Consider the following 69,472-nt stretch of genomic DNA (forward strand, 5'->3'; position numbering starts at 1 on the left):
TGTTATACGGGCGAGCAGGAAAAAAAAGGGGCGCAGGTCGTCAGTAACACGCCAACGGCCACACGGAAGGTCAGTAACAGAGAAGCAAATCTATATACCTATACTCATCTGTATGATAACAGACTGTCAGAAGCCGCCCTAAGACCGCCTAAAACCCCCAAATTCACAAAATCATTAACGTTATTTCATCATTCTAAAACGTAATCGATTTATTAGCCACCATGCCAACACCTAGCTACATAGCTTAACAGGTAGAACATGTGCAAAAAATGTGTAATTATAGTTCTATCCAGCTAATTAGTGTTAAAGTTAAGAACTGAAGTTAAGCAAATTCTGCAACTTGTCTAAACTTTTCACTTAAAACCATTTTGACACTTGGAAAGGATTGTCTGGCATTGCTTTGTATAATGACAGAGTTTTTAAGTAAAATTATTGAATGAAAAAGGGTTGGTATTGATTTTTTTTTACCATGCCACACTCTTCTTTCAACACATTTGGATGTTTGTCATAAGTAAAATAATCTCAATCAGCCACATAACCATCATATGCAAGTGAAAGCTACTGTTGAAACAAACTTTCCGAGTTTGACTGTTTGTATTTCTGTCAGTCTCCGGAATACCTCCAAACGGCGAATCGCTGACATCACAGACAACAAAACCACCCGACTGACAAAGACTCACTTACGATGAAGATTCACCTCATGGCACCATTAGCCTTCTGACTGGGCAGGCGCCAGATCTAGGATACCTGTAAAAATAATTGCATCAACTACATTTTTATGTTACTTCAGTGTGTCCATTCGTAGTTTTTTAACCATGCAATGTTCTACAGGATCATGGGGGGGAGATCGGCCTTCTGCTGCATTCAGGGGAATTTGTGTTGGGTCTACAGGTCAGGGCTGTAGATGCAGATATCGCTGAGAGATACTACTAATGACATAAATAGTTAAACGAGCAGAAGATTTATCATACTAAGCATTCCCATGCTGAAAAGGCAGCTGTTTTGTGGCTGCTTTTATTAAAAAAAAAAAAAAGGCAACATCACCAAGAGCGCAGAATGGTGTAAAGAGACCGTGTGGTATGGACGGGGGGGGGGGTGTCATTTGTATAGGTAAACTCTAGCATCACACATAATGGACACAGTGTATATGGACTGTCACCTTTTAGTGAAAGACACAATGAGAGAGGTCACTGACGTATGAAAAGGTAAAGTCTAGGTCTTCTGACATGTCAGGGGCACTGGGCATATAAAAGCTACTGTGAGACTGCAGAACGAGACGGTGCAGATATATCCAACCCTGCCACCATGGGAAAGGTAGGAGTTTGTCCATCCTGTTTACAGGAAAACTATTGTTGTTGGCGTTAACTGTAGTTTTATTCATGCCACATGAATAGAAAGATTTTTTTTTGGGACGAAAAGGAACACTCCTTCCACTCTCGCTCATTAGCTTTAACAGGCCCGTTGAGGTATGGAAGCAGTGACGTTTATCGTCTGCAATGTCCCATGTGATGGCTGATTCAGTGGTTCAGGGAGGCACTCCCTGGAGACCTTGCCAGTGTGGCTGCCATGTTGAGCAACTCCGTAAGCAGCGCTCCACTCTGCGAGCCTTTAGATGTGAAGTCTCCTCGGGACTGTTCAACTCACTCAGATGGCACTGAGCCATGTAATAAACATGGAAGGAGTGTGACAGGGAGTCATGAGTCTTTCATGTGTTGTTTTTAATGCAACGTCGCTTGCAAGTCGTTGCTCAGAATGGACAGATCCTGTGTTTTTTTTTCTTTTTTTCAATACACTGTGTGTAGACACTGATCCAAGGTTGTTTGTTGGATAATGCGGATAGAGGGCAAACCGCCCCTTACGGTTTGTTCAGCTGTTAATGCAGCACACTTCAACACCACCGGTGCCTTGCTTTCAAGCGTCGTTGTCTATGCTCCCTGACAGATCGTTTTTTACGAAGGCCACAACTTCCAGGGGCGCCACTACGAGTGCAGCGGTGACTGCTATGACACCTTCAGGCACTTCAACTGCTGCAATTCCATCCGGGTGACCGGAGGTCACTGGGTGGCCTATGAGAAGCCCAATTTTATGGGCTACCAGTACATCCTTGGCCGTGGAGACTACCCTGACTTCCACAGCTGGATGGGCTTCAACAACTGCATCAGATCCTGTCAGATGTTCTCTCCAGTAAGTCAATCAAACTGATGGGCTGTGATGCCTCCTTAAACACTTCTTAAGAGTACATTGTCAATCTGGTGCACCTCTGATGCAATTTATAGATGACGCATAAAATTCAAAGCAAAGAAACTAGATAAGAATTCATCAGGAGATCTAGTCATTCCACTCCAAAGACTATTCTCTTCATTAGAATACTATTCATCTTTGATTTTTTGGCAGGAGTAAAAAAAGGCAGTCAGTCTGTCACAGAGGTTTGCCAAACGAAATGTCCTGAATTAAAAGAAATTACTCAATTATAGTTTTAGATAGACACAGTGGTGGAACCATGTTTTCTCTACTTTGTAGTACCGTGGCGCTTATAAAATGAAGATCTACAACCGGCCAGATATGGCCGGAAACATGATGGAGTGCACAGACGACTGCCCCAACGTTTACGACAGATTCCACTACCGTGACATCTACTCCTGCAATGTCATGGAGGGCTACTGGATCTTCTATGAACACCCCAACTACATGGGCCGACAGTACTTCCTACGCCCTGGCCAGTACAGGGCCTGTGGAGAGTGGGGATGCCACAACCCCATGATGGGCTCCTTTAGAAGAATGAGGTCTAACGTCTAAACTCTCTTCAATGTCTGTCTCCCTTAATAAAGAGAGGTTTTAAACACAACTTTCTTGTTTCTTTCCTGTATGAAACGCGCAGAGATTCTTACACTCATCTATATGGCTCTACAAATGCAGACTTCGCATCTCCCATTGTGTTCGGCCAAAGTGCCACTCTACAGTATTTTTTTCTACCATAGAAAAAAAGGCCAGACTGGGAGAAAAAGCACACACAAAGACCTATAGAGCTGGCCAGTCTATAGAGCGCTGCTTGCTGATGCAGCAGGGCTTTGTATGCCATCCACAATGCCCTGATCCCTCTCTGGCCTATAAAGAGGTCCCCTTCATCATAGAGCTTTGTCCAGTCCCAACTGTACACAGTCACGATGGGCAAGGTAAGCCAATCCGATTCAATGCACAAAGCGTTTAGTATGAAATATGCTGGGTTTTAAACATCGTAGCTGAGAAAATTGTCAAAAGTTTTATTCCACTCAATTATTATTCATGAGAACATAAAAAAGCATGAGAGCAGAAGAGCAGTCCATGATGCATAATTAATTGTTGATTAATTAATGACTTTAACAAATAATTAAAGCAAATAATGAAATAATTTATACACTGGGGTATTGTAATACTTGACTGCTTAGGAAATGGTGATGTTGATTGTGTTCAGTACACCAGTAAGTTCACTATTTTAAATAGACTAAGTTCATATTTGATTTAATTTGATTGTGTGAAGCATTATTGTCAAAATGCATCAGCATCTATTAAAAAGGTCTATTCTAAATGAGACGTATAGAAAAAATGAGAGTATAAAAATGATACTGTAATTTAAAATGCTTGGTCTGCTTTGTCTGCAGCAAATCTTAGAGAGTGGAATGCACCATGAAATATTATTTTAACATTTGCCAATACAGCAGTTTCAGACTACGTTAACACATGGGCTCCAGTGTTAAGTCGACTTTTCTTTTTTTACAGATAATCTTCTATGAAGACAGGAACTTCCAGGGTCGCCACTATGAGTGCAGCAGTGACTGTGCTGAGATGGTTTCCTTCTTCTCGCGCTGCAACTCCATTCGTGTGGATAGTGGCTGCTGGGTAGCCTATGAGAAGGCCAACTACTCTGGCTACCAGTACATGCTGCACAAGGGCGAGTACTCTGACTACCAGCACTGGGCCGGCTTTAACGACTGCATAAGATCCTGCCGCCTGGTTCCACCCGTGAGTCTGCTTCCCAGTCAGGGTCTCATTCCATTACAAAGTTTAATAACCTCAAACTACATAATTTGGTCTTATCAGGGCATTCTACATAAAAAAAGTTTTTGTATACAGAAACCATGATTTAACTTATTAACCAAACAGATATACATAATATACAGGTATGTACAAGTATACATATGAAGGTCTTCTTATTTCTGGACACTGCAGACCAGAGGGTCAGATCACTCTTGGTTTAAAAAAAAAAACCTATTAAATTACTCATATGTTTTTTATTTAAATAGTTCTGTTTTAGTTTTTCTATTTTATAGTGGATAGCAACACATTCTTTTGCCCCAAAGGCTGAAGCTCTGACTGTTGCCTATGCTTGGTGGCCTAGTAGCCTAGTGGGTAAAACACTCGCCTATGAACCAGAAGACTCAGGTTCAAATCCCACCTAATATCATTGTGTCCCTGAGCAGGACACTTAACCCTAAATTGCTCTAGGGGACTGTAAATACTAATGGTAAATCCTGTAAATACTGATGGTAAGTCACTCTGGATAAGGGCGACTGATAAATGCTGTAAATGTAAATGGTAAGGAAAAGGACCGTAATCAGAAGGTTGCTGGTTCGAATCCCATGTAAATGCCCACTGCTCACTGAGGGTGATGGGTTAAAAGCTGATTTTATTGTGTGTACAGCTTTCTGTGTTTCACAATGACAATCACTTCACTTTCACTTAAGTACACTGGGGAAACAGTGTTTGAAATGGCCTTTAAATCCACAGCCCCAAACTTTTGATATCTGCAATTGGAACACTTATTCAGAATCACATTCAAAAAACGTTGCAGACTGTTACGTTGTTAGAAGATATTGGTTTCTGTGTCCCAATTCGTTTCTAACATCCTTTCCCCCGGAATCAGTATCATGGAAACTACCGGATGAAGATCTTTGAGCGCTCGGACTTCACAGGCCAGGAGATGGAGTTCATGGAGGACTGCCCAGACCTGCGCGAGCGCTTCTCCAACATCTCCTCCGTCAACGTCATGGAGGGCTACTGGATCCTCCACGAGCACCCCAACTACCGGGGGCGGCAGTTCTTCTTACGTCCGGGCGAGTACCGGCGGTACAACGAATGGGGCAGTGGAGGCACCTCCTTCGGCTCTCTGAAGCGCATCACCGAGTTAAATTAACCCACCCAGGGCGTGAGGTGTTGCTCCAGACCCCTGAAAAGATTCTCCCCGACATCTGCGTCCGCGTGAATTTTATTGTGATATCCTTTGTGCTGGAGACATCTCACTGATGACCAGGTTTATGGGGCTGTTTCTTTAATCTTATTTATTATTTTAAACTGTTTGCTCTGGATCTGGCACCTTCTAGCTTCTATTCAACAAAAGAGCTCCATTCCCCTTTTGTGCTGATCGAGTAAACAGCTTGTTTTGTTTGTCGCCCCCTACCCTCTCCTTATCACAATGGAACAGAAAAGAAAAATAAAGTCAACTTTAAAACTTTATTCTGTCTTCATCTCAGTCGTAATTGAGACAAAATGAGTGGTGAAGCATGGCAGTTGTTGGTGACATAGGTGTGGTCTACTTGTCCCCTTTGAAAGAGGGGTCAGCAATGGGAGATGGTTTCTTCAGGGTCACAAGTGAATAAAAAATTACTGATATGACCTTTGGTCACCAGAACCCAAACTAAACACCAATGTCAGATTTTGGGGCAAGTAATGCAAGAAGATCTTTCTAAAAACTCATATTTCATATTGATTTCATTTTAAACCATCTTATATATTAATACAATAATAATTAAAACTTTGGATTGTTGTCACCCGTTAATGCTCAGAAAGTCTCATCGGTGACATGGTTCCCAGTGTTGTTGTCGGAAACGATACTTTATCTGCTTGCTCCATCAGATCCCAGAGTCCACAAAAAAAAAACGACTTACAGCCTGTAAATGTTCTCGACTGCAGCAGAACACCACCGGGTTCCGAAACCAGTCCTCCCTCGGCCTTCACATCACCCACTGACAAAAGACGAAGTCCGACTAGAAAAGAAACACGCTTGCTCTTTGAACCAAGTAGTTACGGAGCAACAAAAAAGGAGACTATCTGAGGACGGCCGTCCAGGAGTCTTTACAAGATCACATGGAGCATAGTGGGTGCTGGGGGCCCATGAAAGCAGCCCATATTAGACTCACATCAGAAGGCCGCGTTCTCAAAGAGGAAGAGTCAAAGTGGTCTACTGCCGACCTTGGGCGCGAACCTCTCTCAGAACAAAAATCCCACGCCGGGCCCGTGTCCCCGCTGCATTTTTCATGGGGCTGGGAATATCGAGAGCCCTTCCAGAAAAAAAAGATATCAATTATTGAAATTCTTAATTAGACACCCGTAATTGGCAAAGATACAAATGAATAAGTAACTTTAGAAGATGAATTATTGATCGGAGAGGAGGGTAAATAAAGAATTCTCCTGCCCGGCCCAGCATTTTGAGAGTCTCCGAAGATCAAGAAACACAAGAAATTTGAGCTTTGGCCTTGAGTAATGTTCAATTAAAGCCGAGTGGAGAACACAGGGCTTTGCCGGGGATGCTGGTCTTCTCCTTGAACGGTAGCCGGAGGCCGTCCGTGGTCAGGGGAACTTGATCGGGCCGAGATACGCGGAGGCTGTTTGCTTTTGACGAGTCAAAGTCCTGATGAGAGATTGCAGAGGTCTCCTTTGGTTTAGCCAAACTCCAGCAACTGCAGAACCGCACATCCATTACATCAAGGAGACGCGTGGGGATGGGTTCAATCGCGTCGGCCTAAAACGTGTGCAGCGTTACTCGCGGCGCCATTTTCACGTTTGCAGACGAAGCTCGGAACAAAGAGATAAGAGGAGTCTGTCTCACTGTACGGGCGGGACAACTTCGTGTCTTTTTGCAATTCCGTCAGAAATTAGCGCTTTCTTTCATTCGCTCGGCCTTGTTAAGGCAATTCCCCACTTCATCAATAACACAATTTTGCCTTTTTTTTTGCCCCCCTCCCCATATTGCCGCCTTTTATCTAAAATCATAGGCTGATTTAAGATCTTCCTCGCTGCTGCATGCAGAACAACAGGACTTAAGATCAGGGCTTTTTTCCCCCTCTCCCTCTCGGTCCCTTCATCTACAAATCCCCGTTTTTTTTTTTTGACGGCAGCTCATTGAGGGGGTAAACAGCGCATTTTGGAAAATGAAATGCAGTGCAGAAGTCAAAAGGCAGAGGTTCCTTTATACCGAGCCTCAGTTCTCGCTCGGCACGCTTCTCCAACCCTAATAGCTACATAATTAATCCTCTGTAGTATTGTGTTTGCTCTTCCATGGCCCACTTACTGTACTCCAAGGCATTTTGCCCACTGAAGATCAGTGAGTTTTCCTCCAGATACTGTCAAGAAATACAGACAAATTAATGTTATCTTACAAAAAAATGGCCCTCGCAAAAAGAGCTGCAGCTCTTTGAAAGCCAACGTGGAGTCTATCACTATTATGTTTCCTTCGTCTGTTCGAGACAAAAGAGAATTTTTTCTCTTTCTTTTTCCTGTCTATCCCCCTTCTCAAATCCATGACACGTTCCCAGACAGTGTAGGAGTGTTACTTCAGTCCTACTCACAAATTACTCTTGGACTGAACTAGAACAATTTGCAACTTTAGAACAAACTTATGATTAAAAAACAAATTAAAGAACAAAAAAAAAAAAAAAAAAAAAAAAAACATTTTATTGTGAGAATACAGCCCCCCCAAATCAATTTAATTTAGAAAAAGTGTACTGTACACTCAAGAGGAATACAAAAAAATCAGATAAATACTGAAAATGTCTGGAGAGTAACTGTTTTGTAAGCAAGAACATAGGGCCGATATTTTTATGATTGTGGACATTTAAAAAATCAGTTTGGATATTGTATGAATCATGATGCAGCCTTACAAAAAATTCTTGCGTAATTAACAATTCACACAATTGTACCAGTTATATGACCTATATTAATCAGCTCTGATAAAAGTTTTTTTTTAATGTGATACATTTAAGTTTTTGATGTATTGAAATGATCTAAAAACACTGTAATATTTAATATTGGTATGTGACAATATTGCCCAGCCCCAGAGGCAAGCATATATAATGAAAATAGCAGAATTGTTTTTTAGACCAAGGTAAAATCAAAATGACAATGTTTAATTTAATTCATATAATTACTGAGCATGAATGCTAAGATAAGAGTGCTGAAGATATTAAAAAAACAAAAAACATTGGTAGTAAAGATTTTATCTGGGTGCTTACAGAGCACATTTAGAATGTCCACAGGCCAAAATAAATACACTGCATACCAATAACAGAAAATGTTGGTACTGCCAGGACTGTTACCAAAGGTCGAAAGGTCCATTTTCGTCAGAGACCATTGAAATGAAATGCACCGCAGAGAAATGACGTTTCTCTGGACAACTAGCAAGGCTTTTGAGAGGATAAAGTCAATTAATGCAAATCATGATGGGAAATTTCTGAGTCTGCTGAGGAAATGTGTGTTGGAGAGTCCAGGTCCTCTTTACAAAACAAACTCGGAAGTGTTTGTTTCAGGTTGAAACTCGCTTGGTCTTCTTTGGGAATGTTGGTTTTATCTCATCGCTGTGGCTCTAGTTCGACGTTCTCTGGCTAGGGATCGTGTGGGAGACGGGCAGATTCTCGTGCAGGTACTTCATGCTGCCCTGCTCCGAAAAGTCAGCCACCGCGTGGCCGTCTCCACGCAAGACCCACTTCGTGGTTAGAAGGCCCTCCAGTCCGACGGGCCCACGGGCGTGGATGCGTGCCGTGCTGATGCCCACCTCAGCCCCTGTGACAGGATACAGAAAAGTGGGAAGGAAGTGAAGGACGGCACAATATTCTCTCTCAAATAGTCCAATTATAATTTTCACAGAGGTCATTACAGTATGCTAATGTTGGTAATCACTAACACTGCTAATTGCCATAGAATTCAAAGCTATAAGTGAATCACAAGGAATCATGCATACCAAGTCCAAAACGGTAGCCATCAGCAAAACGAGAGCTGGCGTTCCAAAAGACGCAAGCACTGTCCAGCTGCTGGAGGAAGTGCTCAGCAGTCTCCTCTGCATACACACACACACACACACACACACACACACACACACACACACAGAAAATATAAATCGTTGTGACACAACATGACCACAAGGTGGCAGGATTGGCCCATAACTTAATAGTACAAGGGGCTCTTAAAAACTGCAGAGTAAATTATCTACAGCAAATTAAAATGATAGGAAATTATATTATATTATAGTTCTGGATCTACAAGACCTTTCAGAATAATTCTAGGCGTGAGAACCATAACTGACATTTCGCCAACTTTACAGGAAAGCAAAAACCCCAAAAAATATTGAATCCAACTTTTTTTTTATATATAACCACATTTCTTTAAAACATGGATGACCGTGTTTACTACATTTTAAAAAGTGTTCAATGTTAAGTCATTGTGATTTTCTTAAAAACTCCAATAATTAAAAATGTATCAATCACCAGTAAAAAAAAAAAAAAAGATGATCATCTGAATTGTAGTTTATATCAAAATTTCCCTCAAATTCCAGACTTTAACTGGAATTAAATGCATTAGTGCTTCCTCACCGTTCTCTGTGACTATGACGTCGGTGTGAGAGCTGCCGTATTTGTGGATGTGGTCGATGGCGTCCTGCAGGCTGTCCACCACCTCGATGCAGCACTCCAGGTCTCCGTACTCTGTTCGCAGAGACTTGACCTCCGACGGGCTGAAGGTCAGGTAAGAGGCAAACCGAGGGCCAGCATGGATCTTCACCTGAACACCAAATCCAAATTTTGGGTTACCCAAATTAAATATTTTCACTAAAAACAGGGGAGGCTTACATTAAGGCATGATTAAGTAAGAAATTCTCAGTATCAGAAGGCATATCAGAATAAAAAGGTAAGCCCCAATTTATATTTAAATTGCACAAATCTGTTCCAATTCCTATTAAAGAATAAACAGACAATTCTATACAGTTCTCTATTAAACCTCTTACTCTCTCTGTCCTCAGCATGTCAATGATCTGGTCAAAGAGGGGGGTCCTCAGGATGTCCCTGTGGATCAGCAACGTTTCCATGGCGTTGCACGCAGCAGGATAGTCACACTTCGAGTCTCTAACTGGAGGAGGAGATTCCAGTTGCATTAGCTTCAGGCTGATTCAGAAATTGACCAAATAACACTCAAAATGATGCTAAATTAAGAATCCACAAAACAAACTACTGCCAATACACAAATTCAAACAAAAATACTAAAACAATAACTTCATCTTTTAAAATCATGCATGCTCACCTATCTTAATAACTTTGTCAATGCTGCCGTCAATATCAATGTAGACATGGCAGATGCCCTCGCTGTGTCCCAGCACTGGGATGCCCCGTGCGGCACGCTGGATGTCCCGCACCAGCTGAGACGATCCCCGCGGGATGATCAGGTCGATCATCTTCTCCAGACGGCACAGGTCCTCCACGTCCTCACGTGTGCTGACCTGTAACCCACGATTACAAAAAAAAAAAAAAAAAAAAAACCCTGAATTAGACTAATAAGAATTTATTAAGTCAGTAAATGTGAAAAAAACAAATAAATTCACCAGCTGAATGGCATCTTTCACACCGTGCAGGGACAGGGCCTCCTGGGCGAGCTCGTGCAGGATGTGGTTGGTGTTTGCTGCTTCTTTACCCCCTTTCAGCAGCAGCGCATTGCCACTGGCTATGGCCAGAGCAGAGACCTGTGTGGATGAACCAACGTTCTGCTGTTAGACAGGTCAGCTTTTCACATGGTCAGTTTTCATCATGTGTATTCGTGACCTGAGGCAGGCAGTCGGGTCGTGATTCAAAGATGACAAGCAGGACCCCAATTGGAACGGTAATCTGCTCGAGTTCCAGGTTGTTGGCGACGCGGGTCCTGCGCAGGACACGGCCCACGCTGTCTAGAGATGACACCGCGATCTGCCGCAGTCCAATGGCCAGGCTGTTCAGCTTGGCGGATGACAGGCTCAGGCGCTTCAGCATGGATGGAGATAAACGCCCTGTAACAGCGAACACAAAGATGCTGTGTGGAAATTGGAAAGTTTACAGAAGGTCTAGATTGCAGGTGCACTATATAACAGAATAAAATGGTTCTAGAAATATGGTATTTTGAAATGACCAAAGAAACAACTGCACAATTTTTTTGTCCTTCAGCCAGAATAATCACTGTTTGTCTGATTGCTTCACATATAGACTAGTATTACTGCGTGTTATGTTTACTAATACATCTGTATGCACAGTGATTTTTTTTTGGTATTTATCGAACAAATAAACTAATAAATAGCTGCAGCAGTTCCATGAATACAAACAAACGTTCCTTAAAAACTGATATTAATTCACCTTAGATCTTCATGCACAATTATGGCAGAAGCAGTTTCGATAATATAATGATGAGAATGCAAGACCTGCAGTGACCGCTAACTCCATGTCCTTCTTGTTGGCAGCCAAGATGTCCTCTTTCCTCTCAGTCAGGAGGTCTGCTAGGCTGCAAATGATTTCACTCCTCTGTAAAAAAAAAAAAAAAAGTTGGATTCAAATTGAAAAGCTAAAAATTAAGTATTTCCAGATCCTCGTATGAAAGTGAAGTGATTGTCATTGTGAAACACTGCAGCACAGCACACGGTGACACAACGAAATATGTCCTCTGTATTTAACCATGACAGGCGCCCGGGGATTCGAATCCGGATTCAAACCGGCAACCTTCTGATTATGGGGCCGCTTCCTTAACCGCTAATCCACCACTGCCCCATATCCTCCTGTGTCATTAAACTCATGAGGGGCTTCACACTAAGTTCATAGGACATACTTTTCAGCTGCTGAGTGGTGAATAATTAAAAGATTCTAAAATCTACCAGACATGCAGCTGGAATACTTCTACTAAAAATGTATTTGGCCTGTATCACTATATTCAGTGATATGAATGTTCATACTATGATAACAGTACTTTTATCAATGTACAGTGGAGTCCTAATCTAACCCAGATAAGATTACGTCTGGAACTGGACAGGTAGCTGCTTACCTGGTCAGGATGTAAGGACGCCAGGGTCCTTCCCGCAGCTCGTGCCATCTCCGTCTGTTGCTCCACCGTAGGTCCTACAGATTCAGCAACCGAAGGAAACCGTGCTTAAAGCCAGGTTAGATCAAGCAGGTGTGAGGTAGTACGAAGAAAGACAGAAACCCACCGGCTGGTTTCACCTCCGAGAAGAAGGTGCCCACTTTCTTCCCCTCCACGATGTCAGTGATGACATGGCCGGTGACTTTGGGGTGTGTGCCGTTGGCAATGACCACAGAGGTACCTCCCTGCAGCGCCCATAGAGCTGATTTCACCTGGTGGCGTAAGAGACGTAGCATTACACCATATTGTATAAAGTGTTTGAAACAGGGTTCCTACACATTTTAACAAAAGAATTTCAATGATTTTTCAATTACTCTAAGGCAAATTTTCATGACAATTTGTTCTCTGAAATTTCTGTGCAAATGTAGAAAAAAAATATTGTTAAACTAAACCCTGAAAAGCTTGAGAATAATCAACAGTTCAGTGATTCAGTGGTCCTCATCAGGCTCCGGCATAGATCATCCGATGCAATTTATATGATGTTTAAAAGGACACAAGCTGCTGTGGAGGTGCTGGAATATGGAAGCAGCGCACGTGGTACCATGTGATGTAGTTCACTACTAAAAAAGCTAAGATCCTACAGACCTGCGCAAGTTTTAAACGTTGTAGTTGTTAACATAGAAAAAAAAAAGTTTTGCATGCAGTCTAATGGGAACCATGTACACTGATATGAAAGTGAAAGTGAAGTGATTGTCATTGTGAAACACTGCAGCACAGCACGCGGTGACACAACGAAATGTGTCCTCCGCTTTTAACCATCACCCTTGGTGAGCAGTGGGCATCCGGGGAGCAGTGTGTGAGGACGGTGCTTTGCTCAGTGGCACATTGGCGGATTGGGATTTGGCTCAGGCAACCTTCTGACTATGGGGCCACTTCCTTAACTGTATTTAGTGTTTCCAAACTTTTCAAGACCTGGAAAAAATATATACGTTACCTTAGCTTCCATACCCCCAATGCCCACTCTCGACTTGGTCCCATAAGTGATGGAATGCTGGTCACCAGGATAGAACGTGTCTAGGAGTTTAGCATCATCTGAACCAGGTGGTCTGTCATATAATCCTTGAAACGGGGCATAAACCATAAATCAGTGGAGTAGAAATGTGAAAGTCTTTTGTGTGTCAAAAACCATTACAAAAAATACATAATAATGTGTTATGAACCAGAAAGTTCACAACCAAGGCAGCCCAGTCAGGCTGCCCACCACAACCTGCTAAACCTCCTGACGGACCCCCTGAGATGGGACAACCCTGGTTGCTATTAAGTGTATTCCAGCTGCTTTTGGTGTCTGCATAGAACATGTACCTTCTACGTCGGAAAGAGCGATGAGCAGGTCAGCTCTCATTTCCACAGCCAGGCGAGCAGCCAGACTATCGTTGTCCTTGATACTGATGACCTGAAAAGAGGACAGAGCCACGTGAGACACAAGACGTGGTTCGAGTTCGGCACGACCGCTGCAAAATTTCCATCGGCCTCGCTAATCCAAGGCAGACGTCATGAATTTTGTATTTGTGCAAGGCTATTTACCGATGAGCAGACATTGTAGGGGTTAGTGATTGCAAGCAGAAAAATGGATTAGTATCTGCGAACTTTAGACCATAAGGAGAATTTAATGGTGATTACCAACAGGTCAACAGTCAACAGGCTGTTGTGCATGCCGTTTCGGTTGTGAAATAGCCAAAGCAAGCAGTTCATGTTGTAATCACTTGTTAGTAATGGTTTTAACAAAATTAGAAGCTTGAAAGCTGCTACCACCTCTGCCTCCCAGCATGCACTTCATCTAAGCCCCTCCAGTTCCTTAGGAGGAAGAGGGGGGGGGGAGACAGCCCCACGAACCCTCACTCTTTTCTATACCCACGTTTACCCCCTGCAAGTCACTGTTGGGCTCCGGAGGTGGCACCACGGCGTCGTTGGTGTTGATGATGGGCACAATGTTCATACGCAACAGCTCGTGCAGGGTGCTGTTCAGGTTCCGCCTCTTCTGGTCGTCATGGAAGTCCAGGTTTGTCACTAGGATCTGGGGGGACGGAGGTGAAAGGGATCATCCCGTGTTCTTAACCTTGCGAAAATGAGGCTAATTCAGAGCTGGATCCACGAATGAGGGCACCTGTGCAGTGCAGGTGCTGTACTGGGTGAACATGGCCTCGTAAAGAGCCATCAGGCCGCTCTGCCCGGCTGCCGCACACGCACGGGCTTCCAACACTGGGAGCGACTGGAACAGATAAAACACAGCCAGCGGCCCTTCAACATCTCCACAAATCCAGAGCTACCAAGAAAAGTTCACCCCTGAACATGGCAAGCATGCTCAACGATGACCACCCTCGAAACATTACGAATAAGAACAATGACAAAGGACACCAGCATCGTGATACCTACCAAAAGCGGTTTATCTTTTTACTATGACATCTGGATATACTTAAAAGTAACTGTGCAAGTAATGACATTTTCCCATAAAGTGTTGCACGGGATATTTAAGTAGTCGTCACCATGTCCTTTAGCTGGTTCTGTCCCGAGTGAAGGGCTTGACGGACGCTCTGAGAAAGCAGTATCTCGTGCCTCAACCTCTGCTTTCCGAACGCCACAGCCCCACTGGTCACGATCATCATCTCCCTGCCCTGGTTCTGAAGCATGGCCACCTTCGCAAATGAAAGTGGCCAGTCAGTGGTCTCGCTTACGCAAAAAAAAAAAAACCCAGCTCAGCGCTTCAAACACCTCACCTGCTCGACGATGGAGGCCAGTCTTCCCAGCGCCAGGCCACACTCATCGCCGCGGGTAACCACGGCACTACCCAGCTTGACCACGATCCTCTTGGCCTGACGCAGTTCGCCGCGGTGGGCGAAAGACTTACCGTGGGCCCGTGCAAGCGGCACTGTAAGAAAAGGCACGTTACTCCAGTACCGCACAGCAGCCAATCGGAATGGTGGGGCGGCAGAGGGATCTGGATGGTGGACAGATGGAAGGGACAGCAGCCAATGAGCCAGTGCCATGCAGAAAAAAAAACAATGGGTGTGAAAAAAAGTGAGCGTGAATGCTGGTGCACGAGGCGGGAGGAGGGGCGTATGTTAAAGGCGCTAGACAGCTACAGCAAGCAAACAAGCCGGGAGGCACATCGTTCCAGACGCTCAGGTGTACATAGCCCCGGTGCAAAATACTGGCCGGAGAGAGTTAAATGCGGTGTTAAATGCGGTGTTAAATGCGAAATCAAGTCGGTAATAATGTAGGAAAACTTTCTAGTGAAACCCTGACCCCTATTTTAAGAGTTAAAATTGCTCAGAAACCTTTTTTTTTTTTTTTTTGTCAAATTGTACCTTTAAGAAAACATACTTTACCATTTACTTTGATACAGTCTCACACAAGTAAATGGAATCATTCGTGTCATGTTTGTGCCATGCTACTTCTGTTCGCTCTTTTTACTGTGCCCCAAAAGCGGCCTCATCGCACTTGTACGGAGAAAATAAAGGCCTCGTGCATCTTGCTGTTCCTACTTACTGGCAGCACAAGGACTGATAACGGGGTAACGTTTGGTAGTATTTCTCCCCATTTCAGCAGCACTGACGTATGACTGGTTACCCTAAAATAAGTCACGAAACACCATATTAGCCTAAATCTATATACGTGAAATGAAAAAAATCATTTTTAGATGATGCGCTACAACAAGAGGTTTCATTTGCCGTTTGAAACGACCTACATGTAAAAGCCACGAGCTTTTGTGAACTAAGGGCGGACATGAGAACACGGGACACTGTACAGGCAGTAAAGCTGCCGCCTCAGCAGGCCTGCCGGCAAAGCCGCGCGCTGACGGCACAGATCTGCATGGGGATATGTGCTGGATATGTGCTTGAATGGGGATATTTGCTGGATATGTGCTTGAATGGGGATATGTGCTGGTGTCTACAGCGGCTGAAAGGGAAGAGCAAGCTGGTGGCGAAGACGGACAGGCTCCGGGAAGCGCAGCTCCGTGAAGGATCGCCATTTGGAAAAACCGGAGAAACGTAATTCAGTCCAGCAATTGAAGTTGCAATGTCAACGCACTCACACTTGGCTTGTGATGCAGCTCTTGAGAAGGTTTTTTGAGTCCATGGGCTGAGTGCAGAGCACTGAGAAAGCCTCTGCAGGAGCGTCATGGCCACGGTCAAAGACGCAAAAACCTGAAAGAGTAAAAAAAAAAAAAAAATGTAAAGTGGCAACACTGCGTACAGCGACAAGCCTTGGGTCGCGGATGTGTTGTCAGACGTAATGCATTTTAAACTCTTTACTACAATGTGCGCGGCGCGACATAAACATCGAGCTGACCCTTGCCCTCTTATCCTATTGAACGGTCGAGCAAGATAGTCATGTTCAATACTGGGAGGAAAGAAAAGAAAAAAAAAGTTTCAAATAAGACTGTCAACACAGCTGGTCTCAGTTAAAAACACACAAACACACACACACACACACACACACAGTCAGGAGGAATCCCAGGCGGAGGCTCCGCCCACGTCTGGCCCAGAAAGCGGCTGATGAAACTCGGATACGTGGACATGTGCCTGGTGATGCTCTCTCCACCAGCACGGCATGTAAAACTAACGACGTTCACACCTCCGACAGAGAAAAGATCACATTACACCAATCTTTCGGGTTGGCATCTTAGCCACTTTGCTATGAAAAATATTAACGATACGGTAAGAGCGTTAATAATAATAATAATAATAATAACAACAATAGTAATACATAATAATACATGAGAAATAAAAGCATGCGAAACAACTAAGCTACATAGTATTCGTAGAGAATGTTAATCTGTGCATTTCACTTAGTAGAGAGGAACATGGCTAAAAGTCACCAAGAACCGATGTCTAGCACTTACTATTTTGACTACAAGCATGGCCAATAGCATGCAAATAGTCAATCATTTTATTACTTTACTGTTGGTTAAATGTAAGGCTGCATGATTGGGCGTCCACAGAAGGAATTCCACAGAACTAGCATGGTAATATTTGTAATTACGCGAATCCAGGCCGGAAACGTTGACGTTGCTGTGGCTAAAACTTACTGTCACATTTGACTCACCTCCTCTGCTTGACGCTGATGAAAGCCGCCTGCTCAGCTCCCTGAAAAATCCAGCGTTTCCCCCTGCAGACAGTCACTACCCTGGAACTTGTGGCGGGCAGCGTACGCTACGTGTATTCTCGGTTCACGTTACGCAGACGCATCGTAGAGTTCGCGCCATCAGACCACACGCAGTGCGCAAGCTCCGTAACTACGTTCGAATTTGACGTAATTCCTTAAGGCCTGTTCCTAAGGTTGTTGCCAGGTCCGCTTATATAAAGCAAGATTTATGTTTCAACATTTTGAGTTTGTGTCTTTTATATTGTTCGTAAATTAGTTCAATAAAATAATAGATTTTACATAACATATATAATTTAGTTTTTTTTCTCCAGAAGTCTGGCAGCAGCGCAATTAAAAAAAAAGATATGGCAACATCTTAGAGTTTTGAAAACACATGTGAACACATGTTCGTAATGACATGAGTTTTGGGCACGGAAGTTCTTTTAGATGTTCTGAATCTTTAGAATCAGTTCACTAAAAGATTTGTTCTAAAGATTAGCTCAACGATTCTCCAAACCATTCAGACTTGTGTGTTGTGGCTGTGTTCCTTTGACAAACAGCTTTGTAAATAATGATGTTTTAAGTGTCCTTGGTATGCTATTTAACTGGTCTACTTGCCAAACTGTGAGTGATCTGCTCACTGAACATATACCCAGCACGGCATTTTTTTTGGCGCTTCCCTGACATCATGATTGCATCCATTTTCTATTGCCCGTTTACGGGGAGTAAGGGCGCCCTCTTTTCCAAGGTGAGCCTGCTGCTTCGGGGAGCGGCAGGAGATTCACCAGCACACATTTCATTCATACGTTCATAATATTGTCAATCCAAGATCATTATGTCACATTGAATAATTCCTGGGTTGTGAGAAATCACAGAAAAAATACAAACCAAATCTGCCCACTAAAGTGTCTATTAATTTACCATATGATCCTTGGGTTGGATGATGGGTGTTGATCCTGGAGTTGATCTTCAGGTACGCTGATGGGAGATGGACAAGAAGAGCACAAAGCCCTATATATGCTTACCTGGTTAAATTCAGTATGGTTTTGGCAACATGTTTTACAATATGATATGTTAAAAAATAATTCTTAATATGTTTTATATTGGGGGGGGGGGGGGGGGGGGGGGGGGGGGGGGGTAGAGGGGGTGTTCACCCAAGGCGCCAAACAGGCCAGGACACGCAAAATGAGAGTTTAGCATTTTCTCGGAACGTCGCCGGTTCGAATTCCAACTCGCCAAGGTGCCACTGAGCAAAGCACCGTCCCCACACACTGCTCACCAAGGGTGATGGTTCTCTTCACTTTAAAAAGTATCCTTTGATGAAGTTGCAGTGTACCATGTGGCCACAAGGTGTCGACATTGACCCCCTCCGTTCTCGGTATAGTATCCCTCCACGCATGACCAGAAACAGTTTACATTTTACATTTACAGAATTTACCAGACGCCCTTATCCAGCGCGACGTACAGTCTGTAGTTACAGGGACAGTCCCCCTGGAGACACTCAGGGTTAAGTGTCTTGCTCAGGGACACAATGGTAGTAAGTGGGATTTGAACCTGGGTCTTCAGGTGACTGTGTTACCCACTAGGCCACTACCATCCCAACAGTTCTGCATTGACTGTCCAGGGTGAACCGAGCAATTCACGCTCAGTGCATATTTTTAACGTAACATTGATGAAATTAGTAGGATATCATTAGTAGGATATCATTGGATTGCTGGAAGAGGTGAGAGACTATGTGTAGTACAAGTGCTACGTTTATTTTCTCTTGAGCCATAAAAAGCAGAAATTATTTTACTCTGAGGGTCATAAGAACAGAACCCTTACAGATTAACCCCCCAACATCACATATGGAAATTAAAAACATTGAAAGGGACCCCCTCTGGGTAATTAGATATGCATTTTCATACATGGATTTGACTATTGAAATAAAAATTTTACTTTGTTTTTGCATTTGAACTTTTTTTGTGCTAGAAGTTCCGATTTGTTAATAATTTTTCCAACGTGGGTCATCATGACTTCACAAGGATGCTTCTCTCTCCACTTCTCCTTCTGTGCAAACTGCTGTTCATCGTGCCACTCCATAGTGTGAGTGGAATGGCAGGAATCTGATGTTGTTCTAAAAGCCACGAGCATGTTTGTGTGTGTGTGTGTGTACGCATGAGTGTGTGTTGGTGTTTGCACATGGTGAAGGGGGGCGTGAATAATCGATGATTTAAAACACACAACACACAGCCCCTCCGTATGGCAGGAAGAGCTGCGTTCATCAGCAGGAGTGTGACGTGTCACGATCCACAGCAACTTTTTGCTTGAAATTTAATTTGGGATCTTCATGATTTATCGTGCCTTCTTCTGGCTGTCGCATAATGATTCACAATTACTAATTACATTTGTAATTGTCTCAGCAAGAACTTACAAATTCAGGGATTTTATAACCAATAAACAAGCCAGAAAAAGTCCTGTAAATGCTAATTAAAATCCCTGGTTGCTTTAAAATGCAGCACAGACCTCTTAGTGAAGTGACCTTATTTAATGAATGATCAGACCTTTTGTGTATTTGTCGTTGGGGATTGCAGCAGTGGTATGTTAGCAGTATGATATGTCTTGGGGTTAAAATCTTTCACTTAGGGTATGACACCATTAGACCACGACTTCTACTTTGTGTCAGTGGAAATTGCATAACTCATAACTTCCCTCTAGCTTAAGGGACAACGGTTGGGACAGGGATTTGGTGACCATGGAGGACACTTCGACCGTGGGCAGGATTTGCAAACAACCGTTTTTATTCAATGTCAGACATCTAGGGACATGCAGCTGCGAAAACATCCCTTTTTTTTTACATTTAAACGCCCTTACGTAATCAACATTTCACTCTGTTTCAGCTCCAGCTGAACGGTAGATCCTGTTTTCTGAGACACTTGAAAGGCCATTTTTACTTTTTGTACATTTTGCTGTTAATCTATTTAAAAATTCAGATTTACGTGATCGTTTAACTTGCGGTAAACACATTTGCGTGGAAGGAGATTAAAAAAAAAGTTTGTAACGCTGCCCTGGCTGGTGCTCACGAGGTCTCCATGAGTTAGATGAGTGTGGAATGTGCGCTTCCTAAACGGCATGCCATGTTTCACACAACACCTCCGAAACCGTGACACACGCTCAAGCCCTTGAAAGTTAAGGGTGATGTCCAAGACCTGCACAGATGGGAGACATCTGACCGTCCGGCCTCACCTGCTGCCGTTTAGGTCCCAGACTTCGCTTGGAAACGTTTAAGTGAGAGAGGAGTGGTTACGGGACAAAGTAACAGCCAGTAAATTCCCGTTTTAAACAACAGATCTTTCGCACATGGAGTGGTTAGTCTGAAAGCCATTTAAGCGAGAGGAAAGGGTCTCAGATGGGAACAAGATGCGGGGCCTGTTGTTTATGTGTTCCTGGTCTCCGTCATGGAAAACATTTCCTTAGCAACAGCTATTTGAAGGTTTAATTAAAAGGGAATGCAGTGTAATCTTGGCGGAGGAAGCCTTCCAGTATGGATCATATTAGACCTGAGCCGATAGCGGCGTGGTGGATTTCCATAAAGCATGAATAATGCATTAAGGAGACAGAGCTTTTCCAGTATGGTCCCTGGGCAAAAGGTCAGCCATGGCCCATATGGAAACGCATTTCCACAAGCATGGTGTCAACACAAAAGCTCTCATTCTCCATTTCTCCCAAGAATAGCTTGTTTTCCACCACTATCACATTCTCGCTTGCTGTCTGGAGAAAAGGAGGATCGTGAACGTACCCTGACATGATGTTTGTGTGGAATAAGCTCTGTTGTACGGTTAGGTGTTTTATACTTCATTTGTAGACTTCATTTGACGCCAATATGAATTATGTCAAAGAACATCAGAAATGATCTAATAGCATTTGTGATTGTGATTAAATAATTAATGAATAATACTAATTAATGCCAGTGCACTTGATGTGATGTGATTTGTAATATTAAATTAGTGGTATGGGACATTATAAACCACAATGCCATGAATAGGTTCTCGAATTTTTTTATTTTAATCTGATTGATGATGTGTATTGTGTATTATTTTCTATTATCTGACAACATTAAGGGTCACACAGTGACCCAACTGAAGGTTGTGAGTTTGAATCCCGGCTCAGCCCGTATGTGCGGAGTTCCCTCCGCCTACAGGACTGCCTGTAGGTGTGAGTGTGTGAGTGAATGGCGTGTGTCTGTATGTCCTGTGGTGGATGGTGCCCTGCCTTGCATGAACCCCCGCCCTGTACCCAGTGTACCGGGATGGGCAGCGATTAGGATTAAGTGGTTACGAATAGTGAGTGAAGGAGTCAGTGATTTATTAATGGTTAATTTGGGAGATGAATGCTCTTTCTGTTTAAAAATGATGCCTTATTACATCTTTTTGTTCTGATGTCCATGTTACCATCGAAGGTAACAAACACAGACGTGTCCTGTTTTACTGAATGTCTTGAATTTTTTTTAATGAATGAGTGTCTGCGACCTTCTCCAATTAGATTAAAGCCTGGGATTTTTAAAATGCTTTCCTTGTGAAATGTCTTGTGATTTCAGACAGATGATAATGTCTCCCCATCTTCCTCAACTGCTTAGTTTAGCTGCTTCCTGCAGACACTCTCATATGGGAAGTGAAAGAGCCCGATTGCGGATTTGGTTTAAGGATTTGGTGAAATGTATGAAAAATTAAAACTGAGGTTTCAGTCACTGAACATCTTTCCCTGGACTGTCGATGTGGTTGAAAGGCACTGATGTCATTTTAAAATAATAGTATTTGAACACATTTTTTAACTAGTCTCACAAGGCCACACCCCCTCATAAGCTCCTCCTCAAAGATATTGACTGCTGATTAACGATTGGTAGCATTCCTTTTTTTAAATGTAAATTTCATTGCATAGACATGTTGATTCCAACAATCGGTCTCACCACTTGATTATTTTAACCATTAAATGGGCTCTCTGGCCTGACAATGACATTTACAGCATTTATCAGACGCCCTTCTCCAGAGCAACTTACGATCAGTAGTTACAGGGACAGTCCCCCCCTGGAGACACTCAGGGTTACTTGTCTTGCTCAGGGACACAATGGTAGCAAGTGGGGTTCTGGTTCATATGTGAGTGTGCTCCCCACTAGGCTTCTGCCACTATATCTATATCCACAACTGCAATGTTGTTCATTTTTAAATGTTACAGTACATTCTTGTTTAGTTTACAGTACTTCAGGACTCCACTGTGGTCAAATGCCAGTATCCGGATACTCCACCTCCAATCCATGGTACATTTTTTCAGGAATCACAACACAGACATGATAAATCGGCTTATCACTGAACTCTGGGAGGTTGTGGGCGCAGATCCCCCGAGTATGAATTAGAAAATTAGCGTCATAAAGGCGAGCTGTTTACCTCGAGAAAACAAACAGACACGTCTTTGTGTTTGATCCACACCGAGGCGGAAGTCATCACCAGATGGGGGGCAAAAATGGTGGGCAGACAATGTGAAGCACTGTTGTTGGGGAGTATGTGTTTCGCCGGTTCTAAACGGTCCTGATTCTTTTGCATTGGTACGTTCCCAACAAGAATATCTTTCTTTATTTCTTATCTGTCTGTTTCTGTCTCCTCCCCTCAGAACAGAACGAGAGCCAGTATAAAGGGAAGAAAGGTGTCAGAGAGAGAGAGAGAGAGAGAGAGGAAGGCAGCGGGAGGCTAGCCCGCCCCCTCAAACCCACTGGCCTTATAAAGACCCACAAGTATGGAAAAGACCTGCTGAGAAACAGCAGATAAGTGGCGAGCCAACGCTGACGAAGAAACTCTAGAGAGTGGGAGAGAGAGAGAGAGAGAGAGAGAGAGAGAGGGGAAGCAGCGAGAGAGAGAGAGAGAGAGGGAGGCTGCACTCATGGCTGAACAAAGAGGTGGGTTGATTGCTTTTGACTCTTTTTTTTTTTTTTTGTCCAACACCAGTGCATGCGCCGATTGGCTTTTTGTAACGGAGCACACGTTGCTTAGATCCATCTCTTTACAGTGTGCTTCAGTGCTACAGGAGGCAGGAGAGAGTGAGTGAGAGTGAATGAATGGATGCCGGCGTGAGGTACTGTCCGACTGTGTATGCCGAGTCCTGATTTCTGATGCGCTAACCTGTCTAGAGTTACAGCATACAAGAGCAGGCTCAAGGGTTCACAGGGTATTGAATGGACCGCTGCTTGGAAGGACGCGGTGCTGAGTTACTCTGGCAGGTACACCGTAACAAAATATTCCAGGAAAATGAAATAGTACATGAAGGTTTAATACCTTTCTGTTTGTTGGTGGGAACAGTGAGTTAAGAGCCACCTGTCTGTAGAACTAACACCGACTCGGGCGTCTGGCAGCGCGCCGCCGGGGTTCCTTTTGAAGTGGAAGATCAGGCATGACAAAAAGCTGCTTTAGATCTCGCACATTAAGCGAGAGGATAGTGGGGGTAGACCGCAGTAACTCCCAGTGGTGTCTGTTCTCGGCGGGGTTGGGTGGTAGCGTTGGGGAACAGTGAGTGGGAACCAAGAGTGGAATTCAGGGCTCCGAGCGTGCGGTGGAAGGGTGGAGATGGAGGGAAAACAGACGGGGCCCAGACGCCCAGCCCTACGGCTGAGACATTGTTAGAGAGGAAGCGAGGGGGGGGGGGTTTGCAGGGGTGGCGGGGGTGGGGGTCTCCGTTACGTAACTCCCGAGGAGGATGTCTCCCAGGACAGATGGGCCATCTGGTGGTTTGAGAAAGGCCGGCGACGTACGAAATGCGTCTCTGTGTCACAGCGCTTCTGTCAAACAATGTCACCGTTGAAGTGGCCTTGAGGCCGGACCAGACAAACAGAGGAGGTGGTTTACACTTCAGGTCCCGGAGCCAAGAGATTTCCCACTCCCCTTCCCAAGGCTGGCGAACGGATCTGGTCACTTAGTCTGTGCCACCCCCCCCCCCCCCCCCCCCCCCCCCCCACCCCCCCCCTTCCACCCAGACCCCCTTGTTTTTCCCTTTGCTTTTCTTTCTCGGCTTCCCTCCCGCTCCTTTTTTCAGTTCACCGTGGAAACTGAACTTCCTGTTGCTGACACAACGTGCTCAATGTCTGTGTGTGTGTTCCTTATTATTCCAGTCATGTGTCATTTTCGCGTCCGTGTTACTGAAATAGAATTTTGGTGATTCCCTTTTTTTCCCCTCCTTCTTCTCTGTTGAGGTACACAAGGTCGTGGGCATAGGGCCAGAATTGGGTTAAAAATAACGCACCAGCCCGTAAATCTCTGGTTTTGTAGGGGTTGCACTGTGACGCTGGATGCTGGTTGGATCTCTGAATACCAAGACTGAGGAGGCTTTCAAGTGTTGTATGAATTCTGCACCACTTACAGCGTGGCAAGTGTGCATTGAAAATCCAACCGTACCTACACACACAAACCTGAGCGCGTAAAACCTGCCCACGTCCGATGCACATCCGATTCTGTAAGCGTCTATTAGCAGCACTTAAAGTGGCATGCCGGCCTATCCTGTCTCGCTTAATAGCACTTTGAGCGTGTTCCAAGTTAGAAACTTTCAGCAGGAAGAATATAATGGGAGGAAATCTAAAATAAGATTAGCAAAGTCTGCGCCCGGAGAGAGAGTCTGTTCAGGTGCATGGCTCAAGTCTTTTCTGCGTGGCTAGAAATGGGCCGAGGATGCTGCAGTAAAGGTGGTGTGATATAAATGTACACTATAGTTTGTTTAAATGCTGAACCGAAGCGCTGAACTCACTGATGCCGTTGCTGTAACGGCGTCCATCGATTTCAGTGAACTGCGTTCGTGGGTGAATGGACTTCAAAAGGTTAATAATTCAGGAGAGGTTAATTTTCCCTGACTATGTTTGTATTTCATCTCGCTCCGAAGACAGTATATTCATTACACAACAAGCAACCAGGGATGCAACAGCAGGGAAAACATAAAAAACTGCTGCTTTATTTTCTGGATTTTTTTGTTACATGCTGTGGCCATGGTAAAAAAATCTAACTCATGTCGACCATGTCTGAGGCAAGCCTTTGTAAATAATACAGCAATGTACTATTAATTATTCAAAAGTATTTACGAATGTAGTTTCAACAGCATTTTATATGGTGATTTGCCTGAACCGGTTTAGAGCCAAAGTGATGAAATGCACAGCATGAGGCAAGTTAAATGGAGTCTTGCTGTTCCTGTGTTGAGATATTATTTCCTGAGATATGGGCCCAGCCTAGCTTGTTTGTTGAAATGCCTTAAATTACAAATGTGCTTGGGTGATAAGAATATGTATCTTCAGCCAGATCAAACCACAGCTGGCCCCAATACCTCTGAGAAATGATGCCATGATGTGCCCATATATATACACATATATGGGCACATTATGGGCATATGACATACTTTGAGCCACAGATGTTCCAGTAAGGCTGAGAACCAGTGATCAAGCTGTCATCTGACTCATATGTGTAAACCCCAAACTTAACTGTTATCAGCAAAAAACTGCCAAGGCATGAGTTGGTGTAAATTAGTCATTTCACAACTCTGCAGTTCTTCTCCAAATACAGTTCTGATAGTTCTCATAACTAGAACATGATACTGATAATATATGTCAAATATAGAATTCAGACACTGTATGTTATCATTTCTAAGAAAAATAATCACTAATTGTGAAGGATGCTCCTTTGTGGTATCATACAATCAAATGGGAATAAATGGCTGGTTAAATATGTTAATTTATTAGACTTTACATTAGGGGATTTTATTTTTCCAAAATAAAAGCATAATTGCTGACCCTTCCAATCAAGTCTAGGTCTGTAAACTGCAAGGACATCAACTGTAGTGGACAGGTTCTCACGACATGACATGTGAAGTGCACACCAGGTGTGAAATTTCTTATTCCATTACCGCTGTTGCAGTGGCACCAGGTTCCGGAGAAACGCCTTTTTGTTTCACTATGTACTGTCTAACATGTATATAGCTGAAATGACAGTAAAGCTCAGCTTCAGTCCAGGAGAGGCCGCTCCGGCAGAGCTCAGTTTGGAGCAGTGCCGTGGTTTGCAAGATTTGACAGAACACAAGTCAGGGCCACGTTGCAACTGTCTGTGTTTCAGATAAATATTTGAACGGTTTAGGTGAGCAATGGCTTGCTCTTAGCTCAACTGAGTATCTCTCTCTAGCCTGTATAAATGTTGGAGTTTGGAGTACGCTCAGAATGTAAATGACTTTCAGATCCTTGCAGTAGATATATTCAGCGTTTATTGTTTATAAGTACATTTCGCCCGTTTCTCCTTCAAATTCTTTCAATTATTCTTTTGTTAAAGTCAGACATTTAACAAGTCCCTAATTTTTTTTTAAGGGACGAAAATTAATAAGTTTTCTCCATGATGAAAAGTACACAAGCTGCTTAGCTGCTCCAGCTAACTGCAAAGAAAGAATAACAGAGAACACGGGAGTTTCCTGGTGAATTTCCGGGGCGGGTGACCTCTGCCTTGTGGGCGGTAGGGTTCTGCACACGAAGAGTTCCGCGCCCGAAGGTTCTCCTATACATTGTATTGGAGGGGCTTCCAGTCCGCATGCACCAGTTATATCATGAGTCTATGGTTGTTGCTACCCACTTGTGCCACTTGAGCACTTGCGTACTCCAAAAGCCACCAAGGTACAGCCTAAACCTAACCCTACTCCGAAACTTAACCACAAGCATGCTCAGGCCAAATCGGTTTTCCGGCTCAAATCGTGTAGCCACAATGGTAAAGATTTTTGCACCTCAAATGAACAGTAAACATTTATATTGTATGGTATGGTAGCAGATTTTTTTTGCAGAGAATACAAAATCTGTTGCCATATCAGTTTTTCCTTTCATCTTTCTGTTACTGGATGAGTTTCCTTTTCTGTGAATGTTTTTCACAGCATGCAGCACTTTGTAGACACTCCCTTAATTGGTAGGCTACATAATGTGTGGTTTACTGCAGATTGGCGGCCTAGGATGAAAGTTAGGCCTAGGATTTGCCTACCTAGTTGCCACGGGCTACGTAGGGAAATGAAATGATGTACTAGAATCTAGAAATGCTGGTGACATGGTGACGAGTCGGGTGTTTATGCTGAGTGAGCATGAGCACACAATGTCGTCACGCCGCAATGTCGTCATGACCGTCAACACAATGCTGTTCAGACTCTGGGAGATAAACACTGTGGTGACACATCTGTCACGGCGGCAGGGTGAACAGATGGACACACTCGCACGGCATGCAACAAACGGAGGTTTATTACACAAAACAGGCACCCGGCAATACACGACAGACATGTTAAGGACCCGCTGAGGACAAAGCACAAATGACAAACATTTAAACAGTCTAGAACAGCTGCACACAATTTGGCTAATAGGGAGCAGAAGCACAACGAAACTCGGGCCCGAATCGCGGATCCGGAGTCAGTCCCTGACAACATCTCACGACGTGATGACGGGCAGAGTGGCACCAACCCTCACTCCAGCTAAGTACCTAGGGGGTAACACACTCGCCTATGAAGCAGAAGACCCAGGTTCAAACCCCACTTATTACCACTGTGTCCCTGAGCAAGACACTTAACCCTGAGTGTCTCCGGGGGGGACTGTCCCTGTAACTACTGATTGGGCGTCTGATAAATGCTCTAAATGTAATGCAATGTAAATGTAAGTGTTGTTAAAACCTCTGATTACGTAGGTCAGTCATTATGATGCGGTGATGATGCAGCATTCATGGCCAAAGCGTAACACAAGGTTTCAGACGCAATGTGTTTTCATTTATGGAGGAAGGCAGACGTGAACTCAGCGGATTTCTGGAAACATGAACCACATTTCAAAGCAAAGCTGAGCAATGACCCCCCCCCCCCCCCCCCCCCCCCCCAACTCCCGCACTCCTCCGCTGCACTTTTTATCTTGGAGGCCACGACCACCTGTGCGTCATTCTGAAAAAGCCACCGCCATCTTGCATTGCAAGCATTTTTTCACAGATGTGATGTTTCAGCAATTACAGGGATGCATGTGCTCTTTAACCCGCCGCTGTGCGCAACGTCTGGACATCATTAGCTCCCAGGGGTGAAATGGCACCCACCAATAAGATTTCAGAAGGAGCACGTCCCATAAAAAGCCACGCGGTCCGTGGGGTCAGGAGCACACAGCAGAGGTCTGCGAGGCAGGTCCATCATCTGGACCGGGCGGAGAGCGCAGACGAGCAGATGGAAGCCATTTCCCGCATACACACAACTGAAACGTGCAGTGCGGGAAAGTGGAGTTGCACCTTGTCGACGGCGGCAACACTAAGACGCATCTCTAATCTCCTCGTTAGTATAGTGGTGTATCGTTAGTATCCCCGCCTGTCACGCGGGAGACCGGGGTTCGAGGAAGCGGCCCCGTAATCAGAAGGTTGCCGGTTCGAATCCCGATCCGCTGAGGTGCCACTGAGCAAAGCGCCGTCCCCACAAACTGCTCCCCGGGCGCCTGTCATGGCTGCCCACTGCTCACTCAGGGTGATGGGTTAAATGCAGAGGACACATTTCACTGTGTGAACCGTAAGTGCTGCTGTGTATCACATGTGACAATCACCTTAATTAGCATTAGTAACAATCAAGTGGGTCACGCGAAATGCACCGTTCGTAACGTATTACATATTCCTCTGCCAGGCCATATCATGTGAATAAATTTGGGTGTACAGGTAATAGGGGCGTGCAGATGTCTTTGATACATGGCGGAGTAAATAGGGAGCCTATCAAGTGAGCCAAAATACCCCTGGGAAGTAGCGAATATGATGTTTTTTTTTAATGCACAGAACTAAGAGATAACTTATATGCAACATTATAGGCAATAAGTTTCGACACATCTATTCCATATGTATTCCGCCACAGTACCTGAGTTTTTGGATTTACATGGTTGGATTTACACCACATTCCAAGCCGGTTTGAACATGTTTTCAGATGATGTAATGCTCTTGCCGATTGCTTGACGGTAAAGATGACGTCCCTCCAGCCACCAACTTGGGTAGGAGACATTCAGGTGGTAACTTAGCTACCTTAAATTTATCATCACAACTGCTAAGGAAAATGCTGTTTGCCACTTGCCACCCATGAAACTCACTGCAAAGTATGTAATTACGTTCAAAGAACTAGAACTGCAGCCAAGCTGACAATAATTTTATACAATTTCACTAGGTTGACGCAGAAATGGAAAATCAAGACAAGGCACAAAGACAAGAAGGTTATATATTAATAAATGTGGAGTGGTGCTGCATTGGTTAGGACTTGTTTTGTGTTACCAATACGGGCCAGCAATCGGTCAGATAATGGCAAGGGTGGATAAAATCCTCCAGAAATCACGGATCGTTGAATCCGAAGCTGCTCTGATGTTCTCGTTGATGTCCAGCCGAATGATCGGCCTCTTGCCTGGTTCAGACCAAACAACAGACTTGATTCATGATGAGTACAGGGCACCGTCTCACCTGGATGGCCTATCTTCAGTCTTTATGTCCTCCTCACATAAACCTCGACTGTACGCAGTCATTTCTCACTACATGACTGGGGCTTTTGGTGATTCCTCTGGGTGTTTATGTTCTCCACATGGACGCCGCTCTTCACATGCTCAAGAACTTTATAATGATCAAGCAGTAATTATGCACACTGGAAGATCATTTTGTTGCTTGAGCTCAGCGCCCAACGAGTTTTGGAGTCTGATCTTTTGATCTGTGTCAGTTCCCAAGACAAAAACTACTGTCAATCTCAGAAAATGACTGAACAAAAGACACAAAAGGTCAGGTTACATAAGGTGTAGTTTATTTCGGTGGCGAACGCTGCCATGATGTTATTGTTTTCTGATTGACTCCGTGAGTCAGGTTTGTCTCATTTGTGTTGGAGACATTACCTAATGCTGTAACCCAGGCGTACAGAGGCAGGCCCATACAAGAATCCGCGCAGGAATAAAGATCCCGCTAGAACTGCTGGTTCACTCGTGAGTAAGGATGGAAACGCGATGGCCGCTGCTGCGGCCGCATTGTTTCGTGCAGTTTAACTGGATTTTTCGGGAGGCTCCAAACTGAAAGATGAAGGACTCTCTGTTTATTCCTGGGGGTGAGTGTCTCCTGTATCTTGTCCAGCAGTTCACTTTTGAAAGGATTTATTCACAGTGGAACAATGCCTTTAAATAAGACAGAATGTTTAGACAGAAAACATTTAGCAATAATTACAACTTTGTCTATGTTGTCATGACAAAAAATTTCATTTCTTCCTCATTGCTGTTTGGCTGTTTCTAGTGTTCCATGTAAATGGTGTAGTAGATGCCATGTATAAAGCAGCACGTTTTTATATAGAACGTGCTTCAGAACTATGTACATATTTCATTTTTGCAGAATGCACATGCGTTTTGTTTGCTAAACCCATCCATGCTACTTTATTGTATTTCAATCCATTTGCAGTAAGTGGCTACTTTGTTGCAAACGGCCTTGAGTCCCTGATGGAATATCATTGATTTCCATACTGACCTGCATGGGTCTCAGATAACACAACCACTGCTTTCTTAGGTGGGCACCGAAGCTGAAAGTAACTTTATAAATTTTTTGAAAGTGAAAGTGAAGTGATTGTCGTTGCACAGCACACGTTGCACACAACAAAATGTGTATTTAACCATCACCCTTGGTGAGCAGTGGGCAGCCATGACAGGTGCCCGGGGAGCAGTGTGTGGGGACGGTTCTTTTGCTCAGACCCTTCAGATTGTGGGTCCGTCCACCCCCCCATCCCCATACGGCCAATATGGGGCTTGATTCCACGACCCTGAGATTAAGAGTTTCATGCTCCACTGACTGAGCTAGCCGATAAGCGGTACGAGCCCTTCTTTATCCAAAAACATGCTTAGACAGAGGAATTCATGTGTCCTAAGCTTCTGCTTAACCAACGTCTGTCTGCTCTTCACTGAGTGTTGGCACAAAGGACATTCCTACTTTCATCTCATGGGGTTAACTGATGACCTGACCAAAGGTGACCACTGCAGACCAGATGTTATTTTGGTGTTGGATTATTCCCCCAAAAAGCTCTGAGACTGAAATGGTAGAGGGAAGTTGCAGTGTTGTGTTTTAGTAGTGATGGGATTGGTCTACCATTACCATGCCACTGTTATGGTAATATCCATATCCAGCTAGAATCCACAAATTGACCACTGGACATTTTTATCATGGCCTGAGTTTGTGTGGCACTTAGTGGTGTTCTGATTTCCGGTTGTTAATTGTCTGTGTTCCTAATTTCCAGATTGTGTTGTTCGACTGTGTGGCTCTTTATAAATCTACTCAGGTTGTGTCTGGTTCCTGTCAGATCATTGTGCATATCAGTGTGTCCTGTGTGTGTTGTGCTGTCCTGAAATAAATCCAAGGTATGCATGAAAATATGACAGTTTCACCCACTGAACATAAAGATACGGAATATAATATAATATAATGAATAATATATATATATATACACACACACACATATACAGTACAGGCCAAACGGACACACCTTCTCATTCAATGTCTATGAATGAACACATGTGGAGTTTTGTACTTAACAAAATGGTGAAATGACTGAAAACATGTTTTATATTCTAGTTTCTTCAAAATAGCCGCCCTTTGCTCTGATTACTGCTTTGTACACTCTTGGCATTCTCTTGATGAGCTTCAAGAGGTCGTCACCTGAAATGGTTTTCCAACAGTCTTGAAGGAGTTCCCAGAGGTGTTTAGCACTTGTTGACCCCTTTGCCTTCACTCTGCGGTCCAGCTCACCCCAAGCCATCTGGATCAGGTTCAGGTCTGGTAATTTTATAGGCCAGGTCTCCACTTTTTGTTAAGTACATAACTTTGTGTCCAAACTTTTGGCCTGTACTGCATATATATAAATGGTTAGGTGAATAGCTCAGGCAAAACTCAGATGAGAGAAAACACAGACTTCATTAACCTCATACCCCGGCCAAGGTCAGGCCGGGGGGGATGGACAGAGCCTGGCTCAGAATGGCAAGCCAATACACACAAGACCTCGAGTGTATTTGTGTCTGTGTACTGCAGGACTTGCTAAACAGCTTTTACGCTACCCACTAGGCTAATGTCGATTGTCCTGTAATCGTTATTATCTTTGGGTGGTAGCTATGCCATTTAAAATAATAATTTCCTGGGGTAAATATTACGCCCTCACAGATTAACAATTGAAGGATGCTCCTTTTAAAGTTTTGTGATGGAAGGGAAGTTAGGAGCTGTGTGATAAGAGTGGGCTGTACAAGATCATCTTTATGATGGATATGTGAGTATGTGAAAAGCCCGGATTTCTTCTGTTATAAACAAAACCCTTTTTTTTTACTCCAGCCACTCTAGTGTAAACAGTGAAGTTGCCAAAAGCGAGGCGAGAAAAGTTCAGTGTGCGTCCAGCGGAGAATTCCACTTTGATGTCTTCTGATGTTAAGATTTCAGCTGCCATCATAAAAAGTCTGAAATCCTTTGATGAAAGTGTGGGGTCATGATGAATGTGTGGGGCCCTGACCTGATGTTGCTCACCAGATAATCACTTCAGATTAAAATGCACAGTTAAATGCAGACATATGTAGAAAAAGATATCGTAGCTGAGGGTGTTGGGGACATTCATTTTGGTATTTGGAATGGATTGTGTGTGTTCTGTACTTCAAAAGGGCATAAAAATATGTTAAAAAATGACCGAAACAGCATGATTTTTTTCGTGGAAATAAACTGGTCAACCAACATCACCATGAGCTGCTGATGAAGTTGTCTTTAATGACTGCATTTCACAATCCACTACAAGAACCAAGATGCTAATGCATCATGTTTTCATCTTCCACATTATCTAAAATGGGAGCACGCGAATGAGAAATCATTACCTATGATATATGATCATACCTAATGATCTGGCATCCTAATCGATAAACAATGAGCAACTTTTTGGATTGAGGACTGTCTGCGATGACTGTTTTGCATTTACAGTATTTATCAGATGTTCTGATCCAGAGCAACAGTCCCCTTGGAGACACAGAAGGTTATGTGTTTTGCTCGGGGTCACAAAGGCAGTAAGGGGGTTTGAACCTGTGGCTTTGTGGTCGTCTGATTCATAGGCAAGGGTGTTACCCACTAGGCTTCTACCACACCATTTCCAATTGTTATTTCATTGAAAATATGACGTAGAAAAAGGAAGAATTATGATCAACTCTGCTTTTTCCTAGAAATCAAAGCAAAGACGTCATGGCGCAGTCCCCGGACTATCTGTATCATCTTCCTCTTCATTGCTGCTGTTGTCGCACTGATGACCATCGCTATTGTGCAAAGCAAACCAATTTCTCAGAAATACAAGGTAAATTCACAGCACTACAGTTAACTTGAAGCTGAATAGTCACACATTTTAGTAAAATTGACTAGCTTCATAGGGTTCTAAATAAATTATCTATTAATACAAATATAAATATGCATTTGAAACAAAATTGCAATAGTGAATATTGCCTTACAGTCTCTTTCTGTCTTAAGTATGGAATAGTGTTGGATGCAGGGTCGTCACATACATCCGTCTACATCTACGAATGGCCGGCTGAGAAGGAGAACAACACAGGAATGGTGCGGCAGCTGGACACATGTGATGTGGAAGGTGTGTAAAAAGAATGAAACAACAGTACTTTGACATTTACAGCAATCAGTAGTTACAGGGACAGTCCCCCTGGTTAAGTGTCTTGCTTAGGGACACAATGGTAGTAAGTAAGGTTTGAACCTGGGTCTTCTGGTTCATAGGTGAGTGTGTTACCCTCCAGGCTACTAACACCCCTATCACAATAGCACAATGAAAGTGTAAAAACGGGCTGACAACTCTGATTTCTTAGTCTCTCTCTCTCTCGCTCTCACTCACTTTTCATAACAGCTAAACCCAGATGTGGGTCGTGGCTTCTACATCCTGTCCCGGGACACTGGGTGCAGGGCGGGAACTCACCTGGGGTGGGGCGCAAAAAAAATGCCTTATGGATTCAAGTGATTAACTGAATTACATTTGTAGCCTACTAATCGAGTATCTTTTGAAGTACATTGGATACTCTGAAAACTGAACCTTTCTGATAAACCCCTTTAAGCCCCTTTAAACTTTTCACAAGCTTGAAGAGCTTGAGCAGGGCGGTGATTCCGTTGGAGAGGCCTTCCGTATAAACACGTACAACATGCAGCTCCTGTACGTGTTTTACATTTTATCACAGTTAATTCCAGCCCAGCATTCATTGGCTGAGAGGCCTTTTCAATGCCTGTAAGAATCTCCAAAATGCCATTATTGCTCCACATTTTCCCCTCACATCATCCAAATAGACTTTCCAGTGTTAAATGTTCAGAAAATAAAAGTATTTGCCACCCCACCCCATTTCATCTGCATTCTGTTCTTAGTGCTGTGGCTCCGCCAGGGAGTTTGATCTTATGCCAAAAACAGTTATTCTTCTTCTGTTCTTTACCACTTCTGTTCTTTACCAGCTTTATTAGTCATTGTCATTTCCATGAGCAATCAATATTATTAACGAAACAGTGATATAATAGGTGTGAACTAGCTAATGCTGCCATGATGTGAGTTACAGTATTGTTGTTTGATGCATGTATTGTGGTCATTGTTAATTTGCAGATACCTCTCTGAGTCCCACAAACTTTTTTATGAATGCTGTGACGTAAAAACACAGCAGCCATTTTGGGGGCTGTTTTCCTTTAGTTAAATGAAGTTTAGTTAATTTCCTTGGTTTCTCTGAGCATTATTATAAGTCCATAGTAACAGAATTACACCAACACCTCATGTAATTAGTAAACTGAGCGTTTCTCTCTACGATTTCATGAACTTTACATTTCTTTGGATGCAATTTTCATTTTAACATTTTATGCAACATCTTAATTAAAGTGAAGAGATTGTCATTGCGATTAATTAATAAGCCAAGCTGTGGTATATTAATGAAAGAGCCTGTGGTTAATGGTGTGCATCGCTGATATTCCTTGTCTGTTTCTGATTACTTTCACGCCGCAATTTGCTGCAAGGAGTTACGATCCAATTGTGCAACATCATTCTCTTCTGAGAAAAAGGAACGCAAATGCAACCAGGATTTGCCACAGTTTTGCACCGTTCCAGTAATAAATTATAGACATCCTCTCCAGAATGTCATTTTGCCATGAATTCTTCCTGTCACTTATTTACTGTTACACGCCAATATCTGCATTGCAGGTCATGCTTGTTTTGTTGAGGTTGTGGAGTTCACAGCTGCTTAGAAAGACAACTATTTCTAAGACAACTATACATATATTTCAGAATCATGTTAAAATCTGGGTGTGTGAATTCTCTTGACTCTCTCTTTTGACTTCTGTTTGCTCAGGTAAGGGCATCTCCAGCTATGCAAACAATGTGTCACAAGCAGGGAATTCTCTAAAGAAGTGCATGGACAAGGCCAAAAAGAGTGTTCCTAAGGCCAAGCATGGCGACACTCCGGTGTATTTAGGAGCAACGGCAGGGATGAGGTTGCTCAGGTAGGCTCTAACCTGTGCAGTGTCGTAACTGTTTTCAGTGTTTTCATTTTGTTTTTAACCAATTTCATGCCCTGGAGCAGCAAATGTACCTGACAAAAGTCTGCATTCATGAGCACTAAGGCCTATAGTTGGTTATATGGTACAAATGCAAAAGAATTTAGGTAATTCACAAAATACTAAACTAAAGGAATGTAGTTTTGACAGTCATGAACAATTATATTTTCTAAATTGTGTAGTACTGTTGATTCCAAACAATTTATCAGGACATTTGTAACCAATATGTATTAATCAATGGATTTGTATTCATAATATCATTATTGTAATGATATTGTATGACCTTTATCAGTGTTCTTGACACAATCGTGCCAGAAGGTCCTACTTTCCAAACTGACCAGTGATGAATGCGCCACGTGTTATGTGTGGAATCTCACTAACTCTGACGGCGACGGCTGTGCACTTTTCAGTATGGAGAACAAAAGAGCATCCGATGAGGTCATGGCCTCGGTGGAAAGAACATTGAGGAACACGCCCTTTGATTATCAGGGAGCACGTATCATTTCAGGCCAGGAGGAGGGGGCCTTTGGATGGATCACTGTCAACTACCTGAGTGACAACTTCAGACAGGTAATGGCAACCTTAGTATTTAACAAAACATTTCAAATGACAGAGAACAAAGACACTCTGTTCGGAAAAACACATTGAATATACTTTAATAAAGCCCATGTTCTAACACTTTATGGCCATAATTTGAACGTTGGACATTGTGGCACTGCCAACATTCTGGTTTATTGACTATATTTATATACCCCAAAACGTGAGTAATGGGTGCATAATTTGTCATTGTACTTACAACATGTCCAACAATAAAAAATCTCACGCTTATTCAGCTTTAATGTGTTATAATAATTAAAGCACAGATGCACAGATTTATTGATGCTGGGCACAGGAACAAATATGACTGTATACGTTGTGGTATTGTTCTAGGGCGTATTGCCCAGCCCAGTTAAATAAGTGCTGACCTCACAGATGGGCTTGTTTCTCCAGGCAAAGCCGACCATGGGGGCTTTAGACCTGGGAGGAGCTTCCACACAAATTACCTTCGTCTCCAAACAGAGTTCTGTGTCTCCGGAGAACTCCATCGACTTTCGCCTGTATGGGAAAGACTATCAGCTCTACACACACAGCTTCCTGTGCTACGGGAAGGATCAGGTCCTCAAGCTGGCTATGGCCCATCAGCTCGAGGTAAATCTACCACAGGAAGTGCAGTCTGTTAGTAGACTGCAAGGCCCAGTGTTACAGGATGTGAGTGTTTTATGTGAAGAAGTCTTTTCCACATTTCATCCTCTTTTTTTTTTCTTTTTTCCAACAAAGACAGATGAATACATCCTACATGACCCTTGTTTCCACCCCGGATACAAAGTGAACAAGTCATTAGGCAGTGTCTTCAACAGCCCATGTGCAAAGACCTTCGATGAACCCTCCAGAACATTCACGCACATAGGCGAAGGCAAATGGGAGGAGTGCCGTAATTCGATTAGAAAAGTCTTTAATTTCAGTGACTGCAGCTTTTCAAGTTGTTCCTTTAACAGGGTCTACCAGCCCAAGGTGGAGGGGATGTTTGGCGTAAGTGAAAAGATCCATAATCAACATAATACCATAATAAAAAATGTTAATGTTGTTTGAGCAAATAATAAGTAATATGATTCATGTGAATACAATCGTTTATAAAGCACAGCCTTGCTACTATGCTATATTGTTTCAAGTGTTTTCTATATCCGTTACGCACCATTCTCAAGTTATTCTCCCTCAGCGGAACTGAAATGGCTCTCATTGTTCTCAATGCCTTGGTAACAACGGTCATTTGATCTTATGTGGAACTGGGGCCTTTAACACTTCCCCCACATATCACCTCCTGCCATCCATGACCTCACACACTACCTTCCTGTTTCTGACAGCCCTGAAATGATTATGTCAGGGCTATTTAACATATTTAACATAACATAAATGTAAAACAATGCAAAAAGTCTTCTGGTTTATGTTTAGACTGTTAAATGCATGATGCGTGTTTCAAAAGGCTGTTGTCCGTGGAGTGTTCTGGAATAAGAACACCAGTGGGTCTTATAATGATAATTAAAAAAAAAGTATCAACTCGCACACCTTCTGCATTGGCCAATCGTCACAGCATTCAGCTCAAGCTTATTTACTTGCAAACACAGGTGAATACAGTTCAGGTTAACAGTTTATTGGGCAGGCGCACCAGCAGAACAGGGCGTGGTCAGGCCCCACCTGTCATTTGGCAGGCGTGCTCGTGATAAGAGGATATTTAGAAGTACAGTAAACACTTTATGAACAGTATGGACCAATTTAAGAACTTGGATTAAAAATACCTTTTGTAACAAATGAAATACTACTGAGATTTTATGGATTCACTCTTTCCATTGTTCTTCTCTGTGTCCTTTTCCATTACTTTAGGCTTTCTCTGCATATTACTTTGTGATGAACTTTTTGAATTTGACAACCCATTCCTTAGAAGAATCGAAAATGTCACTATCAAAGTATTGCTCAACATCTTGGTCTGAGGTACGTTTGATCCGTCCTGAAGAAATTAATCTGTTAATCACAGTGCATTAATGATCAGTTTTTACCCATGCTTTTTTTTAGATAAAGTCTAATCATCCCAAAGTGAAGGACAAGTATCTAGCTGAGTACTGTTTTTCCGCCACCTACATTTTGACTCTGCTGGAAGATGGATACAAATTCACACCTGAAAACTGGAATGACATCAACTTCATCGACAAGGTCTTTATTGTGTAACCCATTAATAAAAAATGCATGCACAACAAGCATTGGCAAAGCTTAGCCATTTTCCCTTTAACTCTGTATACAGATTATCAACATGAATAATGAATTGATTTACAGTGCGGACAATGAAAGTTAGCTGGAATTATTGTAGGGTAGATTAATGCTCATTCCTGACTCATTGTAAATACATAAAATGATGTAGCTGATGAGCAACAGTAACAGTGAGCAAGCTGCAGTAAAATATTCAATAACTACACATCTGTGACTGCTTGATTTATGCAATACACGCACACACACACACACACACATATATATATATATATATATACACAATTATTTTTTTTTAAAAGATGATATGAATATTATAAGATGATCTGATTTGAAATTAAAGTACATTTAGAAGTGTATATTACATCTGTGTTTTGGCCTTGCAGATTGAGAACAGTAATGCAGGCTGGACCCTTGGTTACATGCTGAACTTGACCAACATGATCCCGGCTGAGGCTCCAGACACACCGCCCCTCACTAATGGTGGATTTGTCACTGTTATGCTCTTCCTCTCCATGGCCATAATCGTACTCCTCGCTCTGAGCTGCAAGTTCTTTGGACGTCCCTCTTGTTCTTCTCCAAAAGAGATCATCTAAGTCCAGGCTGAGTGGAGGAGTTTAAAAAAAACTGCAAAAAGGGAAGTGATCTTTTTTTGAATGCATAAGTTCAATCGAGGGACCAGAAACCACAGTCCTGGACTGGATTTAAATAAACATTTCATTATGGAGTGTGGAGTATACCTCATCAGAAGCCAGAAGCTGGGAAGAGGCTTTTTCTTCTTTTTTTTTTTTGTCTGTCTGATGTCTCAGGAGAATGTTGGACATTTTAAAGAGAAAGACCTTGTTTTTGCCTGTGCCTTGCTGCATATGACAATGAAGTTACACATGTTCTTTTTAGAATTCTTGGAAAAATATGTACTTAATCGGTAAGTTGTCTGAAGTGGCTATTCAGGGGAGGGTCTATTCCAGGTCACTGAAACCCAGTCAGTTTTGAGTTTGGCATTAGCAAATTCCGTTGTTTTTGTTTTGGAGGAATAATTTATGGTGGAACAGAAAAAGATTTACACTGTACAGAGCTGCCATCCCACATGACTTGGTCTGGAAACTCCTTGTCTGTTCAATTGCTGATGTACTTTTATAAAGATGAGGCGAGACTCACTCCTGAAAGCCTTAAAAGCTACTGAATAAACCGTTCACTGCATATTTTTCGCTTTACACAATTGCTTGCTATATGTAAATGGCTTGTTGGAAGTGTAATATGTAATCAATCATAATAGGACATGTCTATTGTGAATAAAGTAGTTTTTTCCTACAGCTGCCACAACCATCCTGTTCGAGGTGAAATTCTGACACTAAAGCAGCCTAAAAAAGGCCAATTTCTGTGGCTAAGGGATGAATCCCTTCACCACAAAGACGTGAACCAATTTGTTTTTTGCTTTTGCTAAAAAAGGCTACTGTCCATGGTTATGGCATTTATTTCATGACAAGAGAATAAGATGCTGCAAAGCTGCTGCAGGCAGTGGCAGATCTAGGATTTTTCTGATCAAGGGGCCACAATATTCATTGAGGGGAAAAGTATTTGTCCAATCACATCATGTTTTAACATTCTTTTAAAAAGCTTACACAGTAAAATCTCCGTCTAATTGTTCTTGAACAAAAGAGTGAATTATATATATAGTAACAGGACAGGGGCACTACATGGGGCCAATCAGATTTCAGATGGGGCCAATGCCACTGTGGCCCCACCCCTAGAACAGCCACTGGCTGCAGGCCTCAAATTATATCGACATGTTCAATTCAACGTACAACTCTGCACAGTTGATCTGATCATCTGTACCTGAACACATAATGACTGTGTTAGTAGTACATTTGATATAATTCAAGTAGAATCATATGTGCATTTTAGTGCCAGTGTTTTGATTTAGCATTTACTGTTACTATTTTTATTATTATTTTAATTAATTTTAATTCTATAAGATATCTGTCATATCCTGTTGCATCCTGGCCAGTATGAAGACTACTTGTGCAAGATACACACACACACACACACACACACACACAGTACAGGGCAAAAGTTTGGACACACCTTCTCATTCAATGTGTTTTCTTTATTTTCATGACCATTTACGTTGGTAGATTCTCACTGAAGGCATCAAAACTATGAATGAACACATGGAGTTATGTACTTAAAAATAACTGAAAACATGTTTTATTTTATTCTAACCGCCCTTTGCTCTGATTACTGCTTTGCACACTCTTGGCATTCTCTCGATGAGCTTCCAGAGGTCATCACCTGAAATGCTTTTCCAACAGTCTTGAAGGAGTTCCCAGAGGTGTTTAGCACTTGTTGGCCCCTTTGCCTTCACTCTGCGGTCCAGCTCACCCCAAACCATCTCGGTTGGGTTCAGGTCCGGTGACTGTGGTGGTAAGGTCTCTTAACCTTTTGTTAAGTACATAACTCCACATGAGTTCATTCATAGTTTTGATGCCTTCAGTGAGAATCTACCAATGTAAATGGTCATGAAAATAAAGAAAACACATTGAATGAGACGGTGTGTCCAAACTTTTGGCCTGTACTGTATACATAACAAATGTATGACTGTATGAAATGTATGAAAAAATGTTTTTTTGTAAAGGACCATTTTCAGCATACAAAGCAGACACACACTACCATGCATGTCAACACTTACAGTAGGCATTTATATATTGAATTGTAAAAAAAATGTATGGTTGCTTGGATAATGTTTGTGGGCATGTTTAATTAACCTGGTCACTTTTTCTTCATTTTTGTTATCATCGTTATAGTTTTTTATTATTTTTTTATCAGGACCCATATACACCTTAACATCATTTTTGAAATATTTATTGTGCTGATACATACACGGACACAACATGAATCCTTACAAAGGTTTACAACAAGCCACAATTCCATGGGAATATAAGCACTCAGTATTGCGGTTCTGCTTCTACACAAAATCATCTGAATACTACAAAATAAAAACATAAACTAACCATCTAGAAAGCTACACCAGTAAACACTGCTCATTTGAATGGAAGTGGAGGGAGGCAACCATGAATTAATTATTTTTTCTTTATAGCTCAGTCATCAGTTTGGCATTAGAGTTCCCAGCCACACTAGCTCTAATGTGTGCGGTGTCTGTGCACATCTCACTGGCGCCCTCTTTTGGCCGTTTGTGGTGATACAACAGAAAGCACTGGTGGAGCAGGCAGTCGTCCCAGTCTTCTGGGAAGAGCAGCAGCAAGAAGCCCAGGCAAATGATGGACAATGCGATAACACGCACGCTGTTGAACTGAATGTCCTCTGCACATCGGTCAATAACTGGCAAAAAGAACAGTGAGTGATTCATCAGTTGGTTGGTCCCACAAGAGCAAATCGTACACTACAGCACATGACAGATCTACATTTACATTTATCAGGGACAGGATTAACCCTACCTGACATTAAATTCATTTTAAATGTAATAAAACTGCAATGAAAAACATAAAAAAACTTAAGAACAATAATGTGGGTCCGTCTACTGTACGGATTCATCAATTCTGCAGGGGTTAGAAGTTGGTGACTTACCAGCATTAATGGGTACACCCAACACAACCCCAAGAGAAATCAAAGTGGGAAGTGTTGCCAAACCACCAAAGTTCAAGAGGAAGTTGAACACTACAGAAAAATCAAGAGGAACAAGGAGGTGTAGGCCTCTCAGAAGCATGAATATGGCATGGTGAGTCTGTGGTTGTATGAGTTTACTCTACTGTAGCCTACCTAGCAGCAAACCAGCCATCCCGCACAGCCATGTCCAGGGCACAGATCCAAAGTCCTCAGCTCCAATGAGAAACAAAAGAAGGAGAAGGGCGCCAACAAAGACCAAATTGGTGCCTCCAAGGACTGTCAGGAAAACTGCAGCTTCCCCAAGCTCCACATTGCCCAGGTGGAGCTTGAAAAGAACCTGCAGAAGAAGAGCCATCCGGTGTCACAGCTAAGAAAAATGTTCGCAGGACTTCATTTATTTGTGCCACAAAAATGATATCACACGAAAGGTGCAAATCGTTCACCTTGTGCAGTGCGGTTGTGGAGGCGGAGCCTACCACCAGGGAGATACCAATCACCGAGTAGCTATGGAAGCCATCAGCGTATGTCATCATGACTATGCCAGCGATGGCCAAGATGGCTGCTACAATCTGGAGGTAAAGAGGATGCCCAGTTTACGATTTAATCCTACAACTGCACTCATTTAAAATAATTTTGAAGAGAGCCCGGATAATGAGTTGGAAATTCTGTGGCAAGGATGCTCCTCTAACCCGCACTCCCATAAAGCGTTCCCGTAGGCCGATCCAGGACAGCAGGAAGGCGAAAGCACGACTGCAGCAGAAGAGGGCCGACGCGTCGGTCGCAGGGATGCGACGGAGGCCCTGCAGGTACAGGTAGCCGGTCAGGGCCCAGAGCAGGCCAAACGGAGCCACTCGAGCCAGCAGCGCCCTGAGTGTTACACCCTCGTCACCGAAAAGCTGGCAGCACTCCCTGCATTGAAGCATTAATAATATAATATAGCCATGCAAATTAAGCAATATCTTACCAGCCCAGACTGAGCACACAGGTTTCAATAATTACACACACACACACACACACACACACTATTTGCCCTTTGTGTAGTATCTTCTATACAAAAGACTTTACATCTGACTTTAGATATAACTTTACAACATATTAAAAGAGTAAAGAAAAGACTGCCTAAGAAACCACATAAAACATAGCATAACACCATTTAAGAAACACGTCACACTGGGTTAAAAGCCAGGGTGTAAAAGTGAGATTTAAACATAGTGATTGACGGTGCCTGCCTGACACTGATTGGCAGGTCATTCCATAGACGTGGGGCGGCCACTGCAAACACCCTGTCACCTCTGTGCTTGCACTGTGACCGAGAAACAGACAATAGTCTCTGGTCTGAAGACCTGGGAGAACGGGGTGGAGTGTAAGAACGGAGAAGGCCTGACAAATAGGCTGGAGCCGAGCCATTCAGTGATGTAAAACCAAATAAAATCATTTTAAACGGACTCTAAAACAGACAGGGAGCCGGTGTAGTGAGGCTAAGATCGGGGTTACGTGACCCTGCCTGTTTATACCAGTGAGAAAATGTGCAGTTGCATTTTGTACTAATTGTAGGCGAGCTAGAGATGTCTGGCTCATCCCAAAAAAGGCGGGACATAATGAAAGAGTGAATCACTGTTTCCAGATTTTGGTTGGAAAGGACTGGCTTTGCATAATAAATATTGTAAATAGCACTTATTCATACAAAAGAGGCTGCATTTCTGCATCTACATACTTCGGAGCTGATTTGGTTATTTGCGGGGCCTGACAGAATTTTAAAATATGCCATCAACATGTCAACCTCACCTGAACTTCTCTCTGGGCGTCTGCCTGTGGCGGCTGCAGCTGAGGTGGCCCAGGTAGTAGACCGGGAAAACAAGGCAGTTCCAGGAGGTGGAGAACCAGGTGAGCATCATGGGGGCGTTCATTCCCCTCACAATCAGCTTGGCCAGCTGGGTGGAGCCACACCACGAGGAGGACACACATATCACCAAGACCACGCCCCACAGAGCCTCGCGTAGGTGAATGGCAGTAAAATACAGGCAGGACTGTAGACTTTGTTTTCTGCTTTTTCTCTGGGCGTGGCCACCACCTCCATTTGAGGGTCTACAAGTATCAGAGGTAGAGCCTGGAGTTATGTTCCCGTGGTGCTTGTCCTCTGTGGAGAAAGACTTCTCAGTTAGTCTATTATTAACAACTCCAATTTCAATGAAGTTGGGAAGTTGTGTAAAGCGCAAATAAAAATGGATAAATAAAATGATTTGGGAATTCTTTTCAACCTATATTTTAATAAATACACTACAAAGACAAGATATATCATGTTCAAACTGATAAGCTTTATTGTTTTTTGCAAATTTGCCTGAAACACGTTCCAAAAAAGCCACACTTTTCACAACATCCCAACGTCCCAACTACATTAGAATTGGAGGTGTACATAAAATGTTCCACAAACATTTTTTTCCCCTCATTCTTACTTTTTAAAAGGTCATTTAAAAAAAAAAAAAAAAAACTAGGTCAGTGCTGAGTGAGGAAAAAACAGTTCTTGTTTCTTCTACCACATCAGCATGAATTATTCACATTCACTCTTTCTCATCCGAGCTAATACTTTTGCTGTGTAAAGATACAACGTTTTTACTAGCATTAATGGTCAGTGTTACCACTATTCAATACAATCCAGTAGCAATATGCAAGACAAAAAGATACCCATATTTAGCTGATACTCATATTTAACCCATATTTAAGCATATGACTGTCTTTTATATTTATTGTTGCATATTAAAAGGGACATTTTTAACAGAAGATAAAACAATGTCAAATGTGATTTGGAACACACTTGTTTACAAACAAGAATGAGGGGAAATGGGATAAAATAAAGATTTTGGCCACAATTCAGTACATACGAAGGCCATGATCTGACAAACAGCACCGGGCCCTTGTTTGGCCCAGAGACCAGATTATATATATAATCTGGCAGTTGCCAAGGCAGAGCAAATGTTGCTAAAGTGACATAAGAGAAGAGGTTGAAATAAAAAGGCTTTTGATGGGTAGTTCCTGCAGATTTTGCAGACAGATTCTGCTTTGGCGACTCTAATACAATGACCGGGTGCTCAACAAGAGCCTGAAAATTGATTTAGGAACAACATCTCTGGCACTCAACACAAGATTTTCTTTTTCCTGCTAGTCTTCAGGAGGTGAGGCCTCCTCAAGGAATTCCACCTGCCTGCAATGCTTAACCAAAAAGTCTCCCAGTTTACAAAACGACCTCTGGTAATCCCTGGTTCCTCCCCCTATCCAAATGCATGTACACTAGGTGGATTAGCAACTCTGTAAGAGTGAGTGTGTAAGTGAATGGTGTGTGTGTGTGTGTGTGTGTGTGTGTGTGTGTGTGTTTGTGCAATCTGTCTCCTGGGATGGGCTCCGTGAAGGATAGCAGTTGGGATTATCTATCCATTTTCCATTTTAAATCCATGTAAAAAATAATTAACCCTTTGTCTGTCATGATTCAGCAGAGACCGGATCCAATGTGAAGACCTGTATAAATGAAAAAACTAAAAAATGCTGAATTTAACTAGTGCAATTATCTCTGCCCATCAGACGAATACAGTTGCCTACAGAGAGATCAGTGTGGACTGCATAAAAAAATAGCTGTCAAAACTCCATACACACTTTATAAAGTTGCATCACTTCACAACGTGTCAAACTGGGGTGAAATAATGTGTGCTGGGCTGCAAGGTTCAAATTGATGCGGTGGGCGAGGTGACAGTGTGGATCGATGCGCCTCGCTGCGACTGTCAGCAAAAGGTCCTCTGCAATCTCACCGGTAGCATTCATCATCCTGGCTGGAGGTGATGCTCATGCATTTTTAAATAACAAAGTGTTGCCACGTGCAACTTTAAAGTGAAAGGGATTGTTTTTGTCATAGTGAAACACTACAGCACAGATTACAGTGACACACAACAAAATGTGTCCTCTGCTTTTTAACCCGTCACCCTTTCAGTGAGCAGTGGGCAGCAATGACAGATGCCCGGGGAGCAGCGTGTGGGGTCGGTTCTTTGCTCAAGGGGAGCTCAGTAGCAACTTGGCAATTCAGGATTCGAACCCACAATCTTCCAGTTAAAAGTACGCTCCTTAACAGCTGGGCCAAAATTGCCTTTAGCTGTAGGAAGTAGTTAGCTTGTGACCCCAGAGACAATCTCTAAAACAGAAACAAAACCGAATCCCTAAATGTCCCTGTTAAATGAAGCGTTGACAATGAATCCAGATCTGGATCGGAGCTTCTGGTATGGGAATTAATACTGGCCATGTTGCCATGTTCGCTCGTTTAACACTTTTTAAAAACTTTTGTGAGTACATATTTACGGTGTAATTTTTATAGGTGAATTCGGGCAAGGCTCAGGGAAAAGGGTCACCTCCAGGAGCTGAGCTCCAGGGCTGATATCCGTAATAACCGGTGATTCTCAGTATTCGCTCTTCTATGGACGTCTTGCCCATGTCCTCCACAGAGCGGGATGACCTCAGGTCTTCTTTGATGTCTTCATCCACCACGACCACCAGAGACTTGAGCCGATGGAGTTGGGGGCTGATGTCGGACAGACGCCGTGGACTCATGTCTGCAGTGGCTTTCATGACTCTGGAAATAAAGAAATAGTGTAAAATAGCCAAACAAACTCTCACTTACTCACTTTCCAGAACCATTTAGTCCAGGGAACACACACACACATACAGTTCACTCACACACACGCCAGCATGGAGAGAGTATGCAAAATCCACAGACACAAGGGCCGAGCCAGGATTTGAACTTTCAAACATGGAGGTGTGAGGCCAGGTAGTTTTACTAAAAATTATTCATTTAATTTTCAGTCTGTGGAGCACAACACGGGTGAGGTTATGTTATAAATAAAAAAAGTTGAACATTTGAGTCTCTCCAAAGCATGGAGCTTTTTTTATGATGCCAGGATTTCACTCTCTTTGCTTCTCTCCACCACCTTAAGTTAGAAAGTGGGGACGGTTCCCAACAGTCCCGAAGGTTGATGCTGAACACCTTCTTATCATGCACTCATGTTAATGAGCATCTCATCAAGCGGCTTTTGATGATGACAATAATGAACAAAGCCGCCATGAAGGTAAAAAGAGGCGAGTCTGAAAAAACAGATTCATCAAAGTACTTCACTTTGTCCTGATACGAGAAATACTAAATGCGTTTCTTGCATTGTATTCCTTAAAATATGCTCCAGCTCCACAATCTCCATAATCACCACAGAGTTGGTATTATACAGACACACACACGTGCACGCACATATTTCTAAATGATCACGAAGACAACCACTGTAGGTTCGCCGCATGCCTGCTGCACCGCTCTGAATTGCTCTGCACCAGACAGGTGTGAAAGTGCTGCAGTTAGAACAGCAGCCAACAAACAGGGCTCCACAGACAGGAAGCGGGGTGGCGTGGAACGGACCTTTCCCACCCTTTATATACTCCAAAGTACCCCGGGACATTTTCAACGGGCAGATTTAAGCCAGTTGTGCATGCGCTGCAAGTTTGTTGAAGTTCCAACCCATCTGCCATAATGTAGAATCCTATAGAGGATTCAGTATGTCTTCCAAAGCGTGTCCCTTGGAAGACGAACACTCCCACATCAAGTACAACCATTTAAAGAGGGCAAAGCACCATCCTCATGCTTGAAAAACACAGGTGTATAAAGCACTTTACCTTCCCGACGGGATGCTGGTCGGGGTGCAGGTTGCAGCTTCTGCATCACCTCCACGCATTATGTGCGGGTCTCGTCCCGTCCTCGCAGTCTGGCAGCATCTGGCGTCCGGAGCCGGGTTTTGAAAGATGGGCGGGTGGTTGGGTGCGGGAGCGACGCAGCGATGGGGCTGGATTGATTGGGAAGAGCCTTTGCCACCACGGGCTGCGCCGCGCCGAGCAGACCTGTGCTTAGCCAAGCAAAAACTCCTGATGGGGCTTATCGATAATCAGGCCGGTGCCTTCAGATGGAGAATCCCATTGGGGCGGGGTGATCAGGTCCTTGCAAAGAAGCCTGCATAAAATCCTGCAAGTCAGGCCAGAAGTGCATTTCTGACATTTATCAGACACCCTTATCTAAACTGACTTACAATCAGTAGTGACAGGGACAGTCCCCCTGGAGACACTCAGGGTTAAGTGTCTTGCTTAGGGACACGATGAAAGAAAGTGGGGTTTGAACCTCTGACTTTGTGGTCTTCTGGTTCACCCACTAGGCTACTACTAACTTATTGGTTATCAAGAGTGTACTAGATCATCTCAAGCACAGGGGGACATACAGTTACAAAGAAATGAAACGTTACACAATTATTTCTGGGTTACTGCCTTTATTTATTGTCTACATGGGAATGTTAAGGTTCAGATGACCCACAGGAGAAAAGAGGACGAACATGAAACTCCTGTAAACTAGCCTGAACAAAAGTGCTTTTAGGGTGCTTCTAATGGCCCTCTTCTCGTCATAAACGCCACAGGTGTAGAAGGGTGTGGTCCCTTCTGCAATTTCACAACAGACAGCAGCAGACATGGTAGTAGCAGTACCACAGATATATATTAGGAGCCTCAAGAAGCCACATTGCTGGGTCGATGAACGTAAGTAGTATAGTTAATAAGTGTAGTTAGTTAACAGAAAGCTTAACTGGAGGTTGTAACGTGTGCTTACTAGGTCAAATGGAGTGACCAGAAAGCACCTCATGTTTTTTGATAATCTAGCGTTCCAGCGCGGCTTCCCCACACTCAACCCAACTACATTGCATATAGATAAAAATGTCAATAGAATTGGTTTATTCTTTGAATATTGCTCACTCTCAGAGAATTTCCACAGACAGGCATGATGCCGAGGAGTAAAACAATATTACATGTTTCCCTTTCGTAATTCACAAAGCTCCAGCGATGAGTTGCATTTATTGTTGCTGTTATCGCTGTTCTCCCTTCCGTACAAGGCAAAATGAGAGCCTGCATACATTTGAATAACATACATATGTTAACATAAAATGCATGACCTAAGGTGCATTAAAATAAAGCACACGTAAAAAAACAGGCCAAATCTCTGTGGATACCGAAACATCAAATCCTTCAGGAGGTAGCCAGAGGAATCCTGCTTCAGATCATGGTTCACATGGTTGCTTTGCATTCTACTACCCAACCCAACACTACCCAAACTTAGAATAACTTTTAAAAATACATTTTAATGCAAGACACCGTGACACCAGACTCTTTCACATAAAACTCTTCCCTTGAGGAAGATGTAGCGCATAACACGAGATAGACGTTCTTAATTCCGTCACTGGCCAACATACTGCAGGTCACTCCAATTAAGACCCTGTAACTACTCATTGCAAGTCGCTTTGAATAAGGCCGTTTGGTAAATGTTATTAGTTTGGGGGGTTTAGTTCCAACAAGACCAAAAAGTCAGATTTAGCTCATAAAAGTACAGTGTGTACAGCCAAAAAATATGGGTTAGCTAGCTGTTTAGAGTGGTAACAATAAATTTCACAGCAATTTTTATGCTGACATAAAATTCCCCTTCGGATTCTGTTGACAGTTTCTTTCTGAATATTTTTAACTTTTCTGTTTCTCGATGTGTTTATCATTTTTGTGACTTTCTCCGGTCCACAACGATAAGTGTCATGGACACAATGGTAATAAGTGGGTTTTGAATTGTGATTTGGTGGTCTCCTGGTTCTTAGTAAAGTGTCTTACTACGCTGCCAACACCTCCCTTTGAAATTGTTCCCTGGTGCTACTAGAAGATGGTATCACATAAACAGAACGAAGACGATAGCTAAAAACTCACGTCAAATGAGCATTTCCATTCAGTCATGAAAAAAATGTCTGCACATTTCAGTACAGATAATAGGCCCCTGTGTTAAAACTGTTCACACTAAGTTGCAATGCTATCGCTTTGCAGCAGAACAATCCCTAAAGACCCCCCCAAAGTGTAACATTGTCCAACCCTGAGTTCCCAAGTAAGACAGTGGATTACGGAAATGAACTTTGCTAGGATAAGCAAGTACAATGCAGCAATCAAATACAAGCGCTCATCTAATCATGGGGTTGTGATTGACAACGGTGGACGAATCATTAGCCTGTGCTGAGCCGTTTATGTAGGGGTCATTCTTTTGTTCGAGCGAGGATGCCTGGTCTGTTACGGACGAGAAAGAGAGGTGTTCGTGGTCGATAATGGTCAGCCGGTCCTCGGCCTTCTCCTTCTTAAGGTAGAACATCTTCCTTAGTTTCTTCATCTGTTGCAGCTCGCAAAACGTCTCCAAGACCACAAGCATGGCTATGAGGCCTAACAGTAGGTAGACTGAGGAATAGAAAGAAAAGTCATTAATTACTCTGAGGCACACAAGCACCTTTTTCATTTTAAAATGCTAATTCTTTTTTTTTGGCAGGTCTGTATGTTATAGCACAGTTGCTAAGCTTCTTGTTTTTTCTCACTGTGTATAAAAGATGAGTGAAGAACTCACGGGTGATAGCCAGTTTGTAGAGTTCACGGAAGCGCTGGTTGTAGCCTTCCCCAGGAACGTAGTCGCCCAGGCCAATGGTGCTCAGGGAGATGAAGCAGAAGTAGAAGGACTCCAGAAAGTTCCATTCTTCCTCCAGTGCGGAAAATACAATGGCGGGGATGAAGAAAAAGCAGGACAACGTGATGACTGCTAGGAGGGCTGCATGCACCACTGACACCAGTGACTTGGATATTCCCCAGCGTGTGTGGATGTAAGACACAGGCTTGCGAGTGATGTAGACCATGATCCTCTGCACGACGGCGGTGAGGAAGAGCAGCGTGAATGGGATTCCCAAAATGGAGTATATAATGCAGAAGGCTTTGCCTCCATCGGACAGTGGGACAGTGTGGCCATATCCTGTAGTGACAGACAGACAGGCATATAAAATCATTGGTAAAAGTTTTTTATATATAATGCTTAAAGCCTTTCCATAGTTATCCATAAGTAAATATCTAGTTTAAGTTTTAGGTTCTGTGAATGAATTAATCACACAGCTTCACATTCTGATGTATACAATAAATAATGGCCCAGAACTAATAACCCAGCCCTAATTATTTATTATTTATCCCACTGTGCTTGTAGTGATCTAGTACACTCTTAAAAACAAAGAACCAATAAGTGTGGTAGTAGCCTAGTGGGTAACACACTCACCTTTGAACCAGAAGACCACAGTTTTGAACCCCACTTACTATCAAAACATGTCTCTGAGCAAGACACTGAACCCTGAGTGTCTCCAGGGAGAATGTCCATGTAACTACTAAGGCGCTCTGGATAAGGGCATCTGATAAATGGCAGTAATGTAGTAGGCTTTCTTGTTGCTCCATGTCATCTAAATACTGTAGATGTGGCTATAAGTTGAACTCTGGCGCAGTGAATGTTGACAAATGTCAACTATATTTCACTTCAAATGACATGGTTGCATTAGAGCTAACATTACACATTTACTCTCTTGCCAGGTCCATTCTGACCAGTCAGTGTACTGGTTGTTCTCCTTTGGGTGGAGGATCATTGCAAATTTGCTGAAGACACCACTAAGCTTAACCCTTGGAGAGGTTGGTGTAACTGGAAATGTGTCATGTTCGTCACAAAGAAGTCAAAGAATCTCTAGTTTAAATGGTAAAACAATGATAGAGAAAATCACATGGAGCAAATTTGTATGACCGTCTACACTCCTTTAAATCCTTCGCCGAGCTCTTTAAATGCTTCTGTTACATAAGCGCAGAGGAAAGCGGACAGACTGTCCTTCACATACCCTGTTCCCTCCCTCCCACGGCCACAGTATGAGCAGATCAATCATGTGCGAGCTCTGGGTCCTCTGATACGTCGATATAGCAGGATTAAATGAAGGTCCTGGCAATAACGGAATTAATTCTCACACTAAATGACTGTTTACTAATGTAAACAATGGTACACATGTCTACACACCACACAATATATGAAAAGGTGAGTTGATTTCCGCTTTCCTTGCACGGTAGATAAAGTACTGTCTAAGTCAGGGCAAAATGACTGTGAGTGCTCCGACATGTGACTCCGCTGTCGCAGTTCCGTATCACATTTCATCAGCATTCTTACAGGTCAGGAGAGTGTGTGAGCACAACAGGGCGTTTCACTGAACCAAACGTTCTCAATGTCCCCCTTCCAAGGTGTGTACCCAACGCCACCTAAATTTGTCTTCTGTACTTCCTTATTGTCTTTCTTTCTTATTTGAAAAGGACAAAGGGTGTCATGTTAAATATCCCAGGTGATGGAGGCTACATAATACACCTTGTGACCTTAAGAACAGTAGCGAAACCGAGCCCCGTTTTCAAACTCATTTATGTCACTTCCTCATTCTGGAAGATTTAAACCCACTTTCTTCAACACATCCCTTGCACAAAGAAGCACAAGCAGTGTTGCCAGACAGCAGATTCAGGCAAAAAGATCTTTAAAAAATGCACAAACACACATACACATAAACCAGCTGAGAAACATGCGATAAATATTTTACTCCCTTGACTAATTCATAAGATCCTCCATTTCTCAGAAAATACCAAATACAAAACTGCCCAATCTGGCAACCCCCAGCACTGTCTGTGTTACGTCCTGGTGTTTTTGGTGTGTTTCTGTTCTGTGTTTGTGTTGTGTTGTGTTTGCAGGATGCCTGGTGATTGCAAATTGAGCCTACCTGTTCCTGCTGTGGACAGTCAGAATAAAAGGGGGCTCAGTTTTCATTTTCGGGGCTGCACTTGAGGTACCATCCACCCGGTCACCTCCCTAGCATTTCCTGACCACATCACTTCCGGTTTTCCCTAGGAGGCGACGCAACTTGTTGTGTCTGCCTGTTTGTCAGTGTTTATTTTCTCTTTTTTCCCGTTTTGTTCGTCATTATTCATTGTAATTTGTTTTGTATGTATTTCTAATTTATTTGTTTATTTGTCTTTTTTGTGAATAAAATACTTGTTAAAATTTCCTTGTTTCATCTTAGTAGTTTTTTTGTTTGTTTGATTGTTTGTTATGGGCCATACCCCTGAACTGGCACGTAACATGTCACAGTCATGTCACCACTATCAAAAAAATAAACAGACAGACTAGAGTTCTGACATTTCTGTACCAATCAAATACCCTACATTGTAAAACAAAAACCTATATACCCAATCATCTTTAATTTCTCAGACAGACAATATGTTTGAAGAATGTGAGCTCGAGTGAACTCCAGTGCTGCACGGTGATAGGATGCCACCAGCCCAATAAAACCATGTGTGAAATTTCACGGTCAACTGCTAGTGGCATTACAGTGTAACTCAGCCACGGAAAAACACTGAGCGGTGTCGGCAGAAGTCAACAAGGCGAGGTCCAGAAAGATGTAGATGAACATAACTGTTGTGGAGGAACTTGACTGGCCTGCACAGAGCCCCGACAGAACACCTTAGGGGTGAATTTGAGCGGAGTCTGTGTGCCAGGCCTTCTCGTCCAACGCCATTGCCCGACCTCACAAATATTCTTCTGGCAGACTGGTTAAAAATTCTCCATAAACACACCATCCCAGAAGAGACGGAGCTGCTATAGCTGCAAAGAAAGGGCAAATTCCATTCTAAAGCCAATAGATTAAAGGTCACATGCATCCCAATACTTGCGGCAGTATATAAATGGCACATCTCCTTTTGTGTCTTTCTGTTGTATGTTTTGTTGTTGTTCCCTGGCAGCTTCTGATGTGGCAAGTTTACTGTGGGTAAGTGTATGTGTTCGTATGTCTGCATCGCCTCTGACGCTATTCCAAGCTGAAGAGCACCTGATAACCGTATCTTAAACTCTTAGCCCGCAAATTTCGGCCAGACAAGTTCATGTTGTTTGTATAAACATATACTGTGACCTGTACACGCTGTGCTCGTCACAGCAGACCAGAACATACGGTACGTGCCATTTCATCCTCATCCAATCCTAAACGTCAAACGCTGTGTCCAACAACTGAAGGGAAATATATATATATATTTAAATATAGATAAATCACCGTGCGAGTTCAGAGCCTTACGGTCAAGTTCAACTTCAGAGCCTTATTAGTGTGAGAGGTGTGATGAGAGTCTTCTTCACAGCCAGTTATATTAACCTCATATTAAGGTTAAAGGTCAAGTTATAGGGTATGAACAGGGTAAGCAGTGTAAGTACTGGAGGATGCGGAGGTTAAAGGGCACGTTATAGGGTATGAACAGGGTAAGCAGTGTAAGTACTGGAGGATGCGGAGGTTAAAGGTCACGTTATAGGGTATGAACAGGGTAAGCAGTGTAAATACAGGAGGATGCGGAGGTTAAAGGTCACGTTATAGGGTATGAACAGGGTAAGCAGTGTAAATACAGGAGGATGCGGAGGTTAAAGGTCACGTTATAGGGTATGAACAGGGAAGCAGTGTAAGTACTGGAGGATGCGGAGGTTAAAGGTCACGTTATAGGGTATGAACAGGGTAAGCAGTGTAAGTACTGGAGGATGCGGAGGTTAAAGGTCACGTTATAGGGTATGAACAGGGAAGCAGTGTAAGTACTGGAGGATGCGGAGGTTAAAGGTCACGTTATAGGGTATGAACAGGGAAGCAGTGTAAGTACTGGAGGATGCAGAGTTCAGCTAATAAAAAAGAAGAAGGATGGCTGGAGGCGTGCGAGGACTCACCTGTGGTGGAGAGGACGGTGCTGGCGAAGAACAGGGCGGAGGTGAAGTCCCAGTTCCAGTTGGCGGACGCGTTGTTCAGCACGGACACGCCGTAGTTGCTCGCCTCCAGCGCCCGCTCCAGGAAGCGCTCCAGCTGCCGGTCGGACACGCAGTCGTGGTCCCGCAGGAAGCGCTGCTTGAGGGCGCGGAGCTCCGCTCGCAGCTGGTCCTCGTAGGGCAGCTCCACCAGGGAGAAGACCACCGCTCCGAACACGAGGTACAGCACGTAGCCCGAGAAGAGGAACGCGAAGCACCACGTCGCCCTGTTGTCCTGAAAAAGGCGCATGCACGAGCTGCCTGTAAGGCACTGGAACATATTTGATATGAAATGTAAAAAAAAAAAAAAAAAGAAAGAAAGAAAGAGAGAATAAATAAACGAGTTAAACGTCTAAATTAGTCCAACGCGACGAGCTGTCTGTCTGTCCCTGCTGACCTCTCCTGTAACACTATATGATGCGAGGCGTGACGTCACCGGTATCCAGTGGCTGGTCACACCTAAACACACACACACACACTCTGAAAAAGAAAAGAGCACGGGAGTGTCGTAATCTCACCGACAAAAGTGTTGTGTCAATATTACTTGGGAGGGTCTCGCAGATAAAACGATGCTAATTACACGTGGCTAATGACACAGATGAAGAGCCGGCGGATGCGGCTCTTCGGGTTTCTGGCAGACCAGAGAGCGGCTCACGTCGGCCACGTTTCACAGTTTATCACTAAAGTCATAAGTAATAAATTTTCTGTTGCAAATGGAAATGAAACACAGTTAAATAGCTGCTAAAACGTGTCTATCGACATCGTTGACTTGTCCTTGTCCTCATTACTTTTAATGGACTGTTTTCGTTTGTGACCTTTTGACCTTACTATTAACCCACGATCCTTTTGAAGCTGTGAGTAAACTACCACTCGGCCATCCTCAGAACATTTCCACAACTGTAGGCCCAGCTTTTGTGGGAAAATCTAGTGCATGGGAGGGAATGTGTTGACATCACACGTTCCACGGGTGCTGCAGTATTCAGGACGAAGGACTGGTAAAACCAGTCTTAAAGTTTCATCGTCAAAATAGGACCAGTATGTTTCTACCCACAGCTCTGCCAGTGAACCAGAAGACCACAAAGTCACAGGTTCAAACCTCACTTACTACCATTGTGTCCCTGAGCTCTGGATAAGGGCGTATGATAAATGCTGTAAATGTAAATGTGATGTAGATGACCATCATCCTGGTTAAGTATATATATATATATATATACAGTACAGGCCAAAAGTTTGGACAAATTTTCTCATTCATTGTTTTTTTTTTTTTTTCATGACCATTTACGTTGGTAGATTCTCACTGAAGGCATCAAAACTATGAATGAACACGTGTGGAGTTATGTACTTAACAAAAAATGGTGAAATAACTGAAAACATGTTTTATATTCTAGTTTCTTCAAAATAGCCGCCCTTTGCTCTGATTACTGCTTTGCACACTCTTGGCATTCTCTCGATGAGCTTCAAGAGGTCGTCACCTCAAATGGTTTTTCAACAGTCTTGAAGGAGTTCCCAGAGGTGTTTAGCACTTGTTGGCCCCTTTGCCTTCACTCTGCGGTCCAGCTCACCCCAAACCATCTCGTTTGGGTTCAGGTCCGGTGACTGTGGAGGCCAGGTCTCCACTTTTTGTTAAGTACATAACTAATCGTGTGTTCATTCATAGTTTTTGTTCAGCACAGACACTCAGTCAGAATCTACCAATGTAAATGGTCATGAAAATAAAGAAAACACATTGAATGAGAAGGTGTGTCCAAACTTTTGGCCTGTACTGTATGTCACAATCGGGACACTGCCTGACACTCCAGATCAGGATTTCATGTTTGCCTTGTCTTACTCATATTACCTTGAATTTCTTCATCTGTTATAAAGAATAAAAATGCATCCTCGCTGTCTCTTGTCCTCGTCCGGTCATTGTGAATTTTACTATATTCTGTTTGTTTTGCTATGGCTCATGTATTTTGTAGTAAGCCCCTTTCTCTGTGAGTCGACTGATTTTGTCCCTTTTTCCCTGCCATGCCACATGCTTTCAGACAGTATAGTTTCATTGCAGCTGGGATTTGCTGTATATATAATGCATGCTAATGATGCAATAGTAATGAAATCTCTAGGATTATGATGATAAAATATATAAGTGTTTATGTTCTGGTATCTTTATTGCCCAGCAACATTTTCTGCTGAAATAGCATTACACTGTGCAACAGAGGTGCTGTTTGTGACTTGCTGCAAATTTATGCATGTAATAATGCCGACAGGAAAGATTGTAAAGATTGCTGCATCATTGCTGCTGTGCGCCATCATAGCTTCCTGCTTTCCTGTGACCACTGCAGCTCTGATGAATAACGGCAAGTGGTTACCTAGAACAGAGCGTGTTTCTTTCCTCTGAGCTATTTATGGTCGCCCCTGTGGGAATCCGAGAGCTCCTGTCGAGCTGAAGTAATGAGACACCCTTTGTAAATAAAGTAAAAGAATCAATGCAATAAGTGATTGCCACAATAAAGCCATAATAGAGAAGAAAACAAGAAAGGTGTCAGCAGAAGAATGCAAAACTTAAACTAGAGCCACTAACACAAATGCATCACCTGCATGTGGGACTAAGAAACTCAAGTAGTGCTGGAATAAGTATTGTGGTTTTCATGTTACCCCATATATGACTGACCTCTGGATGTGTGTTGGCTCTCTTGTTTTATTGTTTATTGTGCAACCAGAGGGAGCAGCAGCAGTAGATATGTAGATAGCGATTGCTTGGCATGAGAGAATCAATTACATCCACAAGGTGGCAGAAAAGGCCCACAGAAAAAAGAGAATATCTGCGCGAGAATGCATGCTCTCTTTCAGCAGTTCTTTTTTTTAAGATGGGAAACAATTTGGTTCATTACAAAAAGAATCAAATCAGTCAAAACCCCAGTCCAGTAGTGTAAACTAAAGAATAAAATATGCCTTAATGTGTTGGTCAGCAATGACTTAGAATAGACCAATTATTTAGAATAAGCATTGTCTCTAATTGTTTGGAATATGTACTGCATTGAGCGAAGGAATAAAAAAAATTATGAATTAATAACAAATATTGAAAGATTTTGTCAAATTGAATGCCAAAGTAATAGGTACAAAGATAGGTCAGTGGTGACCTAGCCGGTAAGGAAATGGATCAAATCCTGAAGTGCCATACCCCTTGAGCAAAGTATGTCACATGTGTGCTGTGGTGTGTCACATGTGACAATTAATCACTTTCCCTCACTAGAAAGCATCACTTTTCATGGGAATCGCCTCCTGATATTGATGGGTAAAGGTGGTGAGTTTGAATCCTGACCTTGTGTGTGTGAGATTTGCATGCTCTCCCCATGTAGATTTCCTCCAGGTTATCTGCTTTCCAAAGGCATGCATACTAGGTGAACCGTGTGTGCACCCTGTGGTGGACTTGCACCCCACCCTGCTTGAGTCTTCGCCCTATGCCCAGTGCTCCGACAAATGCGTTCCCATCTGAGTAGGACAAAGTTGTTATGGAATGAGATATTTTAATGACAACATCTAGCATTGGCAGCATAGTTATTTGCAGCACTTTAAAACTTACTACATAACTGGACATGAGCCTGAAACCCTTTCAAATGAAGATAAAATATATTTCTCCGAGTGCTGAGTTATAATTAGCAGAGGACAGAGTGTGACAGGGACTGCTGCTTTCAATTACACAGAAAAGTCCCAAATACTGAAACATTTTGCCAAATGTATTGTCCATTAAGAGGAACAAATGATTCTCCACACATTGATACTGTTTTCTTTGCAGTGCGGTCAGAATACATTTGCTTTGCGACCATAAATATGGGAAATGGAAAATTTATGATGAAACCGACCATGACAACATGAAAAACTATGTCTTAGGCAGGAAGCACCTGCCTTCCTGAGATTTGTGCCTGAGATTTCTGCTCTCCCCATTAAAGCTTTTAAAAACAATTCTACAATGATAGAGCATCAGTAAATGGATGGGACTGTAGCGTGAAGTGCATCTGCCATGATGTATCACCTTGGTAAAATTCTGATTCAGTTGAACATTCAGTGAATGTAACCGCTGAATGTATGTTCGTTAATTAATAGTTTAAGCATGCTTCTGTCCATCTGAGTAAGCATAAATGAGAGTGGATCTTCTATGTGAAATCTACAAATTATCCTTTTTTTGTAATAACAATGCAGCTTTTAAATTGACTGTTGCAGATGGTTCCTTTGATCTTAGTTGTTGTTGTCTGTTAAGTTGCCTGCTTTTATTTCTAAGAGGAATGTGCCATCATATCAGCCACAATAAAATCTTCTATTCAATTTCATTTGGAAGCCGCCAGGACACTAACAAGCCCAAGCTCAACATGATGGATTAGCACGTGAGCTTGCATCTGTGATGAGATCATCACTGGCATTTCTTCATCAGACCCATGAGGTGCAAATAAAGAAACATCTGAGCTCCTAGCTGTGGGATGACCACCCCCCGACCGAAACCAGTAAAATCTAGTCTACGTGTGGAAAGACTTGCACTAAAGCTGCATTTATGGATCCATGTGATCAGCCCAGTCACTCCTCAGATACACGTTGCCGCTCAGTTCAGAGCTGATATGTTCTGTGTAGGAAATGCTAAAAACCTCATCTCCCTACGTCCATATGAATCTGTATCTAAGATTCCCAGCTTAGATAGCAGCACATTTCCGACCCTGAATCATTCTAAGATATGAAACCCGAATCCCCATTCCCTCTTCTGTGGGATCATCAGGGACTCTGGCAATGAATGCTTTTCCATGCTGTGACAATGCATCGGTCCGGATGCTGAAAAGAAGACTAAGACAGAATAGAAATTTGAGGAATTGATGTAAAGAGCACTAGTGCTCAAGAAAACACAAACTCCCATTAGGAGTAATATATATTATATATGTATCATATAGCATATTACTGAGCGGCACAAAACGCATAAATAGCCAAAACAATGAATGATTTGTTAAAATTATGTTAAAACATAAAGCCACTTAAATTCACATTTCAAACTGCAAACTTGAAGCAGCACAAGAAGCTGAGCAAAAAAAAAAAAAAAAACCAGCTGCAAGCACAACATAATAAGGCACTGAGTTTCCTGAGGAAGTCCAGTTCTGAACTTTGAAGGATGAATTTAAAATCTTCTCCTGGCCTTTGTTCTGATATCATCTCCTCTCTGAGCCACTTTAGAGCACTGGGACCTGGACTCCAGAATTAAGCCGAAAGCTGGAGACAGACTCGCGTGGAATGGTTCTCTCAAGAGGACCTGTGCAATTTCCCGTTAATGAAATGTGATGCAACCGGACAGCGTTTCACATCTGCACACAAATCTGCAGGACTGAACTTGATGGGCTCTTCTTTGTTTTTCCTCCAAACAAATTTTCCATTTCTGTTTAATGATCAGAGGCGCGTTAAAATCAGGCACTGAATCGCTGGTGTGATGTCAAAAAACAGACACACATTTATGGCTAGTTGTATGGGGAGCGGAAAGCTTCTCTCGGAAGGTGTTTCAGAATCATTTCACTCCGAGGGAGGTTAGGCTTTCCCTTGTGGCGAAGCCTGAGCAAATACATGACGTCAAGCACACGAATCACTGAAAATAATTACAAATAATAAAGGCTCAGCTGGTGCTTTAGGTAACTTTGGCTTTGTAAGCTTGCTGTTTGTGTAAGTGCTGTGCTTGCTTGGACGTTCACCATAATGAGTAGTTGTGCATGTCAGATGCAATGAAATAAACACAATAAAGACAGTTTCCAGGCACAGCCTGGTTGGGTCCAGCTACTGCCTCCCATGGTCTCTGCTTTACATTCAGACCATTGCAGTCTCTTTGTGGCTGGAGATTGCTATGTAGACCTGAGGGGACCATACGGTCGAACTGAGGAAATTGGAAAAAGTGGAAGAATTTGTTACCAGTTTGTGGGTAACGTCCCAAAAGTGTGAACATGCAGTTTTCCAGTAACCCCACTTTCTGTAAAGATTGACCTTTTCATTTGAGACTGATCACACTCTGGACACCTATTATGTTCAGAGTGTCCTGGAAGAGGCAGTCATCAGACTAGAACAACTACAACTAGAACAACTAGAGTTGTTTAGACCTGTGCTTAAACATTTTATTTTAACAGCATATTCCAATGATGGGTGAAAGTGAAGTGATTGTCACTTGTGATACACAGCAGCACAGCACACGGTGCACACAGTGAAATTTGTCCTATGCATTTAACCCATCGCCCTTGTGAGCAGTGGGCAGCCATGACAGGCATCCAGGGAGCAGTGTGTGGGGACGGTGCTTTGCTCAGTGGCACCTTGGCAGATGAGGATTCAAACCAGCAACCTTCTGATTACGGGGCCGTTTCCTTAACCGCTAGGCCACCACTGCCCCTCTGGAAGCCTTCTGGATTTTCAGGATTCAGAAACAACCTATCATCTAGGGACAAGTGGATAGGTTATGTAGGTCAGCTCACCAACCCAATCTGCCCTAACCTTAAAGTTACCGAACTCTCAGTCATCAGACTACAACAACTGGAACTAGAACAGCTAGAGTTGTTTAGACCTTTTGTCGCTTTATATTACATATATTTTCATCATATGTTATAATATTGTATTACAAGTGTGCCTTCCACCAAAATTTATGTATGAAATTGGAATACTAAAGCATAAAACCATAATAATCTTAATCCAATCCACATTCAGTGCCTTCCAAAAGTTCACCACTACAAGATTCTTATACCAATTCACCAGCAACTCATACTCCTTTGGACTGGTTGAAAAGAAATGTATTTAATACAACGATATTTTTACAGACAGAAAATATACAGCATGAATGTTTATTGCTGAAAAAATGTACACATAATACTTTTTTTTGTTTTTGTTACGAATGTACTCTTGTAAATTGATATAAACACTGAAAACAATGCTTCACAGAATGAAAAGAAAGCTAGCAGCAAGCTACACTTACATTGGTCCCTAATCCAGTCGGAGACAAGTCCTGTTGAGGTTTGGTCATTTGCAGTAGAGTAAAATCCAGAATAAGAGGAGCGTGACATGCTTTGCAGAACAAATTATTAATACTGATATATACGTTTTAAAGGCACCATTCATTCATTCTTGATACTCAGTTATGGCACATTTTGAGTTTTTTGAGTTAATTTTACCATGGTCAGGAGAAAAATACTAAATTAATGATTCTAACTAAACTAATTATCCCTTAAATTGCAAAATATGTATATAACATTTATGTAATGATAGTAACATGCTGGAAGCAAACCCAAGCAAAACGCATTCAACAAAAGAATGCCCATTCATTTTGCGACTGTGGCCTATTCTAAGTAATAAACAACAAGCTGTGTAGAACAAATGAACAAACCCTGTATCCGTGTAGATAACTCCGAATGACTTTTCAGGTTGTTTCTTCGATGCATCTTAGGTTTTGTCCAGACAGGCAAATGAAACTATTTTAATAACAATAAATGAGATATGGATGCCTTAAAACACGATTTGGATTGGATGGTGACCTTTTTTTCTGGCACTTCAACTGTAAAATTTTGTCAGTGTCAGTAATAAATAAATATTTACAATCTTGGCATAACAAACAAACAAACTTCATACCATTGCATGGAATTAAAAGACAAATAATTTACAAGAGATTACTTCTGAAAATGATACATCTTACCCAGAATATAAAAAAGACTAATAAAATTGTAAATAATAACATTTCTTCTATTAATCCATATATGACTAAATACCATAATGAACATCATGACACCGATCAGACCCCGCAATGAGTCAATATTCAAGGTGGCAGGAATCAATGTGCTACTGTTTTAAGGCTATTTGTGCAACAAAGCTGAGAAAATAAAAGAAATGAGTCAGTTTTTAGTCTTCAGGACAACTGGGAAATGCACTGAGTTGTCTTTCAAGAACTGGAGATTTGGCTGGCATTTCAGTCAGAAACAAAAAAATCCTTGAGAGATAAAGACAATGTTCTAATGTTGAGCTTTGTTTAGGTTTTACTGAAGATGCCTTGACCCATTATGTCTTTGATACTTATGTCAACATCTCTTCTCCATGGAATAATCAACGCTCTCCTATCGTCCAGAGTTCAGTTATCTAGGAACAAGCACAGGGGCACATTAGAAGAGAGTTATTGATGATAATGATGGGTAATTGACCAGAAAGAGAACTTACCTCTGCACTCGTATTTCAGGTCAGAGAAGAACACCAGCTCCTGAGAGAAGACAAACAGGCCCAGCCTTCCACCAGCAAACGTCTTGTCATACACAGGTCCTGAGTCAGCCAAAATCTGTTTGCCCTCATAGACCACAACCCTGTGGAGACCAAAGTGAATACATCTGGGCATCCGCTTCCTTTTCATCATTGTTAGTATAATATGGTATAATAATAGCAAGAGAAAACTGAGTTTCTATTGTATTTTGGATTCATGTGAGAAGTGCAATGTAGCAATCTAGACGTAAGGGAAAAAAATGCATGAATCAGCTTCTCGCATATTGCAGGCTAATTAAGCAGTCTCGTTCATGATGTGAATTCCATTCTTACCTACCTAATAAAACCAGTCTTCGGTCTGTGGATGAGGTGCCAGCGATAAGCTGTGTAGTCTTTCCAGCCAATGTTCTTCGGGTCATGCCAAAGAGTGCGGACCTGAACACAGCGCAGAGATGCTTACTTTAGCCAAATCCAAAGGCATCAGTGTGGTCTGTGAGTATTCGCTCTGAACAGTTATCCTCAAAGGGAAAGGAAAAATGTGCAGCCCACCTGTTGTTTAGTGTTGCCTGTGTGCCACAGGGCATTGCGCAGGTACTCTCCAGTCCCTGTGGTGGAGTTGACAACTTTAAGTGAAACGCCAGAGATGCCAAATGCCTTGGACGGCTTATCCTCCCAGTAGGTCTGTGTGATCTGCTTCCACATCACCACGTAGAAGCGTCGGCTTGACTGGTACCCGAACACAAAGCCGGCATAGTCGTCATCGCGATCCGTGTTGACGTAGAATGTGCCACTGAAATCCACCGCGTTGAATTCATCATAGCCTATAGGGCAGAGTTGACGAGTGAGCAGGACAGAGTAAATGTGCAGAGCACATGCGACCTCGTGGCAATTTACGTACCTACTGCAATGCCAGGGTCTGAGTTGGCCGTCTGCACAAGCTCTTTGCCCTGGTTCCGTACAACCCAGTTGGCATCAATCTGTGTAGTCCCTTTGGGATCAAGATGCACCATCTGGAATCTCCTGAAGTCCGTGATGCTGATAGCACTGTTCTCTGGGCAAGCGTCAAAAATATCAGGAATGCTATCATTGTCAAAATCGTCCTTACAGGCATCTCCTCGACCATCGCCTGTGGGAAAGTGAGAAAGGAAAAATGTCATCAGGTTATTTACCTGCATACTTTCTTGCTTATTTAAAGATTGAGACAGGCTTTTGGACACCCCATACAAAAAGCGACGATCAAGAAAATTCCAAAATTCCAAAAACAGCAGGCTTCAAAAGCTCTTAATGGTATGTGCCGAGACAAACAGTGGTGGTGAGCCCAAGGAACATTCCAGGAACCCTTATCGTCTGTCTTAATTTAGACAGTCTAGAGAGAAGCAGTATGTGCTGGCTTTCCATAGTAAATCCCACAAATCATTCCGTGTCATGAGCAGAAATCCATTCCTTTTGGACAAGCCATGGCAGTCAGAACATTCCTGTTAGATGCTCCAAAGGTGTAAATTACCTACTCGCTTCATTAGCATGCTATGTATTCCTGCATGGTGTGTAATATTGAACACTATTAGCACCACACTAAACTAGAAGCACATCTTTCATTATAGTGCATTATTACAACAAAAAACAACATTCTTATATATTTCTCAGTGGGCAGGCCCTGCAGCTATTTTAGTGTAAGCAGACCTTTTAACTTTTAATACACAGGAATGGCTGCAGTTTTTATAGTTGCTAATCAATGTCAGGAGGATAGAAGGCGTGTTCTAGAAGACTTCTCAGCAAGGTTTACTGGATAATATTGATTTGCTGTGGTATTTCACTGTTACACTTATGCAGTTCTATGGCTTTCTCACCATCAGAGTCCAGTTGGTCTGGATTGGGTACCAGCCTGCAGTTGTCCCTGTCATCAGGGATCCCATCATTGTCATCATCAAAGTCACAGGCATCCCCTCTGCCATCCTTGTCATGGTCAGCCTGGTTGGCATTGGGTATGTATGGGCAGTTGTCCATGTTGTTCTGATGCCCATCTTCATCAATGTCCTGATTATTATCACACTGATCCCCCACCAGGTCGTTGTCAACATCAGTCTACAATAAAACAAAATATCCACCAGTCATTTCATTCTCAGGTCCAAATCGTATGAATGGACTTTTCTTTTTTAAAATGCAGTTTGCCTTTGGTATATAATAAGCCAAAAGGTCCTCACTTGCTGAGGGTTGTGCACTAAGGGGCAGTTGTCACACTGGTCTCCCACCCCATCCAGGTCTGTGTCTTTCTGGTCAGTGTTATAAAACAGCGGGCAATTATCCTTTTCGTTTAAAATTTCTGAAATACAATAGTAAAACAAAAAAAAAACACTAAACAAAGTTCAAATATTCAATGGAACATCTTGGAACATGGATCAAGACACACACCATCTCCATCCATGTCAAGTGAACAGGCGTCTCCTTCTCCATTGTTGTCTGTGTCTGTCTGTGCCGGGTTATGGTCATATGGACAGTTATCACAGCGGTCACCCACATCATCTTTGTCAAAGTCATACTGTAAGGGGTTATACTGCAGTGGGCAGTTGTCCTGCAAGCAGGAAACACAGATAAACGGACATCACAATTACATCTCTGGCATTTATCAGACGCCCTTATCCAGAAGTCAGTAGTGACAGGGACACTCCACCTGGAGACACTAAGGGTTAAGTGTCTTGCTCAGGGACAGGTGGGTGTCTTACCCACTAGGCTAAAACCAAATTATTAGTAGAATATGATCTTACCCTCTCATCCAAAATTTCATCATTGTCATCGTCCTTGTCACAGGCATCTCCTTGCCCATCATTATCATAATCCTCTTGACCAGAGTTGGGAAGCTTGGGACAATTGTCCTATTTCCATATAAATACAGATACAATGATAATTAGTACTCATAATCTTTCTTTTTTTCTTTCTTTCTTTCACACATTTAAACAGTCCAAAACTGCTATTACATAACCTTTATGATCATGCAGTCTAGCAGACTGAGGTCCTAGTTTCCTTTCAGGGTGTTTTATTACATAATGAGGCCATTATCCATTGCACAGGTGATGTAACTGTTTTGTTTTTGAGAGAATTATAGTTCACACAGTCAATCTTTCTGCTTGGAGATAAGTCAATGTCATGCAACAGTAGCACACAGTTAACATTTTCACAAAATAAATGTGAAAGTCTGACACCTGCTTAGTTGTAAAACATTTGTTTTTTGGAAGGGCTGTTCTTTTTGGGAGAGTTGTAATGCATGACGGATGCATAATTATTCTGTTTCTGAACACTAAATTAAACCATTGGTTAATGGGACTTGCCTATGAACACAATTAGCTTTGTTTGCATGCTTATAAAATGAAGTTGTACATATACTGGTCATATACTGTGGTCATAATATGGTCGTAATACTGTAATAACATGCTCAGGGGTGTTATTATAGTCACAGCTGTGATGCTGACACATAAATTGGACCCTAGTCCAGTGATCGTTAGGGAACCTCTTGCCAGCTGGAACACAGTGTTAAAAACCGAAACTCAGTAAACTTGGTACCTTCTTGCAATGGTATGTGGCATTGGCTCCACAAACCAGGTCTTGGTTGGGCCAACCATCAAGGTCAAAGTCTTCGCCACAGACAATCCCATCGCCTGCATAGCCAACCCGGCATTCGCATCTGTACATGGGGTCTGTGAAGTGGCTGAGGAAGATGCACTCTGCAAACTTGTTACAGCTGTGGCTGTTGTCTTTGCAAGGGTTATACGGCTCACATACCTTCCAGCGAACAGAAGAATATACATGACCCTTACCATCAGATGAGTCTGACAATTGTTGGAATTTGAGGTGTTTGTTATGTTCACGTATGCTTGATGAAATACTATATTGGCCCAAAAGTGATGTTGATGACACCAAATAGTCTTATATTTAGGCCAGGTATTTAGGTAAGCTTGTGAAGCTTTTAATTTGTATTGTGAGTCTTTGATCTATGCAAAAGCCATATACTAGTCCACAGTACTCTGGTGTGAGAACTAACAGACCTGCTTGATGGTCTTGGCTGCTTCCACACCCATGCCATATGGCTGACTGCCTTTGTAGCGTGGTGGGCAGGGCAGGCAGTGAAACCCTGGATCTGTGTTAACACACTGCTGGACACCGCCCAGCTTATGACATACATCTGATACCATGTCGCACTGAATGGAGGGAAAGGGAACGAGTTTAGCTATAGACACAGACCAGACACATGAATCTCACTGTTCAATGACAATACAAATTTGAATCCTACCCTAAAGCTACATAAAAACTGACCTCATTTATGTCCTCACAGGTGGTGCCATTTCCACGATAGCCTGGCGGACAGGGGCCACACTCCCAAGAACCGTCAGCAGCAGTGCTGCACTCCACTCCAGCGAAACAGGGGTTAGACAAACAGCCATCTGTCAAAAATCAAGATATATTGATACGATTATTTGGTTGATCCCCTGTGTTTTCATTTATTCTTACGGTATTTATCAGACGCCCTGATCCAGACCAACTTATTATCAGCAGTATCAAATTAAATGTCATCCTGCTTATATTATATTTATATTTCTCCTTTTAGTTGTAAAATCTTTGAACTGATCAAGAAAATAGCGCACCTATAATTTTAATATGCACATGGGTGTCTTTATCAGTACATGTTGACTATATGTTATATTGAGTACATTTGCAAAGAGAAGAATATATTGGAAACCAGCACTGTGCATGAACATGTTCAATTAGTTAATGCTTCGATCTGCTAAGTTAAAAAAAAAAAAAAAAGAACATGAAAATTTACATTTTCATTTAAATGAACTGTACTGAACTATTGTTGGGGAACTCAAAATGACATCTCAGAGAATACATTTAGATACCATACCAACTGGGCACTCCTCCCTCCTGCAGACTTCGTTCTGAATGTTGTCACCCATGCACTTCCTCCCTCCGTGCAGTGGGCTGGGACTGTTGCACTCTCTCACGCGACTCATCAGGCCTCCTCCACATGTTGCAGAGCAGGTAGCCATGGGAGACCATGGACCCCAGGCACCATCAACTACACAAACACAAGCATTTATCCAATAGGTCCAAATTGTTACATTCTTGGACATTGTTCATAACACATTGTCATTAAATGTATTATCATGTGTTGCATAATGGCATTGTGATATATTGTAAAACTTCACATACTTTAAGGGGAATTCCAACCTTTTCACTTCTGAAGGTACTTTAGAGTTTAGTAATTACTTAAGTCATAAAACGCTCAGGTCAGACCCAGTACAATGTCAAAATGTTTTATTACATACCCTCAAAAAGCACACCATCTGTTTTACTGCCTCAAATAGCCACCTTGGTGATATTTTTGGTCAGAAAGTTTAGAAACATCCCTTAAACAAAGCACAGTTTTCAACCACCAGGTTCAGCTGAACTGTGTGTGGTATGACTACAACTGGCATAAAAAAAAATAAATGTGCTGTAATTACTTTAAATTATGGGTGCATTTAGGTTACTTTATTAAAGAATGAACATTAGAGTTAAATAAAGATGTGGAATCATTGACATGGTGGAAAAATTACAAAAACAACTGAGCTATTTTTTTCCCCAAAAATACAACAAATGAGTTATTTTTTAATTATTTGTGGAAAAAAGACAGCTATTGGAAAACTATTTCTTAAAAGTTCATAAACATAAATTGCCATGCTGAATGTTGTGATAAGTGCTCTGACATCATTTTATATTGGTGATTTATATGGGGCAATGGTTGGCCTAGCGGGTAAGGAAACAGAATCCTGAGCTGCCAAGGTGCCACTGAGCAAAGTACTGTCCCCACACACTGCTCCCCGGGCGCAGGAGTGTGCACTGGGTGCTGTGCTGTGGTGTTTCACGTGTGACAACTAATCGCTTTCATGTCACTTTCACATGCTTGACACGTGCTCTGCTGTGGACGATATCGATTCCTGATGCCACTTGGCCGATAAAGTTGTGGGAATGGCACACGGACGGCCACAGCTGCAGGCCACAGGCGAGACTGACTATTTCTTCCCCTACTCCTGCCAGCATTTAATCTCCACGTCCTCCTGAAAAGTCAGCGATTTCCAGCTCAGCTGTCTGTGGACGTTGGGTGTTGGGCTGTACCACGAGTGTCTTACCCATAATCCCAAGAAGTGGTGGCTGCTGTGCCAAATCACACTCCCATATATGATGATGACGATGGAATCTCTGGAAAGAATGATCTCACTCTGTCTCTGGGAGAGGACCAGGGATTGATTTTTAA

General features: G+C 42.7%; 7 protein-coding genes across 9 annotated transcripts in view; 3 read left to right on the top strand and 4 right to left on the bottom strand.

Moving 5' to 3' along the window:
- Positions 1-1,290: 1,290 nt before the first annotated feature.
- Positions 1,291-2,796, top strand: crygmxl2 (crystallin, gamma MX, like 2). The gene is made up of 3 exons (XM_028955019.1): positions 1,291-1,314; positions 1,942-2,184; positions 2,521-2,796. Exons 1-3 carry the CDS (start codon positions 1,306-1,308, stop codon positions 2,794-2,796), a joined length of 528 nt encoding a protein of 175 aa, XP_028810852.1. The 5' UTR covers positions 1,291-1,305.
- A 269-nt stretch (positions 2,797-3,065) lies between these two features.
- On the top strand, positions 3,066-5,490 carry crygmx (crystallin, gamma MX). Its single transcript, XM_028954808.1, has 3 exons — positions 3,066-3,173; positions 3,757-3,999; positions 4,901-5,490. Exons 1-3 carry the CDS (start codon positions 3,165-3,167, stop codon positions 5,168-5,170), a joined length of 522 nt encoding a protein of 173 aa, XP_028810641.1. The 5' UTR covers positions 3,066-3,164; the 3' UTR covers positions 5,171-5,490.
- Positions 5,491-8,138: 2,648 nt separating this feature from the next.
- On the bottom strand, positions 8,139-17,332 carry aldh18a1 (aldehyde dehydrogenase 18 family, member A1). 2 transcript variants are annotated; one of them, XM_028954641.1, is made up of 18 exons: positions 17,218-17,332; positions 16,205-16,316; positions 14,886-15,037; positions 14,655-14,804; positions 14,276-14,380; positions 14,033-14,185; positions 13,474-13,564; positions 13,106-13,230; positions 12,239-12,383; positions 12,076-12,149; positions 11,462-11,561; positions 10,836-11,056; positions 10,619-10,756; positions 10,321-10,516; positions 10,028-10,149; positions 9,618-9,804; positions 8,990-9,085; positions 8,139-8,811 (listed from the first exon to the last, which is right to left on the bottom strand). In XM_028954641.1, the coding sequence occupies exons 2-18, from the start codon at positions 16,290-16,292 to the stop codon at positions 8,615-8,617; spliced, it is 2,340 nt and encodes a 779-aa protein (XP_028810474.1). In that variant the 5' UTR covers positions 16,293-16,316; positions 17,218-17,332; the 3' UTR covers positions 8,139-8,614. The 2 variants fall into 2 exon arrangements, with proteins under 2 accessions (XP_028810474.1, XP_028810473.1); XM_028954640.1 differs by having other exon boundaries at positions 14,027-14,185.
- A 5,632-nt stretch (positions 17,333-22,964) lies between these two features.
- Positions 22,965-39,931, top strand: entpd1 (ectonucleoside triphosphate diphosphohydrolase 1). 2 transcript variants are annotated; one of them, XM_028954471.1, is made up of 10 exons: positions 22,965-23,182; positions 33,467-33,594; positions 33,765-33,882; positions 35,618-35,768; positions 36,233-36,392; positions 36,813-37,010; positions 37,140-37,391; positions 38,241-38,348; positions 38,430-38,567; positions 39,005-39,931. In XM_028954471.1, exons 1-10 carry the CDS (start codon positions 23,167-23,169, stop codon positions 39,212-39,214), a joined length of 1,479 nt encoding a protein of 492 aa, XP_028810304.1. In that variant the 5' UTR covers positions 22,965-23,166; the 3' UTR covers positions 39,215-39,931. The 2 variants fall into 2 exon arrangements, with proteins under 2 accessions (XP_028810304.1, XP_028810303.1); XM_028954470.1 differs by lacking the exon at positions 22,965-23,182 and adding an exon at positions 30,209-30,348.
- Positions 39,932-41,709: 1,778 nt separating this feature from the next.
- Positions 41,710-48,049, bottom strand: slc35f3a (solute carrier family 35 member F3a). Its single transcript, XM_028955297.1, has 8 exons — positions 47,934-48,049; positions 46,641-46,851; positions 44,028-44,392; positions 42,932-43,151; positions 42,686-42,811; positions 42,396-42,579; positions 42,204-42,293; positions 41,710-41,957 (listed from the first exon to the last, which is right to left on the bottom strand). The coding sequence occupies exons 1-8, from the start codon at positions 47,990-47,992 to the stop codon at positions 41,710-41,712; spliced, it is 1,503 nt and encodes a 500-aa protein (XP_028811130.1). The 5' UTR covers positions 47,993-48,049.
- Positions 48,050-48,578: 529 nt separating this feature from the next.
- Positions 48,579-55,290, bottom strand: kcnk1a (potassium channel, subfamily K, member 1a). The gene is made up of 3 exons (XM_028954588.1): positions 54,892-55,290; positions 50,716-51,111; positions 48,579-50,552 (listed from the first exon to the last, which is right to left on the bottom strand). Exons 1-3 carry the CDS (start codon positions 55,244-55,246, stop codon positions 50,284-50,286), a joined length of 1,020 nt encoding a protein of 339 aa, XP_028810421.1. The 5' UTR covers positions 55,247-55,290; the 3' UTR covers positions 48,579-50,283.
- A 6,432-nt stretch (positions 55,291-61,722) lies between these two features.
- Positions 61,723-69,472, bottom strand: part of thbs2b (thrombospondin 2b) — a 17,477-nt gene continuing 9,727 nt past the window's right edge. Inside the window, exons 11-23 of the mRNA XM_028954465.1 lie at positions 68,081-68,254; positions 67,492-67,619; positions 67,224-67,376; positions 66,742-66,960; positions 65,949-66,056; positions 65,596-65,755; positions 65,388-65,506; positions 65,034-65,268; positions 64,085-64,312; positions 63,736-64,007; positions 63,524-63,621; positions 63,151-63,290; positions 61,723-63,072 (exon numbers count right to left, since the gene is read on the bottom strand). Of these exons, the coding sequence (XP_028810298.1) occupies positions 63,065-63,072; positions 63,151-63,290; positions 63,524-63,621; positions 63,736-64,007; positions 64,085-64,312; positions 65,034-65,268; positions 65,388-65,506; positions 65,596-65,755; positions 65,949-66,056; positions 66,742-66,960; positions 67,224-67,376; positions 67,492-67,619; positions 68,081-68,254 (2,042 nt within the window). The 3' untranslated portion in view covers positions 61,723-63,064. The remainder of the gene's footprint in view (positions 63,073-63,150; positions 63,291-63,523; positions 63,622-63,735; positions 64,008-64,084; positions 64,313-65,033; positions 65,269-65,387; positions 65,507-65,595; positions 65,756-65,948; positions 66,057-66,741; positions 66,961-67,223; positions 67,377-67,491; positions 67,620-68,080; positions 68,255-69,472) is intronic.

This window comes from Denticeps clupeoides, chromosome 15, assembly GCF_900700375.1.
Source record: "Denticeps clupeoides chromosome 15, fDenClu1.1, whole genome shotgun sequence".
NCBI classification, from domain to species: Eukaryota; Metazoa; Chordata; class Actinopteri; order Clupeiformes; family Denticipitidae; genus Denticeps; species Denticeps clupeoides.

Excerpts from the sequence above, each read along its gene's own strand:
- crygmxl2 (XM_028955019.1), top strand. Across the intron at positions 2,185-2,520 it reads CCTGTCAGATGTTCTCTCCA|TACCGTGGCGCTTATAAAAT; the intron begins GTAAGTCAATCA and ends TCTACTTTGTAG.
- crygmx (XM_028954808.1), top strand. Across the intron at positions 4,000-4,900 it reads CCTGCCGCCTGGTTCCACCC|TATCATGGAAACTACCGGAT; the intron begins GTGAGTCTGCTT and ends CCCCGGAATCAG.
- aldh18a1 (XM_028954640.1), bottom strand. The coding sequence starts at position 16,292 with ATGACGCTCCTGCAGAGGCTTTCTCAGTGCTCTGCACTCAGCCCATGG. Across the intron at positions 13,231-13,473 it reads CGCTCTTTCCGACGTAGAAG|GATTATATGACAGACCACCT; the intron begins GTACATGTTCTA and ends CCCCGTTTCAAG. Across the intron at positions 11,562-12,075 it reads CGTCCTTACATCCTGACCAG|AGGAGTGAAATCATTTGCAG; the intron begins GTAAGCAGCTAC and ends TTTTTTTTACAG.
- entpd1 (XM_028954470.1), top strand. The coding sequence starts at position 30,321 with ATGAAGGACTCTCTGTTTATTCCTGGGG. Across the intron at positions 30,349-33,466 it reads CTCTCTGTTTATTCCTGGGG|AAATCAAAGCAAAGACGTCA; the intron begins GTGAGTGTCTCC and ends GCTTTTTCCTAG. Across the intron at positions 37,011-37,139 it reads CTATGGCCCATCAGCTCGAG|ACAGATGAATACATCCTACA; the intron begins GTAAATCTACCA and ends TTTCCAACAAAG.
- slc35f3a (XM_028955297.1), bottom strand. The coding sequence starts at position 47,992 with ATGCGTGGAGGTGATGCAGAAGCTGCAACCTGCACCCCGACCAGCATC. Across the intron at positions 46,852-47,933 it reads ACCAGCATCCCGTCGGGAAG|AGTCATGAAAGCCACTGCAG; the intron begins GTAAAGTGCTTT and ends CTTTATTTCCAG. Across the intron at positions 41,958-42,203 it reads GGGTGTACCCATTAATGCTG|TTATTGACCGATGTGCAGAG; the intron begins GTAAGTCACCAA and ends TCTTTTTGCCAG.
- kcnk1a (XM_028954588.1), bottom strand. The coding sequence starts at position 55,246 with ATGTTCCAGTGCCTTACAGGCAGCTCGTGCATGCGCCTTTTTCAGGAC. Across the intron at positions 51,112-54,891 it reads CACCGTCCTCTCCACCACAG|GATATGGCCACACTGTCCCA; the intron begins GTGAGTCCTCGC and ends CTGTCACTACAG. Across the intron at positions 50,553-50,715 it reads CTACAAACTGGCTATCACCC|TCTACCTACTGTTAGGCCTC; the intron begins GTGAGTTCTTCA and ends TCTATTCCTCAG.